Source organism: Diospyros lotus, chromosome 2 (genome assembly GCF_014633365.1).
Source record: "Diospyros lotus cultivar Yz01 chromosome 2, ASM1463336v1, whole genome shotgun sequence".
NCBI lineage: Eukaryota > Viridiplantae > Streptophyta > Magnoliopsida > Ericales > Ebenaceae > Diospyros > Diospyros lotus.
The window spans coordinates 7,241,762-7,301,793 of NC_068339.1; the positions used below are offsets into that span (position 1 = coordinate 7,241,762).

General features: G+C 37.7%; 5 protein-coding genes and 1 pseudogene across 9 annotated transcripts; 3 read left to right on the top strand and 3 right to left on the bottom strand.

The window, feature by feature from the left end:
* The first annotated feature begins 11,192 nt into the window (after nucleotides 1-11,192).
* LOC127794947 (bifunctional 3-dehydroquinate dehydratase/shikimate dehydrogenase, chloroplastic-like) lies at nucleotides 11,193-13,303 on the top strand (annotated as a pseudogene).
* Nucleotides 13,304-13,348: 45 nt separating this feature from the next.
* On the bottom strand, nucleotides 13,349-17,208 carry LOC127794953 (uncharacterized). The gene is made up of 2 exons (XM_052326291.1): nucleotides 16,936-17,208; nucleotides 13,349-13,961 (listed from the first exon to the last, which is right to left on the bottom strand). The coding sequence occupies exons 1-2, from the start codon at nucleotides 17,139-17,141 to the stop codon at nucleotides 13,508-13,510; spliced, it is 660 nt and encodes a 219-aa protein (XP_052182251.1). The 5' UTR covers nucleotides 17,142-17,208; the 3' UTR covers nucleotides 13,349-13,507.
* Nucleotides 17,209-17,813: 605 nt separating this feature from the next.
* LOC127794610 (uncharacterized) lies at nucleotides 17,814-18,656 on the top strand. Its single transcript, XM_052325859.1, has one exon. It carries the CDS (start codon nucleotides 17,814-17,816, stop codon nucleotides 18,654-18,656), a length of 843 nt encoding a protein of 280 aa, XP_052181819.1.
* A 5,273-nt stretch (nucleotides 18,657-23,929) lies between these two features.
* LOC127794951 (myb family transcription factor PHL7) lies at nucleotides 23,930-35,313 on the top strand. Of its 4 annotated transcripts, none has more exons than XM_052326287.1 (9): nucleotides 23,930-24,286; nucleotides 24,365-24,409; nucleotides 27,515-28,102; nucleotides 28,176-28,432; nucleotides 29,421-29,497; nucleotides 29,597-29,639; nucleotides 29,812-29,869; nucleotides 33,488-33,557; nucleotides 34,603-35,313. In XM_052326287.1, exons 4-9 carry the CDS (start codon nucleotides 28,303-28,305, stop codon nucleotides 35,092-35,094), a joined length of 870 nt encoding a protein of 289 aa, XP_052182247.1. In that variant the 5' UTR covers nucleotides 23,930-24,286; nucleotides 24,365-24,409; nucleotides 27,515-28,102; nucleotides 28,176-28,302; the 3' UTR covers nucleotides 35,095-35,313. The 4 variants fall into 4 exon arrangements, with proteins under 4 accessions (XP_052182247.1, XP_052182246.1, XP_052182245.1 ...); XM_052326286.1 differs by having other exon boundaries at nucleotides 27,515-28,098; XM_052326285.1 differs by lacking the exon at nucleotides 27,515-28,102.
* Nucleotides 35,314-35,563: 250 nt separating this feature from the next.
* On the bottom strand, nucleotides 35,564-41,788 carry LOC127794945 (protein ENDOSPERM DEFECTIVE 1-like). Its single transcript, XM_052326280.1, has 7 exons — nucleotides 41,653-41,788; nucleotides 39,484-40,752; nucleotides 39,018-39,137; nucleotides 37,550-37,666; nucleotides 37,327-37,416; nucleotides 36,567-36,674; nucleotides 35,564-36,297 (listed from the first exon to the last, which is right to left on the bottom strand). The coding sequence occupies exons 2-7, from the start codon at nucleotides 40,624-40,626 to the stop codon at nucleotides 36,226-36,228; spliced, it is 1,650 nt and encodes a 549-aa protein (XP_052182240.1). The 5' UTR covers nucleotides 40,627-40,752; nucleotides 41,653-41,788; the 3' UTR covers nucleotides 35,564-36,225.
* Nucleotides 41,789-41,820: 32 nt separating this feature from the next.
* LOC127794946 (sodium/hydrogen exchanger 6-like) lies at nucleotides 41,821-59,651 on the bottom strand. 2 transcript variants are annotated; one of them, XM_052326281.1, is made up of 22 exons: nucleotides 59,341-59,646; nucleotides 59,025-59,076; nucleotides 58,834-58,893; nucleotides 58,666-58,690; nucleotides 58,494-58,579; nucleotides 58,284-58,395; nucleotides 53,545-53,607; nucleotides 53,409-53,428; nucleotides 53,233-53,330; nucleotides 52,579-52,607; nucleotides 52,447-52,478; nucleotides 52,295-52,342; nucleotides 52,122-52,182; nucleotides 51,938-52,035; nucleotides 51,775-51,850; nucleotides 51,643-51,662; nucleotides 51,322-51,419; nucleotides 51,130-51,239; nucleotides 49,121-49,204; nucleotides 42,565-42,662; nucleotides 42,375-42,457; nucleotides 41,821-42,195 (listed from the first exon to the last, which is right to left on the bottom strand). In XM_052326281.1, exons 1-22 carry the CDS (start codon nucleotides 59,519-59,521, stop codon nucleotides 42,149-42,151), a joined length of 1,581 nt encoding a protein of 526 aa, XP_052182241.1. In that variant the 5' UTR covers nucleotides 59,522-59,646; the 3' UTR covers nucleotides 41,821-42,148. The 2 variants fall into 2 exon arrangements, with proteins under 2 accessions (XP_052182241.1, XP_052182242.1); XM_052326282.1 differs by lacking the exons at nucleotides 41,821-42,195; nucleotides 42,375-42,457; nucleotides 42,565-42,662 and having other exon boundaries at nucleotides 49,145-49,204; nucleotides 51,314-51,419; nucleotides 59,341-59,651.
* Nucleotides 59,652-60,032: the final 381 nt, after the last annotated feature.

The following is a 60,032-nucleotide window of genomic DNA, read 5'->3' on the forward strand; positions in this document are numbered from 1 at the left end:
GGAGAAAGAGAGAGGGGGGGGTAAAGGTAAAGTTGGTGGTATAATAATAATAATAATAATAATAAGAGGAGTAATTCTATACTGTCCGAATATATCATATCGACGCCTTACTGAAGCAAATTTGCGCGATATTTTAAGTGTCAATATCACCATTTTGAGCAATTCTACACTGCCGAATATCTCATACCGACGCCCTACCGAAGCCAATTTGCTCTGACAAAATTACCCCTCACCCCTCAACAATATTACAAATCTGCCATTGAAGCAAGCGTCTCGTCTCTGCCCCGCATCATGTAAGCCTTTCTCTTTCTCATTCTCTTTAGTTTCTAGGGGGTGTTTGGTCTGTTTGGTTGCTGGGAAAATATTGGGTCTGGCTCTTGTACTGGTTTAAAGCTTCTGTTTTTGTTTAATTAGAAAGCAAAATGCCATCGCCGTTTTCAACGTTGCCGGCCAAAACCCATCGCTGGCCAGCTGTAAAATGAAGCTCCTTTTTCATCGCTTTGCAACTACACGTACAGCATTGGCCCTTATCATATAAATTTTTGTTTGGAGAACTGACTGAAACTTAGATAAAAAAAAAAATATAATATTTTATGGTCTCAAGAATAAGCATAAGATCTGAGAGATTCTTTAAACTAAAGAGAGGCTCCAACCTAAAGAAATTCTAAGAATAAGCAGCAGAATTTGAAGAATCCTGTGACTGTTGTTATTATATATATATATATATATTTGTGTAACATTTACACTCAAAGCTGTCATAATTAATAACATTTACATTTACATTTTCATTTAGCTGCCAAGCAATCTCAAAGTCACCAGTGAGTTCATTAGCAGTGATTCTTAATCAAAGATAAAAACTAAAAGAAATAAGGAGAAGGAAGAAGGAGGGGGCTTGCTGTGCTGGCGGCGAGAGGCTGTCGACGAGGAGGAAGGAGGAAGAAGGCTGTGCGAAGGAGGTTGGAGGCTGTGCTTGAAGAAGGAAGAAGGAGGAGGTTTGCTATGCTCTGCTCGAAGGAGGAGGAAGAAGGAGGGCGCTTCTATCGATAAAACCTGGTCGTTGCTGACATGAATTAAAATGGTGTAATGGGAAGGGAAAGCCAGAAGCCAGAAGAAGAGGAAGAAGAAGAAGAAGAAGAAGACATGGACAAAGGATTCTTTCTTTTATCATTTCCATTACTTGATGAGATGAGATAAGATGAGCGCCATCTTTGCTTCTTTAACATTTCCATTGACGTACGTACGTCACTCTTAGTTGGAAAATGACTTCAACTGCAGAATTAGTCTTCTGCTGCTGCTGCCTCCTAATGGATTCTTAAAAGTTAAAATTTATATTTTGGACAATCATCATCATGTCATGTGTGAGGAAACGGCCGGGGTTATTTATTTCATCCTCCCATTCCGCTAAACCCTTCAATTCTTTAATTCAGTTATTCTATATATCTTTCAAGTATATTATTTGAAATGATTTAGCTGACCAGAAGAGAAGAGAGAGAGAGAGAGAGTCTTGCCATTGTCAATATTGGTAAAGTGAACTCCATGCAAGCCCCCTTTTCTGAATTTTTAATAACATTATAAAATTCTACTTATATAGAATGATTTTTTAATTAATTTCAAAATATTTTATACTCCTCCTACTGCTACACACTACGATAGAAAATTCAAAAAATAAAATAACTTTGATGATGGCAAGAAAATAATTTTGACTACTACTACTACTATATATATCTCTCTCTATATACTTACATAAAGAAGCTCAGCTCTGCGGAAATAAGATTTTATGTCAACTAAGCACTATGTAATGTAAAAGATTACCACAACTTTGCTTCTTTCTGTTATATTTTAAAATTGTGGTATCTTTTATAATACTTTACGTACATACATACGAAAGACCACTGCATACAATTATATATTATTTGCATTTCCTTTATGGGCACTCTTCCCCATAAACATCCTTTAACCGCAAGAAGATATTTTTTATGTCCCCCCGCTACCGGGGAGTGTGATTTTGTTCGCTCCTTTTAATGGAGTCACAATTATTCTCACTGTTTTTATGAAGGTGAAAAGTAATAAAATAGCATGGGATAATTTTTTATTATTATTCCGTTACTTTTCATCTTCACAAAAACAGTGAGGGTGATGGTCACCCCGTTAAAGAGAGTGAACAAAATCACTCTCCTTGTAGGGTAGGTAACACGTAAACGAAACAGCATTTTCTAAAAAGATAAGAAATAAAAATATAGGATAAATTGTAAATTTACAAAATATAAAGAATTTTTTGTAAATATAATTTTTAATATAAAATATAATTTAAATATAGAAAAAAATCAATAATATGCAATATGCCATACAACTGACCAAATTTGATTAATTTAAAATTAATTTAATTTTAATATAAATAAATTAAAAATAAAATATTAAATAGAAGCCAAACAAAGAATATAAAACACAAAGAACATATACACTCTCTAAACACAAATAGTTTGATGAACAAAGGAGAGAGGGGTTGACCGATGGCAACCTGAGAAGGAACGATGACGGCGAAGCATTAGGGTTTAATCGAAAATGACATAATTGAAAGTGACGAATCGGGGTTCGACTGGGAGCGACGGAAGGAACAATATTTGGCAAGGAACAACGACAGGTGACTAGAATTGGAAGCGACAAAATTGAAAGCCATGGATCGACGATCGGCAACGAAGGAGCACCCAGAACAGCAACTTCAACATGCGTGAGTGACAGTTGATTTGGAGAAACAACCAAAAAAAAAAGAAAGAAGAATAAAAAGAAATGAGAATGAAAATGAGAGGGGTCAAGCCGACTTTCGACCTTCAAGATGCGTGGTCGTTGTTGCCGAAAATGCGTTTCCATCTAATTTTAGCAAAGTGGGAAACAACCCCCATACATTTCACAATTTACAAAAATGACCCGAAAATCGTTTTGAGCCATCCTTGTCATCTCTAAAATAGAAAACGATTCGAAAATAGTGAAACGACGTCCCAAACGCATTTCTATGCAACTTAACGTGTAGGTTACAAAGATATAAAATAGAAATAGATAACTTTTAAAATTAAAAATAGAAAAATGTGTAAATAAAAATATATTTTTTTATAAATATAATTTAATATAAAATTAATTATTCAATCAAACACAAATACAAGTTTCATCATCCATCCAAACAAATATAAATACAAGTTCTATTATTTATGAATCGTAATTTAATAATTAAAAAAAAATAATAAATTTAAAAAAATAATCAAATATAATACAATTTATAAAATTTGTTCCACTTCATCATAATTATCTACATAAATTTTGCTTTTTTTGATAATAGCAACTACAACATATACACAAAGAAATTAATTAAACCCACCATACCAAAACCCAAAAAAATTATTTAGATTCCAAGGAGGCATCAAAAAACAAAACACTTATCAAATTACCTAGACATATATATAAATATACAAACATTCATATATATATATATAGTTATATAGATTGTGGGTAATGCCGTCCTGTCATTAGTTAAAGATAAGAAAATAGATGGAGTTGCAATCGCTAGTTTAATAGTTTAGGATGGTTATGTTACAATTGTCAATCATAAAAAAAAAACGAATAAACAATTAGAAGATGAAAGAATGGCAACAAAACAAGAAGAAGAAGAAATGGAAGGGTGATGACGATGGTTGAGGAAGGTTAGAGTTAAAAGTTTTTTTAATCTGAAAATGAGTTTCTAATTTTTTTTTTCTAAAATTGTGAAAAGGCCTTGAGAAACTATTTTTTTTGTGTGTGTGTGTGTATTTCTTAAAATTTTAGATACGAAACATTTTAAAAATATCAAAATAACACTATTTCAATATTTTCGTACATAAAAAATAACGACTACTGATAAAAAAAATTAGACACAAATCAATAAGAAAATGATAATAATGAAAAGATAAATAATATAAATAGAGATTTTGCTCAAAACAATGGTAAATAAAACTCCTTATGCAAGAATGAACAGTCATTTTTTATATTTAAAAAATGATATTGATTTTTTATTTTATAATTTTAGTTATGTTTTTTATTATTATTAAAATTATTAATATGATATAAATACTTTTACATTTTTTCTTCCCTTTTTATCCTTCTTCTTTGTTCAACAAACTCTCCACATCAAACGTCTCTCAATTACTTTTTGGCTTAATACATCCAAAAGTTCCTAAATTATTACAAAATAAGGCATTCAATCCCTCACCTAAAAAACCTCAAGATTAAGTGTTTAAAAAATTAAAAAGCCACTCTCTTAGTCCTTACCCTCAATGCGAGTAAACAATTCCGTTATATTTGTTCCAAACTTATATATACACACACATATATATACATATACATATATATACAAATACACAAACACACACAGGGTTGCGACTATGGCAGTCATCACCAACCGCCATGGTTTCGGCCATCACCCATCCCTTTAACCATGGTCGCGGCCATCACCCACCCCCAATATATACAAACACACGCACACATATGGCCGCTATGAATGCAATTGTCACCCACCTGCCATGGCAATCGCGATGAACGCGGCCATCGTTGCGAGAGAGAAACGAGAGAGAGAAAGCTGGCTTGCGTAAAGCCTTCAAAATAGGTCACACCATACTGAGGACAGTTCAAAAAGCAGCTCTGCAGCTTCTGCTCTACTCTCTCTGCTTCGCTGTTGTTTCCTTCTTCTCTTCCTTATTTCTTTCTTTCTTTTTCTGCACCTAACTTTAGTTGTCAACTGTTGTGAAGTCTTTAAGATTCATTGGTTTTCGGTTCTTTATTCCGAATCCAAGAAATGAAGATGAAGGTGATGATACCGTCGCCGGCAGGGGATTTCAACTTCGACAGCGTGTGCACTTCTCCGTACATAAGCGCGTCGTCCAATCCCCAGAGCTTTGACAACTTCTTCTTCAGTGCCCCCACTCGCTCCTCCTTCTTCCAAGACTCCGCTGCGGCGTCCGGCGGCGATCTCCCTTCCACGATCCCCTTCAAATGGGAAGAGAAGCCCGAAATTCCGAAAACTAAGAGAGATAATGAAAAGAATGACAATTATTTCAAGTTCGAGTTCAGCGGGTCGTTGGAGCGAGCCTCGATCTTTGCCGCCAATGAGCTCTTCGATGGTGGAAAGATCAACCCCTAAAGCCGTCACCTCAGTTGTAGTTCCCCGATCACGACTTCGCCTATTCTCCCAAATCGTCGATCAACAAGAAAGCTCTCAGAGAATCCTTTCGCTAAGACACAAGAGAAGGATTTCGACCTCTTCCAAGCCGTGATGAAGTGGGCTTGCCAAGAAAATGCAAGCTATGAGCGAGGATGGGGGTGGGTCTGTAACACTCGAGAATAATTTTGAGGATAAAAATGATGGGCATAATTGGAATTTTGGGAAAAATAAGGCTATAGGGCACACTAACACAGCTTTGGACGACCGAATTAATCAGAGGGAGTACCTCGGACCCTAGATAGCCAAGGAAAATGGTATAGTATCGACGAGCAATTAAAATTATGATTTTTAGTGATAAAAGAAATCAGATCGGGAACAGTTTTCGGTACAGCAAAAATACAGCTGCCAATTAGGTCGTATTATCGAATTGTTATAAACGATGTCCAAAAAGTCAACGGAGGGTATCAAGGTCTAGTATTCGATGTATAGAACAACCCTTAAGTGGTTTCAGGCTGAATTGAGTGGATTTGAGGTCAAATAAATCAATCGGGCCTAAGTGTAATTTTCTAAAATTACCCGAGGAAGGTCTAAATGGCAATTTTTCGAAAGTTTCAAGGGAGAAATGAGAAATAATAATATTAAGGGTCATAGTGAGAAGGGTCATAGTGAGAATGTTAGAAAGATCTGGGGCTTGAGGATAAGGACCAAAATACAAAACAAAATTTCATGGGGGCCTAACTGTAATTTTCAGAAATTTCGCACGTACATGGCAGATTTGGCCGAGATTTTGGCCGGATTTTCAGGCGATTTGGGCAGCCTAGGGTCGTCAGGGAGTGGCCTAGAGTGGTCTAGGAAGCGTGGGGAAGAAGCCTTGGCCGGAGATTGGCTACGTGGGGGCGGATTTTGGCTATAAATAGCCAAGGGTTTCGGCCGAGAATGAGGCACCAAATCGAGCTCGTTTTCGAACGATTTTTGGAGCTTTGATAGAGGGCTTTTGGTCTCTGTTGAGACAAGGATCATTTTGGGATCGATTTGAGGTGTTTTGGAGTAGGTTTGAGGGGATTTCGAGTTCGGCCAAGGGTTTGAGGCGGTCCGCCTAGCCGGACCTGCAATCGGCCATTTGGGCCACTTTCCGGTGGCCTTTCGGCCTAATTTTGGTGGGGATAGGATCGAATTCTCAAGGGCTTCCGGGGGGTACCGATTTCGAGGCGATTGGAGCAACCGCCGGCGGCCAGCTAGAGGTAGAAGACGGTGGCGCGTGACTGCCACGCGCCAGTTCAAACCAGTCAGCCACGCGCCCGCGCGTGAGGGAGCGTGAGGATTCAGGTAATTTCGAAAATTTTTTATTTATTTTAAGAAAAATAAATTATGAATTATGATGCAAGAAAATTTGAAAAAATGTTGGAGAAAATGGTCATTTTGTAATTTTCAAAATAAATAAGGCTTGTAAAAAATAGGAAGAGGTATTAGAAAATCCTTAGGAAATTTTGGGAGTTAGGAATTAATTATTTATGAATTGTTATGAAGAGAAATCAAGGAAAAATCTTGAGTAGGCATTTATTAGAATTTTTGAGGAGAAATATAAAGAAAATAGGAAGAAATTATGAAAAAATTGGAAAAATAGATATTGATATGATTTTGAACAAACATGATGACTAGGGTATCGTAGAAGCTCGAGGTTAAAGTATAGGAGCGTCAGGCGCGAGAATCGAGGCTAGGCACACAAACCGAGGTAGGCACGCAAATCGAGGCAACTCGCGCACTTGAAGAAAGTTGAATTACAAAGTGAGTGTTTACCCCCAACTTTGTTTTGACTTGTGAGTGGTTCTACCCGAAAAGACTTTAAGTGACATGTGAATGGTTTACTGTGAATGTTCATCCCTATGGCTTGGTTATTATGGTTGTCCAAACAGTTATTTACACATGCATTGAATTTCGTACGGTAAATTGCATACATTGAGATGTTGATTTTACGCATGTTATGATTTTTCGGCATTGGCTTGTTTTGTGTCGTCCATGTGGGACGTGGGTTGGTAACCTGTGACGTAGCCCAGAGTGACAGCACTCGGGATGCGTACCTAGGATTAATGCTAGGTGACCCACTTGGGACGGGGCTGAGACGGACTTCACCCTATGGGACCCAAGTGGCGGGGCTGAGAGTGGACACCACCCCGATTGTTGGCTCAAGTGGCGAGGCTGCGAGTGGACACCACCCCAGGTTCCTTTGAGCAATACCATTAATGCCGAGGTGACGTTGATTCCGATGATAGTGCTAATGTGACACTCTTGGGGCTAGGGTTGCGTTGGGTTTTGGATTGCTTTTGAGTTGGAGCGTAAAGCCTAACAATGACAATGGGGTGATTCCCGGGTTCATATGTCGAGGTTGTCCCTCTTAAGCAAGACTGTTTTGCCAATGGGCCGAAGTGGTTGTGTCGCCTTTAGAGAGATTGCATTTTCCCCGGTTAAGGTTAAGTGCTATGTGGGATTCTCTTAGGCTGGTGCATGTCGGGATTTATCGATTTTGTATGTGATTTTTCATATCTGCATGAAAACGTTTTTGAACTCTCACTTAGATGATTCAGCATCTAATTTGGACTATGTCCCTGGAATATTCAAACGTTCCAGGTGAAAGCAATGGCGCCAAGGGAAAGAATATCATCGAGATGTAGCGGCTATGTTTAGTTTTCGTAGATTACGATGTTCAGAGGTTATGTAATAGTTTGATATTTTCATGTGAAACATCGATTTGGTTATTGTAAAGGAATTGTCGGTTATATATCATTGAGGTTTCGATCTTGCTTCCGCTGATGTGATTGTTGATACCTGTCTTAGTTTATTTATTATTAAATTTTGATATGCTAAGAAGGTACGATCGGGATTGACGGGAAATGATTATGATGAAGGTATGTATGTCGAGAGGCTTGTGTTGTGATGTGAAAAAAAAAAATATTCCCGAAATCTCGAGGTAATGCACGTTGTGGGAAAATGGGGTGTTACAGGGTCTGTGCAGTATATATATATATATATATATATAGAAAGAGAGAGAGAGAGAGAGAGAGAGAGAGAGAGGGCCACGACCATGGCCGTCAACTTCCCATTCGGTCGCCACCACCACAGTAGGCTTCGTCGTCATCTGCTTCTATCAGAGTGGGCTTCATCACAGTGGGCTACTTGTCATGGCCACCGTCAGCCACGCTGTTTGGTTTTCCCAGCGAAGCTTCGTTGAAACTTCCTCCACAGGTATATATGATATACAAAATTGTAACGACAAACAGATGTAAACGTGTATTTATATACGTGATGTAAACATATATACATCACGTATATAAATACAAAATATGATGTAAACGCACAAACGGATGTAATTGTGTATGATATACAAAATTTTGTTATGTCACGCATCTTAAATAGTGCGTGATGGCAAGCACAAATGAATGTAAACGGTAAGAACTAAAAAGGTATCTTTTTAATTGTTTAAAGATCGAATCTTAAGGTTTTTTAGGTAAAGAACTCAATGTCATATTTTGTAATAGTTAAGGTACTTTAAGATGTATTAAGCCTTACTTTTTCTCTCTTTGATTTGACAATGACTAAAGTATTATTTAATTAAAAAAAAAAAATAGATTCCAGCTAATTTTCTATACGAAAGAATAATAAGAAAAGAAAAAATATAAAAATATTTTTACTATATTAAATTTTTTAATATCTATTAAAGTAATGGTAGGCAGAAAATGTAAGTTTAGTTAGAAAATTAAAAAAGAATCTCTATTATTTTTTAAATATCAAAAACATATTTATCATTTTATTGAATCTTATAGACATTAAATATAATTTACCCTAAAATAATTTCTTAAACATAAGACACATATATGCTCCATAACTTGACTTTTGTAATCAGCTGTGTCCTTGAACTGGGGACATATTATGTCCTTCAAATTTCAAATTTGAATCTATTACACATCTCAAATCTCAAAATTGTGCCTATGACATACACACGCTTCTATCTTCTTTGTCGAACTCTAATGTGAAAGGGCAAAAGCTGAAAACCAATGGAATGTTACCACGTGAGATGTTGATTGTGCAATGAAAATCAATGGGATGTTGTCATGTATCAGTGCAAACCAAACATGTTTCTCTCTCTCTCTTCTGCATTGTTGCCACCATCGACGTTTCCATTGTCGTTTGACTCTAATACAATTGCCGCCGACACCATCGAAGCCTCTATCACTATTCGTCATCACTACTGTCGTTGCTATCAACACTTCCATCACCATTCTCCTCTCTTGCACCTTTCTTATTCTTCTTCTACACATTTACAATAATTGTGTGGGCAGCAAATCTGGTCGTTGGCAGTATGGGAAGCAAGCCGTAGATTGGTCGCTCGTCTTTCTCATGTTGTTGTCGCCACCATGGAGGTTCGTTGCCATGGGTCTCTATAACCCGCACTGTTTGCATACCGCTAGTGGCCAATGGGATGGTCCAATCAATCACAGCCTTATGGATTTCTATCGCCATCGATCGATTCGTCTTCCCTGCCATGGCCGATCAGGTTGCCTCTTTATTGCCATGGTCAATCGATTTACTTCTTCTCAACTATGGCGATTGGGCTTCTTTTTCTTTCTTTCTTTTGATTGGCAGCCTTAGTGGCTGCCATTAAGAAAGATGGCCATCACCACCAGCACGAGGAAGGTGAGTGGTCGTTGGCATTAGGAATGAGAAAAAATAAAATGATAGTGCTGCCTTCACATATATTTAGCCGTGTGTGTAACTTATGTGTGATGTTAAGTAGATACTAAGGTGTATGATCGATCTAAAATTTGAATTTATACTGTATAATAAGTTCAAATTTAGAATTTGAAAGGCACAATAAATTATTTTTCAAGTTAAGGGCACAAATGATTAAAAGCCCAAAATTAAGGGGCATGAATGTGTCTCCTGCCTAATTTCTTGCAACTCATTCTGGGGAACTCCGGAAAGGGATTTGACATCACCTATCAAAGAATAGCATAATTAAATAGTGTGATATACATAATGAATATATATTATACACATAAAATGCGTATTATATAATTATATATTATATCTTCATATTACTTTTTATATTGTAGAAGATATCGATATTTTTTGAATTCTATAGTATGAAATCTAATGGGAGCTGAAAAATTTATTTGAGCAGCCTAATAACTTACAAATTGGTTTCAAATATGTTAGCACGAAAATTAGATCAAATTATTGTTTGTAAAATTGAATTAATATATGTATTTAAGAAGTGGGTATTTGCAAATAAGACAATGGTAATTGTTTGGTCTTTTATTTATGAATAATATTATTTGTACAGATAGGGTTTTTACAGGAGTTTAAATAATCATTTTACTATTTTCTTTCATCTCCCAATGACCATTTTGCCCATTCTCCCACTCACACCGCCCCGCCTTCTTCTCGCCATCGTTGTCGTTTTTCGCCTTATCGCCTGCTGTTGCACCAATCGTCCCTGCCTCACAAGGCGGTGACAAAGAGACTGTCGCCAACAAGAGACGAGAGGTGAGAAGGCGAGGCAATGAGGTGGAGGATGTCGTCACCTGGCCGACCACCGTTGCCTCATTGCCTCACCAGTGCATTCTCGCTCACAATCGCTATATCCTTTCTCCTTTCTCTTCCCTTTTTCTCAACAACCACATCTTGTCATTGTCTCATGTGACAAAAGACAAGATGTCATTGCTAGAAGAGAATGAGAGAAAGAGGAGGAAGAAGAAGAGATGAGAGAATATCGTCAATTTATTGCAATAAGTCCTCTAATTTATTGTGAGAACATCCACGTATAAACCCATGAATAGATGACTCTTTATTTATTAGTGTATATATTTTTTTTTCTTTTATTGAATTTTCTTTTGATTTCTAGACCGATTTAGAGTTTATTTTCCGTTGTGTAATATCTTGATGTAATAAATGGGAAATAATTTTTATAAAGAAAACTTTTATTTCCGTGCCCAAAAAAAAAAAAAAAACTTTCACGTCGGAACCTTCAAGCACTCACACTGCACCAAATCGGAGCCGGAGCTTCCCACCGCACGCACGGCAATCCACAGCAAGAAGATGACGAAGATTGAAAAGCCACGTGAAGACACCATTGAAGAAAAGCTGGGTCCGCCACAGAGAGAGAGAGAGAGAGAGAGAGAGAGTCATTGCTATCTTCTTATCCTCTTGAGAAAAATTGTTCCTTGTACTATCAAATCTCATCCACTTATACAGATATCTGACACACACACACACACACACACACAGAGGGGTAGACTTACTGGCCAGAGAGCACAATAGCTACCCATTCTGAACTTGCTGGTCAGTTGCCGATGTGAAAATGGATAGTGAGGGAACGATTAGGAAGAACTCAACCCTGATCTGTGCTCCATTGATGGCGGACACGGTGGATCAGATGCTGATTTACATGGAACAGGCGAAATTGAGCGGTGCTGATCTGGTGGAGCTTCGATTGGATAGCTTGAAGAGCTTCAATCCTGGCCACGACATCCAAACCCTAATCAAACGCTGTCCTCTCCCCGCTCTCTTCACTTTCAGACCGAAACGTGAAGGCGGTCTATACGACGGCGACGAGACCAGCCGACTGAATGCGCTTCAACTAGCCATGGAATTGGGAGCCAATTACATTGATGTCGAACTCGAGGTCGCTGACGAATTCAACAGCTCGATGCGTGGAAAAAAGCCGGCGAAATGTAAAGTCATTGTCTCTTCACATAACTATCAAGCTACTCCGTCGATTGAGGAGCTTGGCAGCCTTGTGGCGAAGATTCAAGCGGCCGGAGCCGACATTGTCAAGATCGCAACAACTGCCGTGGATATCACAGATGTGGCTCGTGTTTTCCAAATAACAAGTCATTGCCAAGCAAGAGGCGTCCCAATTATAGGATTGGTAATGGGTGAGAGGGGTTTGATTTCACGCATACTTTGCCCCAAATTTGGGGGATATCTAACATTTGGAACCCTTGGCCTCCAGCCTGGGCAAGGGCAACCAACAATTGATGATTTGGTGAATTTGTATAATTTCAGACGGATGGGACCTGGTACAAAGGTATTTGGCATTATTGGGAAGCCTGTTGGCCATAGCAAGTCTCCTGCTTTGTACAACGAAGCATTCAAGAGAGTTGGGTTTAATGGAGTTTATCTGGGTTTTTTGGTGGATAACGTTGCAAGCTTTCTTCAGACTTATTCGTCTGTGGATTTTTTGGGTTTCAGTGTTACCATTCCTCACAAAGAGGCCGCGGCTGAGTGTTGCGACGAGCTCGACCCAGTTGCAAAGTCCATAGGAGCTGTGAATTGCATTATCAGGAGAATAATTCAAGTGATGATGGGAAGTTGTTTGGTTGTAATACAGACTATGTTGGTGCTATTACTGCGATAGAGGATGCACTAGCAGTAGGAGAAGGATCAAATGAGGCAAGTTCACCCTTGGCTGGTAAATTGTTTGTTGTGATTGGTGCTGGTGGAGCTGGCAAGGCACTTGCTTATGGTGCGAGACAGAAGGGGGCAAGGATTGTGATCGCGAACCGAACATATAATCGAGCTAAGGAACTTGCGGATACAGTTGGGGGGGATGCTTTATCTCTTGCTGATTTGAATAGTTTCCATCCAGAGGACGGAACGATTCTGGCAAACACAACCTCTATTGGGATGCAACCCAAGATTGACGAGACACCCATCGACAAGGAAGCCCTGAAACCATATGCGCTGGTTTTTGATGCTGTTTATACTCCCAAAATCACAAGATTACTGCGGGAAGCTGAAGAATCTGGAGCCAAAATTGTCTCTGGCACCGAGATGTTCATTGGGCAGGCCTATGAACAATTTGAGAGGTTTACGGGATTGCCTGCACCAAAGGAGCTTTTCAGGAAAATTATGACCAAGTACTGATGATGATGGATGAGGGGGTTTCATTACTCTGAAAATCCCATATCTGCAGCAGCTTCCATTTCCCACTTTGATGAAATAACATAATAGCAATTTTTTTTTTTATTGATTCAACTCAACAACCTATTTATTTAAATTACTTGTGACATCTCATTTTCATATTGATGGAGTCATGTTTACTTTTGTCTTATCAAGAAGAAAAAAATCTCATCCACTTCATACACCTATCATAGACATATGAGCTAAGTAGAAGCACTTCACCATGTTTATTTAAACATAAGGATTCCGAATACATACATATATATACACAGATGCAGAGGATATGCATAAAGGAACATCCTGTAGAGTCTAGCTCATACGAGGAGGAGAAATTACCACAATGGTGCTCGAGTCGGAAGGAGTTCAGTATGTAGCAACTCCATTGGATTTGCAGCCATCTACAGAATTTTCATCCAATTCCACCCAAACTTCATTCACACGGCCAATTAACCGCAAGGGAGAGTTATACTGTGCAATTGAATAAGCAAATTCACTTTTGATAGAAGTTGAGCCTGCCCATGGAGACCTGCTCAGGCTCATGGACAGCTTCTCTGCCTCCTGCACAATGTTGTTATCCCTTGCAAATCCTGAGAACTTTCTCACCGCAATGCAGCGGCTGGACCATGAATCGGGTTTAAGGCTCAGTTCCGGGAGAGGAATTGGTGGAGTTGCTTGGAACTTCACCGGCAAGTACAATCTAACGAAGTACGCTGAGGAGTGTAGAGGGCCGGCTCCTGGAACAATGCTTGTTAAGACAGGCGCAGTCATTGAAATCCGAGAGTTGTTCAGATTTGCACCTTGGATGTACTGGAATAACCTGTGAGAGCAAGGCAACTATATACCCTAAGAAGTCAATAATTGTCTTCGAGTTCCAAAAGAAGAGGGAGAGAGAGTCCGTGGCAGAATTTAAAGCACAAAACAACACCCTTGAAATTTTTCGGTTCGAAGGAATGATGAGCACAGATGGTAAGGCACAAAATTTCCCACCTCTTTTTCGCACAATCTCTCACCAATTATACGGAGATATATACCAATCTACCTCGTGGCCAATATTGGTAGTTAATCAACCAATTGTATTAGCTAGACAGACAACTTCCACGGGTCCAATAAACAAAGAAAAAACAAAAAACAAGCTATACACATGCAAAGATAGATGATCAACCTCTTAAAACTCCATGAGATAAGAGCACAATAGGACTGACTGATCATTTAGTACAAAGTGTCTTTCATATCATTAAATAAACGAAGGCCTTGCAGTTTCTATCTTTGTCTGGTATGATATGGACTAAATGTTCGGTTGTTTCCTGAATCCTGGACATGGAACAAGGGCCCGTTTGATTTGTTCTGGTTTTCAGTTCTGTTGTCATTTTCAAACTTTTTGAAAATGAACACAAAAAATGTAGTTCAATTATATCTTTATGTTTTCAAAAATCAACACAAAATAAAATTTTTCAGGAAAAAAATATAAATGCCAAAAAGACATTTTCCTGTCGGGTTTCCTCATTTCAAGCCAAAACTTTTGTATGTGATAACAAGAGCTGCCATGACCAACACCAGCAGTACTACTCGAAACTGAGAGGATGAGCTTGGCAGCCAGTGATGAGCCCCCTGCCGACTAATGACCCCCCTCCACTGGCAACAAGCAGAAATGATGTTCTAACAACGTCCAGCTGCACAGCAAGCTCCCCCAAGCTCTGCGCAGGCCAACAAAGGGGACCCATGATTCCAGATTTCAGTTGTACTCATCAATGATGGGGGTTTCATACGCTAGTGGGCCATTATAAATCAGCACGGGAATCTGGTTGTGAACAGGGCTCATTTGCAGGGGCTTTTGCTGTTGCAATTTTCTTCCTTGTAATCGTATTCAATCCCTGTCTCCACCAAGGCAATTCTACCCGTCTTGGTCTGCAATTGTTTGGCATTTGAGAAGCTGTGATGCTATGCCTTCTCTAGGTGTTTGTTGTGTGCCAAAGATAGGGGGTTTAAGTGAGCATAATTATCGGAGAGATTTGATGAGAGTGAGTTCACACTTGAAAATAGGAGGAACAATAACATTTTCTAGGTTCCTCCTTGGATTGTCATTGCATCCATCATATAACATTCAAATTTCTAATGCTGGGAGCTTCAGTAATCCTTCAACGATCTTAGTCCATCTTGGTGCAGTAAAATTTGAAATACAGTTCTTGTTACATGTGAAAGCTCCTATTTTTGTTTTCCTACGCAATCAAACAACATTTTTTGTTTAACTTTCAAATTTACAACAATTGACATAAAAATCAGACAACAGATTTAGTTTTCATTTTCTCAATTGAAAACAGAAACTTAACACAAAAATCTAAAAATTTGAAATGAAAACTAACACGTGAAAAATGACAGTGAGATTAAGTGGGCCATAGTTCAAGACAAGTGCTACTCTATTTCCATGCAAATCACTGCATATTAACACTTCTCAAAATAAATATGGAAACAATGATTAAACTTATCAGAAGATAGTCCGCAATATTATGATGCCATATTGTTTCTCACTAGCTATCCAGCCCTATTTACCCTCTATTCCAGCTCTTCCTCTTTCCATGCATCGATAATCATCACCATGCCCCACTTCCACTTATTGTGTAATACACCAAACCCTTGACAAGGCATGTAGTTGTTCATTAAGGGATACAAACAATGATTAGCAGCTAATATTCAGAGGACTCTTGTGCATATTCATGTATGCCCTCATATTGGACCAAACAAATAACATAATTTCCTAAGTTATAAATAAACCTAGTGATGTAGGACAGATAACTAGAAATAGGAGTTAGTATTGATTCTTTTGTTTATTTCCTATTTTAGCTTGTTTCCTAATTTCTTTTATTTATCTTTTAGATAATCGTTTAATTATTAGGTTCTTTACGATCACATAAAATGCTAAAGGCACTTCTCCACTTTAACCATCTTGCCTTTGTTCATTTAGCTCTCCTTTTTTAATAATTGATCAAAGAGACTGAAGTTGATCTTTTTAAGATCAAGTTGTTCTCCAAGTCTCACAATAACATCATTTGGACTTCTATTTTTACAATACTTCCAGTTCATATACTCAATTTTTAACCTATGTAACTCAAAATCTTTGAATTCTGAGGTGTTTCTCTATAATTCAATTTCATCGTTAATGCTTTCTTTTGTCTCATCCACCTAGACAATATTGTTTGCATTTAACATACGCTCATGCACTAATTCTTGGATGTGTTTTTTGAGTTCATCCATCCACAATGGCAAAGAGGTAAGGGCTCAATAAGATCCTTGAATCAGATATATCTACTGAAAGAGATGCGACTATTTGTACAAGATTCTTCAAATTGGTCGGGTGTGGTTGTTAGACGTGGCCTTTTGTTTTAAAAAACAAGGTGAAAGCCATGCCTAAAGAGAACAAACCAAACCTATTTTCCTTCCCTATTATGATGTCTAGTGGGACAGTGTCTGATTCATAATGAACATCAATCTCTGCGATAAGTTCTTCCTTGCTTCTTGCTGGCTTATGCCCTTTTCTTATTCTTCAATTTTTCCCCTCCTCTTCCGATGTCACTTTTAATACCTCCGATTTGGATACCACGAGATCAATCCCTATCCCACCATATGAATCAATAGGCAAAACTTCCTCAAATCGCTCTGCGTTTGATCCCGAGAAAATTATACTAATAGGAAGGAATTCTGATCATGAAGAAAAAAAAAATAGTACTAAGAACTTCAATTTCGAAAAGTGATTTTCCAAGCATTTCTAGGGAAACAAACTAAGGAGGGGGGGGCACCTGTGGAAGCCGATTTTGGTAGCCTTGTGGAAGGAGATATCTACAACGGGAGCGGACATCCAAGCGGAGTCTCTGTACAGTCTGATCTCGAAGTCCGATTCCTTGTAAACCACCGAATACTGCGGTGACTCGATCGCCAAGCAGAGAACCACCAAGGAGGCGAGACTGGCCGCAGTAATCAACCCTGAGCTTGCTATCTTCTCCATCTGACTCTCTCTCTCTCCCCCCACAGTTCTCTCTGCAGTGATACGTCGATGGTGAATGGACGGAGTCGTAAGCCATTTTGGATTAATATTATCATATTTTTTGGACTAAGATACGTGGAAATTACAAGGGAAATTTGGAAAAATAGGACTCCCAACACGAAACTTTGCAAAAATAGTACACTATGAAAATCTTTGTAAAATTAGGACTTTTGAATTTTTACTAAACAAAAATGTCTCTGCTTTTAATCAACCCCTGGATCTTGCCTTCTCTTCTCTCACTCACATTCTCTCTTGACCGCCGCCAATCTCTCACGCTCATCTTTCTTTATCTCCATCTGAGTGTTGTGCTTCTTCAAAATCATTGTTGTTATTCACTCATCAAAGTGTTACTGCTTCTTTATCAATCGTCTTCTTCAAAACCATTATTGTTGTTTTCGCACATCAATCGGCTTCTTTCCATCTAGGTATTTAGTTATTTTCTAATCTTCGAAGAAAGTTGGTCAACGAGACTGAATAGTTTGAGTGAGTTCAAGATAATTTATCCTCGTGAAAAAGTAATGAGTGAAAAATATGTATTTCCCTAGTTTTGACATATATCGATTGATATATCAACAATTTACGTCATGATATATTTCAACCGATATAGGTTCAAACATAGAAGCATCATGAAAAATGATATATCGGTTTTATTATCGATCATGTAAGGATATTTATCAACCGACATATAGGTTTCGAAATGATGTGTATGTACCAACATCTAGGGTTAGTGCGAGAACATTATCAGCTGTGTCAGAAGTTGAGTTGAACAAAATTTTTGCGTCAAAATCAGAATTGCATCCACAAATGAGTTTGTTGGCTTTGAAGAATAATTACGAATACAAAGTGGTCAAGTTAACTAAGAAGGTAGTGTACGCAAAATGTAAGCACGGTAATTGTAAATGGCGGTTGAGGGAAGCCATGCTTGGCACTTTTTTTGGTTGGACAATTAGGAAATATGTAAATACTCATTCATGTTCATCTTCAATAATGCGTCGCGATCATTGTCAGATGAAGAGCAGAATAATTGGTTGTTATATAAAAACCAATTTCAAGGATGTTAAACGTATTTATAAGCCTAAGAACATTGTTGACGATATTCGCAAGCACTTTGGGGTCAACATAAGTTATGATAAGGCATGGAAATCGCGGGAAAAGGCTTTAGACATGATCAAGGAGGGTGCGAAGGAATCATTCCAGTTGCTTCCATCTTATTTATACATGTTGAAGTTGAATAACCTCAGGACTATTGTAGAATTCAAGAGAAACAGTGGAAACAGATTCAAGTACCTTTTTATGGGCATTGGTGCATGCCTTGCCAGATTTCGTAGCAAGATGCAGCCCGTAATTGCAGTGGACGCTTGTTTCCTTAAGGACAAGTATCTTGGTAGTTTGTTTGTTGGCACGTGCAAAGATGGTAACAATCATGTTTATCTTATAGCGTGGGGAGTCGGAGATGAGAATGGTTCATGGGAATGATTCTTCAATAAATTACGCTCTGCACTTGGTGATGAGATACCTAATTTGGTATTTGTGTCTGACCGGCACAAAAGCATCCCTAAGGCGGTCATGACTGTGTTCCCTAACTCATTTCACGTTTCATGTATATATCATATTGGTCAGAACGTTAAGGCTAAATATAAAAAAGAAAATGTGCATGCTCTCTTCTATAAGGTTGCGAAGGCATATTGACAATCAAAATTTCAAGAATATTTTAATGAGCTCGAGCGATATGCTCCAGTCGTCAATACCTATCTTAAAGAGGCTGATTTCAGTCGTTGGGCATGGGCATATTCGGATAGCAAAATGTTTGATATAATGACTACAAACATTGCAGAATGCCTCAATGCAATTCTGACGGATGCGCGTAAATTACCGATTCAATATTTGATGGAATATATCAGGAATATGTTGCAATAATGGTTTATGAGAGATGGGGTGATGCTAGTAAAATGAATGGATATATAACAGCTTGGGCTGAGGGAGAAATAGCCAAAAGATTGGCATTATCCTAGTATTAGCGTCTAGAACTGATTGATATGTATAGATTCAATGTTCAGGACGATCAATTTGGGGGTATTGTCGACTTGAAGGCGAAAACTTGCACTTGTCGAGTGTTTGATTTCAACAAATAGCCAAGTGGTCATGCCCTGACTGCTGCACGTTTACGTAATATTGACTCATACACTTTGTGCTCCTCATACTACTAAACAGAAGCTCTGTTGTGTGCATATGCCGATCCGATAATGCCTGTGGGCAACTAAGCTGACTGAACCGTGTCGGAGGAAATTGTGTCTATTAAATTGCTACCGTCAACAAGTAGACGCAAATGTGGAAGACGTAAGATTTGTCAAATTCCTTCATTTGGTGAAGAGAATAGGAGGGTAAAATGTAATCGTTGTGGTCAAATTAGTCACAATCACCAAACTTGCTCTAATCCAATAATTTTGAATGAAAAAAAAAAAAAAGACAGGAAACCTCCAAGAGGAATTGTCATAAATGTTTAAACTTACATTCTTATATTAAACATTTAAAAGTCCAATCTTTTAATAAAAACCTATTTATTTTTTTTGTAACAACAATGTAACAGATATCATTATAGTATTAAATTAAAATTTGTTCTTGGGGAATCAATATCGGTGCATGCATATCGGTTACATAAACGATGTGTGTTAATTGATGAAAATTGAAGAAAAGGACATCGGTCAGAGGGTATCGATTTCTAACCGATTAAATATAACCGATGTTGCTGTGGAAATATTAACATTGCACATACAAAGGATGTCGGTCGCCAAACTTGCTCTAATCCAATAATGATTCCCTACAAATTCGACATCGTTTACATAACCAATGAAAAATGATGCAAAAGAAAATGACTGAGACAACCGATATGACTTCACCCATATTATTATGGCTATATTTAGTTTACATTGCAATTTATGTGGAGAATTATCCAGTATGTTTGATCGATGTTCATGGCATCAATTATGAACAAATATTTTTTGACCGATTTCAATTGGTTCCAAATGGGAGTCAAACAAACATGTCTTTATAATATCGATTATGTCATCGATTAATAACCGATATGTTTGACCAATTCCATAGGCATCTTTTATCATCGGTTTACGTACATCATTTACATAATCGATGTGATTGGACCTATAACTTCGGTCAAACCCTATCGAATAATGCGGTGGACTCATTCCGATGCAAATGAGATAATGGCTCGTGATTACTTCTCACCGCCTCCAATGAGGTGGTGCCACAACATATCATATCGGTTGAGATCTGAAGAGTACGAAAATCTCTTTGTGATTTGTGATCGTACTAATTGTTGGCCCTACTTTTGGTAAGCCACTACAACTCTATATAATTGGTAACTCCCTTTTCTCATTTGTTAAGACTATCAATCGCTCCTGTCGTTTTTTTCTCACCTTGCAATTCTTACACTCTTGAGAGAACCGATCCAAGATAGGAAACGTGCATGACGTGAAATCTCTATCGACTTAGCCATTCCTTTTCCCTATCTCTTCATGAACCAATATATCAGTCTCTAACCAATGTATTTAGACCGATAATTCCAGATGCAATGTATATCGATAATAAGTATCGGTTATAAACCGATGCATCATAACCGATATGTTTGGGAATAAATATTAAGCTTTATTTTACATTGCATTGCAATTTACACACAGAAATCAGTAATACAAACGAAGTATGCGAACCAATGTGAAAGTAGCCACCCAAAGTTTTTCGATGATTTGCAATCACAACGTTTGTAACAATCCATGTCCAAGGCCAAGAATATATATAACTTTCCTCATGATTCCCAGATAGTGGAACAGGTTCATTCACACATTGCGATTGGTCTGCCTCTTTAGCTAGTTCAGATTCAAAGAGCATAACAAGATTTTCATTTTGCCAATGCTCTTTGAATCTGAACTAGCTGAAGAGGCAGAGGAATCACAATGTGTGAATGAACCTGCTCCACTATCTGGGAATCATGAGGAAAGTTATATATTTTCCTGGCCTTGGACATGGATTGTTACGAACGTTGTGATTATAAATCATCGAAAAGCTTTGGGTGGTTACTTTCACATTGGTTCCCACACTTCGTTTGCATTACCAATTTTTGTGTGTAAATTGCAATGCAATGTCAGTCAAATGTATCGGTGTATATCTGATATAACGTAACCGACCAATAATATTTTCATGATTTGCGACCGTTCGGTTGCCCGACTTTTAGTATCCCTTCTTTACTAACTTATTTATTTCACTCTATAATATCAGTCAAACATATCGGTTTGTATCTAATCTATGGTAACCGATCAATAATATTTTCGTGATTTGAGACCGTTCGGTTGCCCAACTTTTTGTATCTTTTCTTTACTAGCTCATTTATTCCATTCTATAATATCGGTCAAACATATCGATTTGTATCTGATCTATGGTAACCGATAGATAATATTTTCGTGATTTATGATCGTTTGGTTGACCGACTTTTGATATCCCTTCTTTACTAGCTCATTTATTCCACTCTATAATATCAGTCAAACATACTGATTGTCCACCGACTACTCCCACGCTATATATATGCGGTATAGATCGGAAATAGAAAGATTGGATGCAGAGAGCAGCAACAACATATGAGGGGCCTCCAAGAGAAGTGCAAAACAAAGGCAAACCCAGTGATCAGTAGATTTGCTTTCTATTTAACACTTCTCTTTGTACGCACTCTTTGCATTCTTAATATTTGTAAGAATCCCCGACCAAGGCCAGCAATAGATATCACTTTCCTCTAGCTTCTAAGATATTGGATTGTACCGCGTCCTATTGTTAGTTCAAATTCTAAGTATGTTGCCAATGCACTGTTGACCTTAAACAACCGATATAACCTATCGGTTGGCAGTGCATTAGCAATGTACTTGGAATCTGAACTGTGATAGAACAAGCTCCAGTGTTTGAGAACTGGAGGAAAGTCATCTTTATTTTAAAAAAAATAGAGGTGAATTCCTAATGGTAAGTTTCTGTTTGAAATTGTTTGGGAAATAATATCGGTTCATTCCTATCGGTAAGTACTTGTGTACATTTCAAAATATTCAAAGATATGATAACATATGCAATTTATATCAGTCAATTAATATTGGTTTGTAACTGATACAACATATACGATATCGATGAATCTTATCGATAAGTGTCTGTTTACTTTTTAATATATTCAGAGATATTATTATAGCATAAGTAATTTATATCAGTCAATTTATTGGTAGGTAACCGATACAACATAACTGAAATTTCTATTTAATTTTTGTTTACTATGCAATTTATACATAGATAGCATATAAAAATGATATCGGTTAAAGAAATATTAAGTTTCTGTTTATATTGGAATTTATACAGAGATGTCGAAATCTAGGCTTCTCAGATACTAGAGCAGATTCTTTCACACGCTCTAATTTCTCTGCATCCTATTGCTATTTCAGATTCCAATTATTCTGCATCCTATTGCCTATTACGTTTTCATTAAAAAAAAAAAAAAAAGCACAGAGGATAAACTACTGTAAATTCACACAAGTTATCAACATTCTTTTTGGTGCAAATTTTCAACGACAAGAAAATGAATACATACCTAATATGGAGACAACAATAGCTTTAAAGAATACGATTGATGAAGAAACAACAACAATTGGATAGGGAGAAAGAAAGACTCACGAGATTGATTGACGGCGAGTGTGAAAAATGGAGAGGGAAGACCATAAGACAGGATCGTATAGCGGGTTGATTAAAAGCAGGGGCATTTTTGTTCGATAAAAATTCAAAAGTCCTAGTTTTGCAAATATTTTCAAAGTGTCTTATTTTTGCAAAGTTTCATACCGAGAGTCCTATTTCTCCAAATTTCCCAAATTACAATGGAGAGTGAACCAACTAATCAGTATTAAGTTTCATTGTCTAAAATAAATTTGACAAACCTGCTCAATTCATTGTTTACCTTACTAAGTATTTTGTTTACCTTTAACACTTTATTCATTGTTTAATTTTGTTTAGTACTAGCATGTGAGGAAATCTTTTCATTTTAGGCTCTACTTGGAATTGATTTAAGTTAAAGGTATTAAATGTGAATTAAAAGTTTAAAATTATTCTACACTTTCTTGTTTTGGAAGGACTATTAACTTAAAATTTGGGATAAAATGTGACATATTTGTTATCTGTGTTTCTACTGCATGTCTTGTGGTATGAAGAACTATTACCCAAATTAAAAAAATATATATATATAAAGGGGTTTGGATATTAGTTTTGTTCAAGCATTAAAGAGCTTTTTAAGTAATAGTGCTTAAAAATTCACTTAAATTCGTATTAACATTCATGATTTAACTCAACAAACAAAAAAATAACAAATAGATTGAGTTATTGATTTAATTCAATAATAGATGAATTGCATAATTAGGGAATTAAAATTATTTAATTTCAAATTAAGCTCTCATGTTATATTATGTTATATATTGGGTGGCGATGATTTATAGTTTAATTTTTGTTTATTTTAAGGTAATTTTAAATAATAAATTATGTGTAAATAAAAGATAATAAAAAATTTATTTCAAGAAACGACACTTAAATGAAATAACTCTAAATATAAATAAAAGAGTATTTTTAAAAAAATCAAAATAAATCCAAACACAAAAATAAAAAAAAAATTGATAAAGCTCGAGATAAAAATAAAATGGTTCTTACTTCATTACAATCCGCACCGCAGACCGTAGAATATAGATTCAACGTAACAAACCGAAGAAGTGAGGGGAAGAAAGAGAACTTGGAAGAGGTGAAATTGGCAAAGTCCGTTTCTGATTCGAGGGCTGCCCCCCTCCCCTCTGCGAACCCTTATCTCTCTCAGGTTTACCTTCGTCACAGCTTACAGCTACTCTCTACCTCTCTGACCCTCCCCTTATCATCGTTCCCCCTTGCCGCCCGGTTGCTTGCTGTTTGGTGCCGCCGTCGATTCACAACTCCGATTGCTCGGTGCCGCCCTCGATTCACAAACACAAACTGGGCTGAGCAATTCGTCGCTACCCCTTGCCGCCCGGCATCGGGTCCCACATTATTCCATCGAGAAGGTATTCTTTTCTATCTATACCTCTCTTTCTTCATTTGCAGTGGTGTTTCTGCTGATTCGTTCTGGATATGGATTTAAGGTCGTCTGAATGTCTATCCACTGACGATCCATGATTCTTAAAGCGGTATGATTTCTTTTTTTCTTCTTCTTTTTTCTGTTTCTTGGTCTTATTTCTGGTGATTCTCTTATTGCTTCGTTTTGACTTGAAAGGGTCTGATTCCTGTCCGTAAGCTAATTATTTTGCTTTCATTGTGTTGTTATAATCTTTCAGAGTGATGGGAACCTTTTCTTGTTAGGGTTGTTGATTCGTGTCACCCCAATTTTGAGGCTGCCCCTGTTTGACCAAATAAACTCATTCAGAATTATTACAAACTGAATTATTGTTGGTTTCCTTAATTTGAAAGTGAAATTTGTCTGGTGGCAGTTAAAGGGATGTGTCCACTCTCATTTTAACCCAATAGATGCTTAGCATTTAGCAGAGCTGACTCTGTTATCCATCCCAACCCGCTAACTGCTATGCTGTCAATGACTCTGTCATCTCTCTATCTTCTCCGTTTCTCTTAATCGTACTGATTCATTACTGTTTCTTTACATTTACTCCTTTTTTTTTTCTCTTGCTCTTCAGACAGTCAAGTATGGAATTGTTCTCTTCTTTACGGATCTTTGCATGGTTCGTTGTTACATCAATTTACTAAAATATTGTTGTCTTCATTTGTACATCATTTGAATATAATAAAGAATGCTATTCGTGTGCATTGCACATGCCCAATTGCTTGTGTGTGAAATATGGAGAATTAAAATGGACCTAAAAACAGATTTACTTGCTATCAAGTTAATAAGCACTAATCAAGTTTCTTGTAGAGTACCATATGTTTACCAGTAACAAACTTTAATTAGCGAACCCCCTGTAGTTTGCGAAGGAGTGGACTGTGGAAGACTGTTACTTTTTGCAATTTTTTCCCTCTCAAAAACTACTGGACTGAATTGATGGGTTGGGGCTTGGATTCAAAACTGCTGCTGCTTGTACTGGTTTGGACCTGGTGTGTTAGATTATATGATAGGCTTAAGGTTTTCTTAATTCTTTTAGTTACTGGATTTAGCTGATGGCCTGGGCCATGGTTAGGGCTACGGATCCTTCTCAAATTTTTTATCATCCTCTCAATCTCTTTCTTCCATCCTTCTTTCCTGTTGTGATACATGATAGGGGGAGGAGAGCTTCTCTTCAGCCTACTACTTTTTTGGCACATGGGTGGTGCAAATCAATAGATCAACGTGTTTTGAGTAGGTGAGGCTATTTAGTTGGCAGTGGAAGGCACATGATCTGCTAGTTGTTGGTGAGATCTTGACGGGTGGCTGCATTCTTGTTGATGGTAGGAGATTAGATATTGGTTCTGGTGGGGGTTATGGAGTGTACCTCTTTAGCCCATGCTTAATATATTTATCTATGTGTGTGTGTGTGTGTTATAGGTGGCTGGTGAACAGAGAGGAGATTTAGAATTGAATAGGAGAGACAACTGTTGATTATCTTGGTTGAAAAGATAAAGAAAAGTTTAGGTTTTGATTTGGAGTTAACTAAGGACTGCAGGTTGCTCTAATTCCAATTGATGTAGAACCAGGGACAAAATCTCATAAATAAATACACAAGAACACCAATAATAATTCTCAAATCTGTTTTATCAATTCAACAATCACAAGCTGCCTTCAGAAACAGTAAGACAGGTTTATATAGGGTGGCAACAAACCCTATTTATGAAGAGGAAATAATTAAAATTAGAGAAACAAAACTAATTTGGAAATTTAATGAATACTAATTTGTTAGTCTCTAAATTTATGCCCTCAGTGGACTTTTCTAAAATCAAAATGGACTTTCATAAAATCCCTAGATGTAGGTCCTCCATCAGGGCATGACCTGTCTCTATCAAGACTATCACCCATCACCATAACCGGAACAAGCGTACTCAGTAAGATTAGTTAACCTATATAATTGGTCCCAGCCCCTCTTGGCACAGGGATCTTGATCTCCTTTATTCTCACTTAAACCTCTTGGCATTTTTCTAGACCTTGGATTAATATTCCTTGACCTTAAGATTACATATTCTGCCTATTCTTTCTCTTGGTTGCAAGGATTTTCTCCTTTTCCCTTGAGAGGTTTCTGAACTTTTGAGTTCCTGTCATTACTTCCCAAACGTGCTTATCTCTGCCTCTAACACAAACATCTATGAACTCCACATTGTTTTTGTTTTGAATCAAATATAATGTTGTATACCCTTTTTAATGCTTGTTTACTGAGCAACCTCCCCCCGTCCACTAAATGCAGTTACCGTATTTTAGCTCTCCTTTTCCATATTTCTGATGATTCACAATGTGTCACTTTTATATTGCCCTCTGACTCAGGTTTTCCAAGCAATTGTGGGGCCAATCTTGAATTACTTTTTTTGTAAGTTGTAGCTTATCACTTATATGGGTAGACATCCTCTTTTCCATGCATTCCCACCTTCATTGTTATGTTTGTTAATGGCAAGTCTCTTTGACGGTCAAACTTGACAATTGTTACTAGTGTTATTAAAGGCGCACCTTGGGTGCCTGGAATGCTTCCAGGCGGGCAAGGCGTGCCCAGGCCCAAGGCAGCTTGGGCTTAGGCGCGCCTGGACTGTTTTAACTGGTTTTTAGGACTTTTATTTTACTATTTATTACTTTATTTAATTTTGTACTGTTTAGGGTTTATATTTATTGCTTTAACTACAAATTTGACAATGAGTAAAAAAGCTACTACTTCAAATGCTTCAATTGAATTTGAACTTGATCAAGATAGAGAGGGAGATTAGAGATGATGCTTCTAATGATGAAAATATGGAAATGTTTGATCTTGATGATGAGGATGATTTTTAGATTATTTAAAATGCATAATTAGTTAATCTTAATTAAGATTTAAGACCTATAAATTGTTTAAGATTTAATTTAAGTTGACTTAAATACTTTTAAATTGCATCTTTTGGCATTTTTTATTGTTCTTTTCATTAATATCTGTTGAATTTTTTAATTTTTTTGATAACATGCTTGTGAATATTTTATTAGAAGTTAGGACCTATTTTATACTTTATTCTTCAATTAAGATATGTATTTTCATTTTTTTTTTAATTAGCATGCGCCTAGTTCCATTAGGTCCACACTTCGCCTTACGCCTTAGTGTGCCTTGGGCCTTTAATAACACTGATTGTTACATTGATAGTATCTCTGAGTCAAATCAAGCATGCACCAACTCAAGGAACAAATATGTTATTACTGAGAAGAGACATCCAGATCCAAAGTTGTGGAAACAGCCTCTTTGAAAAGCAAGAGTAAAGCTGCATACAAAAACAACCCTCTCTTAACCCTTACAAAGCTGAAGCCTTGTATGCTGGGGATGCCTTTTATAGGAAGCTTCAGCTTACCTTTCTTGTTTATATAATTCCTCAATACCCATAATTGGTTCAAGATTTGGGTGGCATCAACAAGATGATATCAACCAGTCCAGTTTGAATGGTTGAATTTGGTTAGTTTGCCACTGGTTCAGATTGCCGGACAAGCACAAGGTGTCCAGGTTCTCTATATTGGCCGTTCTATCTGTGAATTGAGTTATGCCACTGGTTCAGGCTGTCAGAGAAGCACGAGGTGTCTATTGTCTATATATTATGCTGCACAATCTGAAATATGAAACCAGGAGATTTTGGTTTGGTAATGTTGGCCATTCTATCTGCTAAGGACTTGAGAAAATGACATTGTTCAAGCTAAAGAATCTCTTGTGCAACTCAAAAGTTTTTCATTTCTCTTTAGGCAGGTTAATCACATTTTCTCCACATGTAGTTGAAGTTTAACTTGAAGTTCTTAAATAATTTCTTTGTGTTTTCCAGTGCCTCCAGTTTACGCTTCCGAGGAAACAGTCAAGTGGGAAGCAAAGAGTGCATTTCTAGTTGAATTTTAGTCAGTGTGAACACAGCAGCAGTCAATCATCAGCAATTAGATTCTGGTGCTATCACAATGGACCCTATAAATGGGGGAAACAGCCTTAATAACAATCCTAGTTTGGCATCCAAGCAAAGATTGCGTTGGACAAATGAGCTTCATGAACGCTTTGTTGATGCTGTGGCACAACTGGGTGGTCCTGATAGTGAGTTAACTTGACCTTATGATTGACTTTGATCTTCATTTATCCTCCATTCTCATCCTAAATGTGGAAACTTAAATACATGGGAAGAATGAATAGATCAATTTTTTTGAGGGATAACTATAGAAAACTACCTAAGGTTTGCCATAACATTCGCTTTCCATTAAACATACTATTAACCTTACAGAAACATACTTAACTGTTTTTAACCTAACAAAGACCTATTTAAGGTCTAGACCTACATGGAGGAAAATTTTGCAAAAGTAGTCAACACATTTTCCAATGCAGAGAGAAGTGTCAGTAAAGTTGGAAGTAAAAAAAAAAAGAAAATTATTTGACACGTTTCAGGTATCTAAAACTAGCCCCTCATAGGACCTTTTGATACCTAAAACCTTCAAATGCTGTTTTTCTTTTACTTGCCACTTTACCAACACTTTTATCTACTATTGGGAGGTGTATTGACTATTTTTCTGGAATTATCTTCCATGAAGATCTAGAACTTGGGTAAGTCTTTGTTAGGTTAAAAAAAGTTTAAGCATGTTTCTGTAAGGTTAATAGTAAGTTTAGTGGAAAGTGAATATTATGGAAAACCTCAGGTAGTTTTCTGTAGTTATCCTTTTTTCTTTTTGTAAAAATTATGCAGCTGCCTTCTTTTCATACATATTCTTGCAATACATGTTACCTGATAACATTTGAGTTTGGATAGCTTAAACAACTGAGAATATAAGAACATGTTCTTTTCTCTTAGATGCTGTCAAATTTAGGTGTAATAGTTCTTTAGGTCAAGAGTTGAACTTTTCAGGTCCATTGGTTGAAGGTTTTTTCTATTTAATACAATTGAGAATTGGAACTTCTTGAGGTAAATAAATTTTTGAAGAACAATTTTCTGTGCTTAGGTGATTTAATTGAGTAATCAAACAACTATTCACTAATGGTGGACCATGGGAACATCCTAAGAGGGTTTAACCTCTCTCTCTCTCTCTCTCTCCAGGGGCTACTCCCAAAGGTGTACTTAGAGTCATGGGTGTACCAGGTCTAACGATTTACCATGTCAAGAGCCATCTACAAGTATGCATTCTTTGATTGTGTTCCATGCAAATTTTCAACTAAGCATAGAGTCCTTGTTTTTCTATATACTTCCACTAATACCTATGTGACACAATCCAGAAATATCGTCTTGCAAAGTACCTCCCCGACTCCTTTTCTGATGGTAAGTGTATTCTCATTGTACTTCATTTAGCCAATTTTACATAACCAACTATGATGCTTGAGATATTTACTAGGTAATATATCTATAATTCTACAATAATGGTATTTTAAAATGAAATCTTCCCCTACAAGGATCGGTTTATTGATACTCTACCTTGAATTGATGGTGCAAGGGAAAAATACTGATAAGAAAGAATCTGGGGACATGCCTGCCAGTTTGGATGATTCATCGTAAGTAGTTTTTCTTCCTTTCTTAATGTTTCCATTTGTGACAAATAGACAAATTGATCATAGTTGTATGGCATTTATGATTGAAGCTCAAATGATCACAATAGCTATAAACTAGCTGTTGGGCACACTGTCACACCCTCAGGATTGAACTAGGGTGTGAAAAGGGATTGGGAAATTAAGAGAGAAACTTGGGGAAGAAATCAGATAAGAGGGAAAGATACAGAAATGTTAAGAGAGACAGCATCAAGAAGAAGATGCGAACAGAAGGGAGAGAGGAGAACACAGATAGAAGAGATAAAGAGGGAAATTCAGTATTTCATAAATTCCATACTATTCTCCAACGAGGCTTGGCTTCTATATATAGAAGTCACAGTTGCAACAAGACAAGGCACCCTAACCGCCTAAGCTACAAGACAAAAAGGAATATATCCTAACAACCTCACTACAAGACAACTAACCTTAACAGAATTGGACATTAAATACAGAAAACCAACAATACCCTTGGAATGTGACAAATTTCCCCCCCTTAAAATGTTTCTTATCCCCAAGAAATTTATTACTATCAATCCCATTGTTCCTTTATCCGACTCCGGCTAGCTCTCCTGCTTCGTCGTCTTCCTCTAATCCCTCCATATGCAGCAACTGCCTTCTGCATTGATGGTCCGGACTGAATTTGTCCCCGCATTTAAAGCATAGTCTGAGTCTTCTCCAGGACTCTATAATAGAGGATTTGGCGGTGCTAGGATGCCCTTCCGTTTCAGTCCCATGCCATTTAGAAATCGCCTCTAGGGCCAACTCCGGCAACTTCGCCTTCTCTGCAGCCTGATTGATAGTAGTGGACTGCATCATCTTGACTATCGGTCACAACTCCTCGAGTAACCCACTAATAAAGCTGGAAATGATGTAGGCTTTGTCCATTGTGGGGTGAGCGACTGCAATCAGCACCTTCAGTTCTTCAAACCTCACGAGATACTCATCCACCGATCCTTCTTGCTTCATTTTGTTAAATTCTTCTATAACGTCTACCATCCTTATTTCTCCGAATCTCCTACACAGCCCCTCTACAAACTTCGGCCAGCTTAGGATGGTTCTTCTCTTGCTCCACCCTTGGAATCATATGTCTCTAGTGTCGTTAGATATGTTGCCGCTACGTTTACCTTCTGGCACTCGATATTGATAGAACCGTTCACACCGGCAAACCCACCATCTCAGGCCGTTCCCGTCGAACACTGGAATGTCGAGTCTTAGCATCGGAATCGGGGTCTGATGGACTTCTGCTCCTCTTGTTGCTGGCTCCAGCATCGGCTCCGGTAGTCACTCTGCCACCACCTGGTCTGGAGTGAGACTTCTGGCTCAGCCCCTTGCTAGTATGGGATTTGGGTTGGTCCTTGGCGGAAAATCGCTGGCAGGCTCGAGCTCGGCAGCCTGGAGAACAAGGCCAAAATGGCGTTTAGTTGCTGCCCAAACCTGCAAATTCCTCTCGAAGGTGGGAGAAATCTTCTCACAAGTTCCTCTCCATCGCCATCATCTTTGCGCGTCCTTGGCTGATTTCCTCTTGGGTCTATTGGAGGCCATGCTCCAGCGTCTCTAGCCTTTCCTCGATCTACGCCTGGTTCTGACGGACACCCGCCTCCATTGCATCCAATCGAGACTCCAGCTACTTCATCCGTGTTCCCTTTGCCATCGTCGTTCCTTCTGCTATTAACCCACTAGAAAACCGACTAATGAGAACTGATTCTCGTTGCTTCAGTCGCTGGCTATGGGCCCGGTTCTCTCTGGGTTGACTCTTCCAGAATGGTTGGAATCCCTTTCCGATCAAGGTGGGTAGCTCGCTTCACCCGTATGGTTAGAATTGCTTCTTGACCCAAAATCGCAGCACCACCGTGCCTTCCGATCAAGCGGCCACACCCACAGAACTCCAAACGGAATCACCTTCCGCTCTGATACCAATTGTCACACCCTCAAGATTGAACTAGTGCGTGAAAAGGGATTGGGCAATTAAGAGAGAAATTTGGGGAAGAAATCAGATAAGAGGGAAAGATACATAAATGTTAAGAGAGACAGCAGCAAGGAGAAGATGCGAACAGAAGGGAGAGAGGAGAACACAAATAGAAGAGATAAGAGGGAAATTTAGTATTTCATTTATTCCATGCTATCCTCCAACGAGGCTGTGGCTTCTATATATAGAAGTCACAGTTGCAACAAGACAGGGCACCCTAACTGCCTAAGCTACAAGACAAAAAGGAAAAGGACAAAAAGGAATATATCCTAACAACCTCACTACAAGACAACTAACCTTAACAGAATTGGAAATTAAAGACAGAAAACCAGCAATGCCCTTGGAATGTGACACACACATACAAAAACACCCTCTCCTCTTCTCTCTGTGATCCCATGAAAATTCATTTCAGTTACAGAATAGGAGGTAGTAGTTACTAAATATTGGCATTAGTCAAGTACATAGGAGTTTATGTATTTATCAACTGAATATAGGAAAGCAACTTAGCATTGATGAGTAAAATTACTAAAGGTAAATTAGATATTCAAATTAGTTACACAACTTCAAAACTAGGGAGCACCAAATAGATGTTATCCCTTTCTGTGATAGTATTGATATGGGAACCTTCAATTAAACTGTTCGTTGTTTAAATGCTCCTTTCAAAAAGGTGTTTGGGGCAAGGAACAAAATTTCCAATTTGTCAAGCTTTATTCTTAATCTTGCTATTGGGGTAAAAGAAAAATACCATTCCTTTGTTTTGTTGCAAGGAGGACTCCCATACCTTGAGAAACCTTTAAATTTTTTCTCAGTTGTTATTTGTATATAATTATGTAAAATTTGAAATTATATATTTGTGATAATTTTGTATTTGGTTGAAGCCTTGTTCATGTTTAGAATGTACTTAAGCTTTAATAAATTCATTTAGTTGACATTAACTGCACAATGTCTTATTCACGTTGTGTTTACTTCTAGCTTGTTTACTTGATTCATCTATGTAAGCCGATATATGGAGATCAAGCATTTTCAGTTATCTGTTTAAACCGTATAAACATTTAAATGGGCTTTATTTTAATTTTCAAGCATTTCTGTATAAGTTCACATTTAAAATAGGATATTCTTATGGTTTATAAAATTTATTTGCTTGACAATGATCTGTTGCGTACTTTGAGTTTCATTCTAGCTTGTTACTTGTTTCTTCCACGCAAGCAGATATATGGAGTTAAAAACTTTTTTTTTCCCCTTCTCCTAGGTGGAGTTAAAACACTTCCATTTTGCTAAACTTATATAAAAAAAAAATGTACCTGGTCTTTAGTTTTAGTTTTGAAACGTTTTGTACATTTTCAATTTTGTCATTTCATGTGTTTGAGATATTTTTCCAAATGGTTTCAATTTCCAATCTGATGGAAGGACTGTATTGAATTGAAATTTTGATCTTTAGTCAAAAGTCCAGCATTTTCAGAATGGAAAATCTTGCTTTCAATCAGCTTGATTCGTCGGAAATGAAGATATGATGCTCAATGAAAATTTTTAGTATGGATAAGTTTTAGACCATAAGGAGAAACTCTTGCTACACATAAGACATTGAACTTGATGTGAGAACTGTTCTCATCTGTTTACAGAGGGATGCAAATTACTGAAGCACTAAAGCTGCAGATGGAAGTACAGAAGCGGTTGCATGAACAATTGGAGGTGCGGTTTCCTGTCCTTTTGAGCATGCTTTTGTGTAGAATCTTTGAAATCAACAAAGTTCATGGAACTCAATGATGAATTATGAGAACCAAATCTAAGTTACTATCATCCTTTCGTCAATGGGCTCTTTGATATGTATGAAAATCCATGCAGGAAAAAGGATACAAAAATGAGTATAGTTTATGTAATTAGTTATCTTATAGGTATGTTAAATTAAGAGCAGAATACAATTCTCGTTAATCAATTATTCCTTGGCAAACTTTGTGCGGCCCTAGGTTGGGAGAAGAATTGTTTCAATTCCAGTTAATTTTACATAGGCAGTCACAGTTTTCTCTTTTCTTATGAATCATGTAATCACTCTTTTTGGCTTTTTTGATAGGTGATAAATCCAATAGTACAAGGGGACCTATGTGAGGTAGAGAACAGAAACCAAAAATAAAAGAAAATAAAAATAGAAAGGAAAAAAAAAAAACAATGATAAATGAGCTTCCCTTTCTTTGAGCATTTGTTTTGAACCATCAAAGCTTTACTATTCCTTGAGTGCCATATGAGATGCTCTAAGGCAGGTGTGTTATTGACCACAACACATGCAACTCTGACCCCAAGCGGACATCAAATTCAAAATTGTAGTTGGTATGACTGAGTGTACACAGAAAAAGATACCACATTTTTATACCCTTTATAGAGATGATAATATGTCCAGCCTTGATGACACAGAAGGTTGGCTGCATGCAGATATGAGAAAAACTGCAGTGGCCTGCTGTTGGCCACGGTAATTTCTTTCGCTAATGAATATCATACTTTGTTAAAAGGGTAAGGACCAGGCAGGTACCCGCTGCTTATTTTGTGATTTAAAATTGCCAATTGATCTTAGTATGGCAAGGAAGGCAGGAAAAGGAAGAGAAAAAAGCAGGGAGATAAATCTGTGTTTTTATTTTATTTTATTTTTTTTCTCTTCTGTACTTTATTTTCAGTCATTAACTCGTCATAGCCATACCAGGCATCATCTTTTGTGAGCCAGAGTTTAAAATTTGAAAAATAACAGGTGCAGAGACAGCTACAGTTGCGGATAGAAGCTCAAGGCAAGTACTTGAAGAAGATAATTGAAGAACAACAAAGACTGAGTGGAGTTCAGTCAGAAGTTCCGGGGTCATCAGTTGACTACCCAGAAAATGACAAGACTGATCCAGGAACCCCTACCCCTGCAGCAGCTCCTCCTCCTCTATTACTGGATAAGGCTGCCAAAGAACATGCCAAGAGCCTCTCTCTTGATGAATCGTATTCTTCCCCAAAAGAACCGCTCACGCCAGATTCGGGGAGCCCAAAAGGTGAGAGGCCGGTTAAGAAGCAACGAGCGGGAGGGGGCGGGGGTATGGTGCTCCCTCACCAGATATTAGAATCGAGCCTAAGCCCACGGTACCATCAGCACCAACAGCCTCACACAGTCTTCCTTGGCAGAGAACATTTTGATAGTTCGCCTGGGATTTCTATTTGCAATGAAGATAAGTTGGAAAATGTTTCTGGTAGCAACCTATAATTAATTACTGTATGCCCTATGTTGCGTGTTTGTTGTGTATCATCAGGATTCTCAATTTGCTTTGGGTCTGTAGTTTCTCTCTAAGAACATATATATATTTGTTTCTCTTTTTTTTTTCTCTTTTTCAGGTTAAGACCCCCTGTTTGTTTTAGATTTTATGAGACAATAGTCATCTTCTGACGTCCTTTATATTAGAAGAATCATCTTAATTTCTTCTTTGCCTTGGTGTAAACTTGGCCTGATTGAAGTTACTTCACAGTGAAATGGTAATTGGTATCCGTTGATGGTAACTGTTCGAATGGTAATCACACTCAAATGTGTACGTTAAAATGCGTATATAATTTTTTTTTTAAAAAATAAGGTTCCAAACAGGGTACAGCGGCTCTTTGAAAAGAAACCAAGCAGTGAAGTCACAGGTTTTTTTCTGTTTTTTTTTTTTTCAGTAGAAAAGGTCAGAATGATAAGCTATATATAGGTGTCGAATACGTGTCTGTAGATAGATGGTGTGTGATATATGCACCCAAAAATATACAAATATTCATAGAATTTAGAAACTTTAATTATTCATAGAGTTTAGTCATGTGAGTTGCTTTATTTTGGGTTTAGAGAGTGAATAAAAAATCTGATTAATCCTACCCTCTCTTGCATGGTTATAAAGAATGATGATTTTTTTTTTTTTGGTTATTCATCCTCAACTTGGAAGAAAGAGCATCAAAAATTTAATTTTTGACGTTGAAGTATGATAATTCTTTGGTATTGTCCTTGTAAAATTCAAAGAAATTGAATATAGAGTAAACTTCTTATATCAAGGTAGAAATGTGACAAAATTTCATGATCATCTCGGTCTCTCTGCAAACCAAAGACCATATAGATGATGATCTTCAAGAGATGCGGATAAAATAAATCCTTGATCTCCAACCAAAGACATTGCAAATATGAGAAAAACAAAGATCGGAAGAAAGGAGACGATGATTCATGAATATTACACCTTGGATGGATCAGAGAATTATTATTATTATTATTATGTGTTTGAATAAATGCACAAATGTAAGAGAACATTGGCACACTTGTATGCTTCGAAGAGAAAGCATCCATAACATGCATGAATTGCTATGCTAAAAATTCATCCGGCTATTCTTGCGGTTGAACACGGTCGATTTGGCGTACCTGAATTAGGTGCCCCCTCAAGCTACATTCTTCTACCTGAAAGAACAAGTTTTTTAGGGAATGCAATTAACAAGTTTTTTTGGGTATGCAATTGTTCATATGGCCATAGCATGTGTGATATCTTGTTAGCTGCTAAAAACAATGATGATTTTAACACAATTTGCTGTCAAAAGATGTAGCACAAGTTCCCTCTTGGCGACCCCCCTCTCTACTGCGAGAAAAAATAAATGCTCAAGGACAAACAAGAGACGCTTAAAGGAAGAAGAGGTTTAAGCAGCGGCATTATATATAAATAAAAAGCAAACCTGTATCGTGTATGCATTAGACAAGAGATGCCTGCAATCTTCCATTAGAGCTCTTTCTCCTCCAATCACCCTGGCTAGGTCTGACATCAAAGCATCCATTTCTTCAGCCTGCATCGAGGAAAAGTTAGTTTCATTTCACAACAAAACCAGGTGCACAAAGGGTAATATGATTAAGAATTTATCCTTGTTTTGGAGTTGTCGGTTCTTGGGAGATAGCATATAGTAATCTTTATACCCCCCGTCGTCAAGTTCCAAGTAATATGTGAGATGAAATGGGAAAAATGGAAAATCTGGAAAATCAAAGAATAAAAACACGTGCCACCTATTTTTTATTCTAAATCCACTTCACTGGTAAAGTTGATTCCTTCTTTTATTGGCGATTCAAACAATTTTGAACTGTTTATCAGAACTTTGCTACTGACCACCTCAACTGAAGACTTCTATCTCTATCCATTTCTCAAGTGTTATGGTGCTTTCCCGTTAGCTCTACGTGTCCACGGAGAAAATATTCACGGGGCTTGAAGCAAAACTTCGTTTGAAGCTCCATCCTTCGTGAACAGACACAAAAAAGCAAAAGAAAGAAAACGGTTGAATTGCAATTGTCTTAGAAATTTAATGTCTCATCTGTTCAGTTGCTTCTGCAAAAGGTTGTGTCCAGTGTCTTCCCGTTAGCTGGCTATATACATGTGAGGTTACTTTCTAGGTACTGATCAAAATTCTACTAGTTAATAGGAAAGCAAATGTGTTTCAAACAACTTACCTTTGGGATAAGGGTTTGGACATGTAAACCTATTGTTTCTGCCAAGTTCAACGCCGAATTCAGAGCCTCCCCCATTGCCTTTAAATCAACCTGTAACAAGTCATCTCCTTGTTCAGTGTATCATGGTATGAGGGAACTGGATGCATAAAAGCATATATATATATATATATATATATAAAGCTGATATAGATATAGGAGTTATCCTTAAAACAGGCAAAGCCACCTGAACATTCCCACTGACTGGAAGTTGAAGTGAGGCATTGACCAAAGCATGAATGACTCCCGATAATGAAGATGAATACTCCTCCTCCAAAGTATCCCATTCATCAAGATGTGGCATCTAAAATTGAGTACCCCAACAGAATATGAGAGAGATGTAGTAGACACAATGCATATAGTATATTCAGTAGGTATTGAGTGGGTGTTGGAAAGTTGTACAGTTGCTAGATCATTCATTGTGTATTGAGTAGGTGTTGGAAAGTAAAACAATTGTTAGATTATTCATTGTGTACTTGAGTAGGTGTTAGAAGGAAAGAAAACGATTGTTAGATCATTCATTGTGTACCTGGGCGCAAAAGAAGGGCCTATTTAATGGTGTTGCACAGGAAACTACCTTTCGTATATCACTAGAATACGTGTAGAATTAAAATGAAATAAAATACTGATAGTTATACTGTTTGTAAAGAATAGTACAGTATAATACGTAATTTGCAGAATTAAAAGAACTTTGGCTCACATTTATACTTAGCCATAAAGGCAATCAATTTTTGCTTTACTCTAGAGGTTTTTCAACAAAAATTTAACTAGATTTATATGCTCTAACATCAATATGCAGGAAATTGTTAGGATTATACATTAAAACACTACAGAAATGCAGAGAAAGAGATCGTTTTTATTTTTCATTCCAATTTGCGGAAATTCTAGATAAGTAACTTGATGATTGTTAACCACTCAATACTATTCACTCTAATTCACAAAAATAAAAAATTAAAAAAAATCCATATATGAGGTCTTATATGCTTTGCTGTGCCATTTGGGTCTGTGCATGTGATTGGAGTTATGTAGAATATGATAATATACAAGTTTGACTACCAATATCAAATGACCATAGTATGTTACTTAGCATATATATATATATATACACACACACACACACAAGTTTGACTACCAATATCAAATGACCATAGTATGTTACTTAGTATACACACACACACACAGAGAGCATAACACGATTGTACCTAGCCATCAAGTAGCAGGCACCTAACCATCTGCAAATACCAAAATGAACTTATGCATTCACGACCCTTCACCTCCATAACATTAACTTATCGAGAGACAATTCTTTAAATTCATGAGACTGCATGTATAATCTATTCATGAGTTTGAAAAATATGGACAAGAAGAAAATCTCCAGTCAATTTTGACTTCCAGTATATGTATATTAAATTGACAGTATACGGACCGTAAAATGTTTGTACTATTCATATATAGGTCATTGCTTAAAGATATGTTTGAAATAATTCGTTCAATTATAACTGACTGAGAGTTTTGTCCCGGATATTGAGTTTTTGCCCACAAAATCGTTTGACAGACCTGATTTAAAGTGAATCAATCAATCATACAGAAGCAAGATAACATAAGCTTTACCACAATCAAATAAATAACAGCATTCATTAAGAAATTAGCCTTACCTGAGCATCAAGAAGAGTGTCAAGGGTTTCTGTTTGATGCAGCAGTGCAACTTCAACCCTTTTTCTTTTTACAACATCACGCAAATCTGATATCTTGACTCCTAGAGAATAAAGCTTTTTCTGCAGTGTACAGTAAACTAGCTTAAGAAAATAAGGGAGGTGGAGTTAAATGAAATAGTTTAGCAATTGAAACAACTAGTAGTAGTCCTACTTTTGTTAGCAAAGCCATCCATACATTGATATAATAAGTTGATTCCCCCCAAAATTAGTGGAATTTCATGTGTTGTATGTTTAATCGTAATCCAGAACACTAATTAATCAGGGTAAACTATTTTATCAGGATACATGATTTTGAATACCCAAGCTAGTAAGATTGTTGACCATATGGTGCCAAATAGTGGATACATTAAAATCATACAAGACGGAATTATTTCCAGTAACCACAATAATCACAGAAGCAACAAACCTCGGTTTCCCTTCTCTGGGTATGCATGGATGCCTCTGCTCTTGCATTTGCAAACCTCCATTGCAGATAACAGTTGTGAAGCAATTTCAGATAATGCACTTCTTCTTGATGATTAAAAACCTTCTTTCCCCTCTTTGGATCTGCTCCAAACTTTGAGCCTGGAAGTGGAGGCAGACAAAGGTTTCCAATCTTTGCAGAATAGCTCGTAAAGGGCGTGTGGAGAAATAATGATCGATTTTCTCTGGCTTTGAGGGTATGGAAGATTGATGAATGTTCAGAACTTGACGATGACAAATTCAAAGATCGGGAGCATGTGGAAGAAGAAAACTTTGAGGAATTGCAGCCGGTTACATCACCAATGGCGCAACTTCGCTCTTCCAACAACCGGTCAGATAACGAGTCCACCTCTGGCATGGAAGACCGCAAATCTGGGAGGGACCGTGTCTTGCTGTTTAGGACTGATGATATCGGAGAAGTACTAGTAGATGAATCCGGGCCACTGAATGTTGGAATTTTAGGAGTGAAGTCCTGATTATCGGATTTTCCGTCACGAGAATTAGAGTCCGGAATAGAAGGCTGAGGAGCAGACAACGACATCCCACTCGATTGCAATAGCTTTGCAGCCGCAGTGACTGCTCCATTGGCGAAAGTCGAACGCGCAAGGTTTTCTGTGCCGTGTCTGAACTTCGATGAAGTCATCGCCGCCCTTTCCGTCGCTCCAACTATTGGCGTATCAGGCCTTGAAGAAGGGGTCGCTTTTGGCCCGTTCTCCTTCAGGAGCTTTACGGCACATGCACGCTGCTGCTGCTGCTTCCTTTGAACCAAAGACATTACCGCTGATTTACTTCTATACGATAATCCCATCTGAGTTTCTGATCTCTGAATTGAATCAGGAACGTTCATATCGGCGCAAGAAAAGGGCTCCGGCTGATCCTGTCGTCGCCTCTGCACAGACTTGGAGCGCTGCTGCTGCCTGGAGTTGGTCTCCGGTGGGGCTGGAGTTGAGACTGCCGGCGACTGCATAAACCTCGAGCTCACCTCCCTCACCCTTGGCCGGCGATGAGGAGGAGGAGGAGGCTGCGGAGCCGCCGGGGTGACCTCATCCGCCGATGTCCGAACTTGAGCGGCGATTGCATCGTCCATTTACGCTGGATTCAAATAACGATTGAAAGCAAATCAATCCGAATCGACTCAATTGTATAAGATCTGTCACCGACGACGTGAATTGTGGATTCTGCAGCACGGATCTATCTTCTATCCTCCTTCAAACTGGCCAAGAATCAAGAACCGCGGATTACTGGACTCTCGAATCTGCTGCTATAGATTGAGGGAAAACTACACAAATAAAATATGCAGAAAGATGAGAAGAAGCGGATTCCCATAAATTATTGCACAAATGTTATGAACAAACTAGCCGTTGTGATCCACAACGGATCCAAATTTGAAAATACTTCTTTTAACTTTTAACCTTTATTAATAATGTGGTAAATTCGGTAAGGGTACGCAAATGAATTAGAGTAGCTGAAAAAATAAATCTCTTTTCATTTTTTTTTTTATTATTTCATTTTCCCTGACTGCCACTGATTGTGAATAATTAGGGAATAAGTCAGTAATATTTATCAAGTCTTGTTTTTAAACTTGAATAAATAATAATTAATTAGAGACTAGAACACCAGTAACAAAAAAAGTAGTAAATATTAAAAAATTTACTCTAAAAACAAAAACAAAGTTTAAAAAAAAAGACTAAAGGACGTTCGGGTTAGTTGTTTTGTTTGTTTGTGATGAAAAGTCTTTTTCTAATTTTATTAACAATTTTTTCTAGCTTGATTATCCTTTGCCAATTCTACGCTCTATATATCCTTTCCCAGACCCAACCACATTTTAATTTGTATAAAAATATTTATGGAAGCAATATTTGACAAAGCTGTATAAACATTTCTAAAATTGTATGAAATATAATTTTGACAAAACCGTACAAAGATTTTTATACTGAAATTGAATATAATTAAAATTTCTAACGAACAAAGATCATACGACCCATTTTATTATAAAAGATTTTATACAAGCAATTTGGCGTTTTTGAAGCCGTCCAATATTAGTTTTTTTTTTTTTTTTCCTGTTCTTATTCCAAAATAGCAAGGCTGCAGCTTAGCCCATAGAAAAGAATACCCGTGATGTGACTGGGATGTGCATTCTGGGCTGCGAACCGCTTGAAGCACTTCACTTGTCCCAAGAGAGCTCGAAGTTAAGACGGGCGGGCAGGCAGACTGGTAACAAACTTCAATTACCGACACAAATTTTGAACCAGTGACTAAACTAGACGTGTAGACCCACCTGTTCTACAAGAAATATAACAAAATTGGACCATAATATATGTATATTCTGTACAGAAACATCGAGAATTCTTCATACGATCAATGTACAATACTATTTTTCTCCACCTAGCTAGGATAACTAATTAATGAGTAACCAATACCCAGCCAACTACACTATTACCGGATATAGTTTGTTTGATTTCGTTCTTCATCTCATGGCTTCTGTGTGGCACAATGTTAGTATACTTCTGGTGAAAGAAGAAAGCGAGAAAGTGAGAAATTCATTGTAAAAGCGGCAACGGCATTTCTGTTCTGAAAAAGAAGAATAACTCGAGGCGTTTAAGTTTTAGTTATGCGCGCCCCAAACCACCTCTTCTAGAACTGGGCGCTGCCTCATCTGTTGACATCAAATAACACCACATGTATGTGTTTAATTATATAAGCGAATCCAATAACAAAAAATGAACCACAAATTATTAGGGTTAAGCTGGAGAGTTGGACACCTAGTTAATATCCGTAATTTCTAAATGCATGTTAATTTCTAGGGCTATTAAAGACTCCAGGCTTTAATCTTACCTTGCTCTTCTTCTTCATCTCCACTTTGAGTAGTGAAGAATGGGGTGAGGTAGTTCCTGTCCAATGCTGTAAACGATGGTGTGCTGCACGAAGAATCAAAAGCTAGACACATTAAGAAATGAACGGGAAAATATGAGCTCATATCTTCTCCCTCCTCCCAGGGCACCGGATATGGAACAGTTCCCAGTACCTTTTGCCGAACTCTTTAAGTTTCATCTTGATTCTGTTCCCAGATGATAATTCCCCGTCATATGAAGGGACCATATACCCACTGTTTCCATCGTATGTCTGAAATTTAATTCAAACAAGGAAAATAAGATGTGGACTTGTTACAAGATCAACAAAAATCATTATACTAGACATCAGTGCCTCTTACTGAAACTATTCAATTCCATAGATCTCAATATCTAGAAAGATACTTGCTATGGCTAGAAAGGATGGAAACTATCCCTGCTTCTAAAAGCAAAATTACCTGGTATGCAGATTTTGTTTCAGTATGTAAAATGAGGAGAGAAATGTGTTTTAAAAAATGGAGCCATAGAGTACGCCTATATATAAAATTATAATTTTAGCATCCAAGATACTTTTAAAACTATTTCTCTTCAGAGCTAGGTATCTAATTAAACACTACCAAACTAGTACACTGTTTCTTCAAATTAATTATTCAAAAACACATTTCTTGGGCATGGTATTTTTAATACTTCTCATGAATAGATTTTAGTTATTATATTTGATTTTCAGTAATGCTACTTGGACACTCCACTTTGACATTTGGGGTGACATTCGTGTATTGATGCATCTTACTATGTGTCATATCAATGCAAGTGTACAATATATCAATACAAAATGTCATGAAAAAAGTCAAGTGTCAAATTGATGTGTCCCAAGTAACATTTCCATCTGATTTTCCCCTCTTAAAGAAATTATTTAAAAGAATAAAATGAAAAATATATTGTGATTGCATTTCTTAGTAGCAGCACCTACCCAGAACAGCAAACCACTTTAAAGGAGGTGACCAGCACAAGACAGACTCAATCATCCAAAAAAGAAAAAAATAATAAAATAATAAGCAGGAGGGTTCCCGCTATCTACATACAAGACAGACAATCGTCCAAAAACAGCACAACAGCAGAAAAGGCAAATAGTTGTGTCCACCCTCAATCCACCCCAGGAAAAAAAGGGGTGGGGGGTAGATACGGATAAAATCATTAAACAAAACAAAGAACTTTATTTCCTTGAAGGTTCTCCTATTGCTTGATTTCCGAATATTTCATATGATGCACGAATGGATAATCACCCAAACAGAACATAATCAGGTAGGCGGGTGCTCCACCAATACCTCTGCAATGGCTCAGTACATGTCCAGTGTACCCTATGAACATGGCCAGTGTCACTTTGCATTCATTATTGGTGGTGAGAATGGCACAATGCATAGTCCACACAAAGAAGCCAACTTGTATAGAGGTGCTCATATTCCACTCTGCTTCCAAGAAAACCAGAATTTTTTTTTTTATCTCTAATGGTTCCAGAAAGAGTCATCTAAAAAGGTCTCCCTGGTCACGGCACCAATCTGTCCACTGCCTGTTGATCACAAGATAATTCTGAAGCAAGTCTCAAAAAAACTGACCAAGGAGCCAACTTCTTAGTTTGGGAATTTTCATCCTAACTGTGGGGACCACAACCATCCCAAAGGAGAACTGAGAAATACTTTTCCCTCCCCACCTTTTTTGGCTGAGAGCAAGCTTAGAAAAGATGATGAAATTTCTCAAACAAGAGCCTGTGGGCTTACCAGCTTAGCAACAATTCAACTGAAACATAACTCTTAATTCGTCCCCAACTTTAAAGTGAACATAATTAGAAAAATCTCCCCAAACCCTCACAATAGCATCTAGAGGCTAACTCCACAAGAAGTTGAGATCCTACCTCTAGACCCTCCCCCTGACATTAAGGTAGGACTCTCCTCTAGAACCTGTCAAGTTCCCCAGCAAATCTCCACAAAAATGCCCTCCTAATTCCCAGCCCACACCATCCTTACACCCTATATTGGAACAAAAACATATCATGTTTTCAGACATACAAATTTGGTATTACAATTTGTTCTTGACCAGGTAAGTTTTTAAATGAAATATAAATCTTTTGTTTAATATTTCTCATACTAATCCAACACACTGAATGACCAAAAAAATTTATCCATTCTCCCCCTTCTTTGATTCTATTTCTTCCCCCATGTGTGTGTGTTTTGTACTTTTGCAAAACGAATGGTGCGCTAGAATTCATTCAACTGACCTCACATAGTGTGATAAAGGCTTGATATGTTGTTGGTGTTTGGTTGTCCTTTCTTACATTTCTTTGTCATCTTTCCCAGACACAAAGAAGAGGGGCACATGCCCCCAAGAAACAGGTCAAATGATTGGGTCACGATAAGTTGGAATTCACACTAGCAGATCATGGGTTCGATTCCTTGCTCTGCACAGTGAGGCAAAACCTCTATCTGCGATTTACCTCCTCTGCTGAAATCGAGGACACGAGCAGCGGGGGAACCGCACAAGGGTAATAATGCCAAGAAGAGGGGCACCTGCTTGGGTCTACAAAGATGTAGATCAGTTACTAAACTATAATCAAGGAATCAGAAACAACAACATATCTAGCCCTTATCCCACTATGTGGGGTCGACTACATGAATTCTAGATTTTCATATATTTCTATCTTTTGTCATATCTTCATTTAAGTCTATACATTTCATATCAAACTTTAATGTATCTTTCAAAGTCTTCTTGAGTCTACCTCTTACCTCTTTTTTTGACTAATTATTCCATTTTATCAACTCTCCTCACAGGAACGTCTTTTGGTCTTTTTTCTCACATGACCAAACTATCTTAGTCTAGTCTCTCTTATCTTCTCCTCGATTGGCACTACTTCTACCTTATTACAAATAACCTCATTTCTAATTTTATCTTTTCTTGTATGGCCACACATCCATCTTAGCATCCTCATCTCCACTACGCTCGTCTTTTACTCATGCTAGTATTTGACTACCCAATATTTTGAGCCATACAACAAAATTGGTTTTATAATTGTCCTATAGAATTTTTCTTTTAGTTTTAATGGGATCTTACCATCACATAACACCCCCAATGCATTTCTCCATTTTAGCCAACTTGCTTTATTCTATGTGTGACATCCTCGTGAATTTCTCCATCTTTTTGAATCACTGATCCCAAATATCGAAAATGATCTTTTCTTTGTATGATTTGGTCTTCCAATTTTATTATAACATCCTTTACTCTTGCATTCTTACTAAATTTAAATTCCATATATTATGTTTTCCGTCTACTTAATTTAAATCCATTAGATTCTAAATTGTTTCTCCACAACTCAAGCTTAGTGTTCACTCCCTCTTTTGTTTCATCCACCAACACTATGTCATCTGCAAATAGCATACACCAAGGTACTTTTGTCTGAATGTGTTTAGTGAGTTCATCCATTACTAAAGCAAATAAGTATGGACTTAGTGTAGAATCTTGATGCAGTCCCATTGTAATTTTAAACGGTTTCATATTCCCTCCGCATGTTCTGACCCTTGTCTCTGCACCGTGATACATGTCCTTAAGAACTTGTATATGGGCTATTTGGACTTATTTTTTCTCTAAAACCCTCCATAATACTTCTCTAGGGACCCTATCATAGGCCTTTTCTAGATCTATAAACACCATATGCAAGTCCTTCTGATGATCCCGATACCTTTCCATTAGGCGCCTCAGTAGGTATATAGCTTCTGTTGTTGATCTACCAGACATAAAACCAAACTAATTTTCCGAGACGTCTGTTTCTTTTCTGAGCTTCTACTCTATTGTTCTCTCCCAGAGTTTCATGGTATGGCTCATTAACTTAATTCCTCTGTAATTTTCACAGTTTTGAACATCTCCTTTGTTCTTGTATATAGAAACGAAAGTACTCTTCCTTCACTCATCTTGCATCTTTTTTGATTTAAGGATCGCGTTAAATAATTTTATTAGCCAGGAAATGCACTCTTCTCCCATGCATTTCTATGCTTCTATTCGTATATTATCTGGTCCCACAGCCTTATGATTTTTCATCTTTTTTAATGCTTGCCTTATTTCTTTTGAACTTCTACGTCGATAAGATGTATAGCTCACATTCCCTTCGAAGTTACTAAGATGTCCCAACCTAACTCTTATGTCCCCACCATCATTGAATAATTTTGTGAAATACTCCTTCCATCTCTCCTTAATCGCTCCCTCATTCACTAATACATTTTGGTTTTCATCTTTTATGCATTTCACTTGGTTTACGTCCCTTGTTTTTTTTTTTTTTTTTGCTTTAACTAATTTATATATATCCCTTTCTCTATCTTTTGTATCAAGTCGTTTATATAGATTCTCTTATACTTTTGATCTTACTTCACTAACAGCTCTTTTTGCTTTTTTTTTCACTTTTTTATAATTTTTTAGGTTTTCTTCATTGTTGCACTGATATACAGCCTTATAGCAAGTTTTCTTATTTCTGATTTTCAATTATACCTCTTCATTCTACCACCAAGATTCCTTAAGGTTTGGGGCTCTACCATTTGTCTCTCCAAGGACTACCTTTGCGTGCTTCGCAGGGCAGTAGCCATTTCCCTCCACATTTGGTTTGCCTATTCTTCTCCATTCCATTCCCTTCTACCCCTTAATTTTTCTTTGAACATTAATTGTTTCTCCCCTTTTAAATCCCACCACCTAATTCTTGGATTTTGTTTTATGTGATTTTTTCTCTTCCAATTTCTTACTTGAATGTCAAGTATCAAAAGTCTATGTTGAGTAGTCAAACACTCTCCCGGTATCACCTTACAATCCCTACAACACAACCGATCCTCTTGTCTCATGAGGAAGTAATCTATTTGGGTGCTTGATATGACATTTTTATATGTGATTAAGTGTTCGTCCCGTTTTTTGAACCTAGTATTGGTTATGATGAGTCCATATTGCATAGCAAAATCTAGAATAGACTTACCCTCATTATTAATTTTTTTGAATCCATACCCTCCATGTACCTCTCTATAGCCGTTTTCGTCTCTACCCACATGACCATTTAAGTCACCTCCTATAATCACTTTCTCTCATCTTGGTACCATTTGTATGAGTCCCTCTAGATCCTTCTAGAATTTTGCGTTTATCTCCTCACCTAACCCCGCTTGTGGTGCATATGTACTAAAGATATTCACAGTCATTCTTCCTAAACCAACCTTTATCATAATAATCTTATCCCCTATTCTCTTTACATCCACTACCTCATCTACTAAGCTTTTATTCATAATAATCCTCACTCTATTTTTTGCTCGATCATTTCCTGTATACCATATTTTATATCCAGTTTCTGATAAAGTTTTTGTTTTTTTCCCTAGCCATCTCGTCTCTTGAAGGCACATAATATTAATCTTTTTCCTAATCATCATATCTACCACTTCCATAGCTTTGCCTGTTAATGTTCCTATGTTCCATGACTCAATCCTTAATCTATGATTTTGGCTTTGACTTTGAATTTGATTTTGTTTTTGATTTTAGACTAACTTCTTTACCTGCATCCGTCCAAGCAAATGCGAGGGCCTTTGCTCATTTGTCACTACATCCGGATGTCGATGTAACGGCCCTAGCTCACTTGACACTACACGCGGGCAGTGTAGCGTGTCGCTATAAAGGGTTACGCCCCAACAGTTTTTCATAGTTTGTTTAGAGTTCATGTTTTTTGATCCGACTAAGTTTTACGTTGGTTGTCGGTTACCTAACACAACCCTTCTCCTTTATCCGGGCTTGTGAAGAAAAAATAAATAAATATTTGTAACTTAGAAGATGGATGCTGCTGTTTGAAAGTAGTTGGCTTCTATATGTGAAACATAGATTCACACCCTGTGCCATTCAAAAGCATATCAATTTACCTAACAAAAAATATAAAAACTTATGCAACCTTACTATATTGACAGGAACACCAACCAAACCTCGCCCCCAACAATCCCACCCCCCCCCCCCCCCCCCAAAACACACAAACACACAAAAAAAAAAAAAAAAATTCCCCAGGCCCACTAGCTGGCTCAGCTCAGGAAGAGCTCTCTAAATTAGGCTCTAAAGGCCGGGAGAAAATGATGAGGCCTACAGCAGTTACAGTGTTAATTCTCTGTTTTGTTGTTATCCATCACTTGTGGCTGTCAGAAATTGAAGATGTGACTGAGCGCTCACTTGGCTGCTGGATTTACATCAATGTTTTAAATACAGTTCCATGGAATAAGAGCTACCTGGTGTAAGTTTACATTCATGGGGACTTTGCTTTAGCCATGCCAGAATAATGAAATCAGGATATTAAAAGGTTGCACATAAAAGAAAAGAACTATTATTAGAATTAACTTTTTCCAATACAAGAAACACACAAGAACTACAAAACTCTTCATGTATTCTGACACAATTCGTATAACATCAGAATATAACTCACAAGTGAACTTGAAAAGCATTCTTGAAGACAAAATGCACGGCCTAGAAACTATCACGGAGAGACAACCATGAGAAAGAGGGGCAAATCAGTTAAACTCTGGGGGAATAATTCATGTTTAATAGAATGAGTGAATGATTCATCATTAATAGAAATAGGTAGGATTGCTAGAAGGAAGTTAATAGATACTAGGTCCAACTGATGGGTCAATCCTATAGCACTGAATGTATGAAACCAGCATGAAAACGATCCTTTTTAAAACTTACTTCACCCAAAGGGCCATCATGTCCATCACCTACAACTTGTAGTGCTTCCAGCATGGTCCCTGTTGATCCTCCAATCAGTAACACCTGCAACAATTAGAAATAAATCACATGAAGACAATGTACAATAATATAAAAAGTAATCATAGCAGCTCTGCTAGTACTTATGCAAGAAAACCCATGGATATCTGCACAAAAAAAAAAAATGATCAAGTTAAGACTGTTAAGATAATCTATGCAATTTGTCCACATAATCTATTATTAATAATTTTTTTACATGATCTGAAAGTTTCCTTAATGGATTGATATGTCAATTTCATCAGAAGGTAAGCACCATGGACAGAAAATTTCCCAAATTTGTGAGGGAACATAAAAAAAGAAAATTTAAAGGGCTGGCTTATTTAATTGAGCTGCCACCTGACCTACAACTTAGCTCACTTTTTAATGTGTTTGACACCCATTTGAGGGATTTGATAGGGAAAGTTGCCACAGTTATTGATCAAGTTAATTATTTTCCTGCAAGATTTTAAGTTCGTGATTGATGTTAAATACATGAAGCCAAGGAGAGGAAACTAGAAACCAATATATAGGCGATTCCTAAGTGGTCACGTAAAAGCACCTGGACTGCAAAAAGAAGCGATGACAAAAAAAAAATAGATGTGGACATGCATGCTGAAGCTCACAAAATTTTCAATTCCAATAAGGCTTGTTTTCCAAAGCAGGGAGATTGATGCAAGAGCGTTAGAGAAGTCCATCCATTATTTAGTTTAAATGGCTTCCATGCGACATAGTTTTATTTAGTTTCTGGTCAGCAATTATGTTCTATTTTCTTTTTGAAAAGGTCAAGTGACAAGCATGTCAACATTGCTTGCTATATCTTGTTTTGCTGGCACCTGATTTTTCTTCCTTCAACTCATGCAATCAAGCCCTTTTCCCCCCTCCCCCCCACCTTATTAAGCTAATCCTCTAGATTGGCTGACATGGTGGTTCTTTTGACAAAGCCTATGGAACCAATATATTTGGCTTCTTGGCCAGTTTGCCTGGAGCATTGAAAGTTCCAAGAAATGAAATACAAATCTTCTAGATCTGAACCTCAAGGTTTCTGGTTCTTTTGGCTTGTCCAAGAGTCATTAAGATGAGTGTATAGTTGATTAATTGCATGACAATGGGACTCTAATACCCAAGTTACAGTTTTATCTGTATCTCGGAGAGAATGTGGATATTTCAATTGGATCCATATCGCTAATAGGAATTATGTTTGTCTCTCATTCCTTTTATTTTCTCAATAAATTAACTCTTTCCCCTCCAAATTGATCTTTATGGATTGAATAAGAGATAATAGTAAATGTTAAGTTAGAGACTTGGAGAAGTGGTCTTCAATCAAAGGAACTAAAACGGATAGGAATTTAAATAAATACATGGCTGTAATTTTAGTAAGTATAAACAATGGGATCACTAGTTTTGGTGATCAAGAAATATTAAACAGAGAATAACTTTGATACCTAGGCTCAATCTTACATATGGATAGAGAGAATTGGTATTGAAGCTAAGCTACTTAAAGAATTTAGACAAGATGGAATTGCATTAATGAGAACAGTAAACATATATAAGCAATTAAAAGAAACTCCATTTTCAAATGTCAAAATTTTCTCTTTGTTAGTTCCTTACTTTTGTTGAATTTCATGTTCCTGCTCTATAGGATCTGCGTCAATTTTAAAAGCCACTTGGTGCAAAAGGATGAGAAGACAGAAATCCTCTAAATAATATCGTGCTTTATAAGAGTTCTTATATGGGGTAATATTTTGAAAACTTTTTGATGACAATAAGCCTCCCTCAAATAAATTCATATTGTAAGGACCCCATGTCATATAGGATTTTATAGGATAATATGTGAAAACATCCTTTTTGGAAAACCAAAAAATAAAAAAGAAACAAAAGAAAACAACAAAACAAAAAGAATATCTAAGTAGAATATTAAGGCTTTGGTTTCTCTAAGCAAGCAAGATGCCTACCGTTAGAACAACTATGGCAGTGGTTGCTGTGAATATTGTCTGACCATGCCCCTCTGGGAGATCATGAACTGACTGTAGAGCCAGGGCAAAGGCCATAGCCCCTCGGAGTCCTATTCATGGACACAATTCAAAGGTTATTGCAATATTCAAAAAGAATCAACTAGTATAATCAGCAGAGTCTGACCTGCTTACCACTGTACCAAAGTGCTTTCTGATGTTTCACAGGTATTTGTCGATGTGCAGGTCGAACCATATTCACCAGGTATGCACAAGAGAAAACATTTGCAGCCCTTCAGAAAACAATTGCAGAACTGCTTTACTAATTCTGTTGCAATAGCCTCACTATTATACCACCCAAATACTAAAAGCATGAACAATATTGCAATAATGTAGTTAACATGCATCAAAATGGCTTAAACATTGTCACAACACATGCAATAGTCAATATGAGACGTCAAAGAGAATAATTATCTCAAGTTAGATCATAAAGCTTGCCAAAATTGAGTAAGATACCTTGCAACTCCAATGAATAACTGAGAAAATCATGAAGCAAGTTAAGGAACTTGGTGGTCAATTTAACTTAAAATTAAAAAAAAAAAAAAAAAGATACTGCTATTTTATCTGACTAGTGATTATAGAGGATACAATTGAAAAAAAGATGAATCCAACGTGGGACCAGCTATGCTGTTCCATAGCAATATCAAATCCCATGTAAATAAATCTGGTAAAAAAAAACTTGTTAGACAGGAGTGGAAGAAATTAGAGAAAATGGTGAATTGTGGTTAAAGAATCAGGTGCTCTCCCTTACACAAATGTTTCTGCCAACGATGATATCAGATGAAAAAAAGCAGACACAAATCGCTGAGAATTGTCTGACAAATTGGAGTAAGTGTAGTGCTTCATAACCTAAACAATACATAAGCAGTGTTAAAATCATAATACCCCCAACAAATCATTGACGACTATATCAGAAACCTTGTGTATTCACTCACAATTCCTGTGAACAATATCGATACAATACCAGAGAGGCCAAGGCCTTCAGCTAGCATGTATCTGCAAGCAAAAGAAAATCATATATGCACACATCAATACAAGTGCCAAGAACAAGTACCAGTTCAAATGAATTTTGCTTTATAACACATAGAAAAGCCTTAGAAATGCTTACGAGAAATAAGGGAAAAGGACAAAAAGACAGCACTCCAAGTTCTGAAGGCTACATAAAGAATGGCCAAAAGAACAAAAAACACTTCAATCAAGGTACTAAATAAAAGGCTAGAGCAAACTCAAGACAAACACAGAAATGCGTGATGTACTCACTTGTCAATATCTAAACCTGCATACTTGAAAAGGTTCTGGAGGTTAAGGCTTCATAACATTCTTAAAACAGATGTAAAAATTGGTTAAGCATGCTAAGGATGTAGAAGAATAGGCATGAGTTTAAGAGGATATCAAAGCAGAAATGAATCCGACTCCAACCCCTGTAAAACCAATAGCAGTGCCTTATAAGTAATCTTGACAGAAAAGTCTCAGACAAAGTATAAAGAAAAAACAGTAACAGGTACAAATCAGACAAGTATCAGACAAACTCAATATATAGTCAAAGGCATAACAATTAAGAAACAAATATACTATGCACCTGTTTTCACCACGACAAGACATGCTTTTGTTTGACAGATAGTACAAGAAAACCATACATACTTTACCTGATGTCAGTTCAATCACGCACTATACTTTTACATCTTGGACATAAAAGGTTGTGATAGAAGATCAAGATGAAAATTCTGTGAGTGTGCATGTTAGCAAAATAATACAATTTTATTATCCAGCTAGTTTTTGGAGACCAAAATAGAAGGCCACTATCACTCAGCAAGATATAACCAGTGAACAAGGCACAGAAGGCAGTAAGAATTCATAAAATAGGCAAGGCTATTAGGAACAGAACAAATGAATGGCCAATGGAGAAAACAAAAAAACTTTTCATAGAAAGTTCAGTGGTAGAACATTTATCAGTTCTTTGGCCAAAATTCGTGATGTTTTATTATCCTGAAAGACTAGAAATTTGAGCTACTCTATTCTCTTTTCAAGGTTGATCTAGGGATTAACCTGATGACATAGAGCCAACAAAGGTCTCAAGAAATCTGACGACAACGACAAGAAAATTCTGTCTGGATGATGCATGGCTTTGTAAAAGCGACATTGTCCTACAAAACAGTAAACTTCTTGAATTAGAACTAGAACTCCAGAAAAATTAACTATCAGCCATGTATAAGTTATCATACCTGTACAAGGAAATTGCCATCTTGCAAATGTGCAACATACAAAAAGATCATGTCCCCAGTTAACACTTTTCATCTTTCAGAAAAATATAACCTCCAATAAACAGTAGAATTAGAAATATATAAAATATGAACTTACGGCATCATTTAGAACAGATTCCCCAAAGACCAAGGCATAAAGGTTCGTGTCTGTGCCAAGTTCCTACAGTATATCGTAGATGTCATATTAAGTGAATCTCATTTAAGAATGGAACGAAGAATATTGGTGAAAATACCAAATAGGGCCTATCCTCTGAAGAAGTTCATAAAAAATTCTAATTATATATCAGTGCAGGAAGAAAATTTCATACAAGATATACACAAAAATACAAGCAACCAAGTCAGGTGATAATTGCTATGTTCAGAATCCTACTACATGTTAGCAAAAGGGTAAACATTTAACGAATTTGGACAACTATCAAAAGACTCTGAGTTGCGTTTGTTGGAATAAATGATTGATTAGCTGTCAATTAGCTATTAGACTAGCTATGATTAGTAGACAAGTAGACAACTAGGTCTTAATTCTAGACTAGGAGTAACTTTAGCATTAATTTTAGGAGTATGTTTTGTACATTCATACTATAAATCGTAATAGAAAGAGGCTAAACCTCATCAAATTCTCTAACTCAACATGGTATCAAATCAATCATACAAACCCTAGATCTAGCCTTCACTGCATAAGTTTCCTCCACCTCCGGCATGCATCCCCTTTCTTCTAGCAGTGGTTGTTTCCTCCCCAACATGCAATCTCCATCACCGCTATAGCTGCCTCTAGCGCTTCGTTGCCTCGCTAAAGAGATTCTATTAGATCTCATTTGGATCTGTCGGATCTAGAAGAGATCTCATCCAAACATCGCTATTGATCCTGATTCACACGCGACCGCCGTCATTGCCCTCCGCCACAGCATCGCAACCTGCGATCGTCATTGCAGTCCGCTGTAGCAACCGCCATTTGCCATTGTAACCCGCCACTGTCGTCACCGTTGCCATAGCATCCCACGACTGTCGTCCTCCTGCTGCAGCTCACAGCATCTCAAAGCCTTCTTCCGGCCAGATCTGTCCGCCATCACCCTCGATCCACCCAGATTCAACCCATGACCACGATTGCTACAGGAAGCCGTAGCCGCTGACCTTCAGATCTAGACCAAACCTGTTGTTGCTACCATCTCCCGTCGGCCGTCAGCCATCAGATCTAGCCGCGTCTTTAAGATCTATGCTGTTCTTGACCTCCTCAGCCTTCACCACCCCAATACATCACGTTTTGGGCCTTTGAAGAAGGAGCCAGATCTAGTTTGTCTGGCCTCAAGGCCAATGCCTTAAAAAACAATTGCTTCGTCTCTTATAGAGATGAGTCCTTAAGGGAGAATATTTTGATTGTTGTGGGTTTCCAGAGAGGTGTGTTGCCTATGCGATACTTGGGGATGCCTCTTCTTTCCACCAAGTTATCTTATGGGGATTGCCGACCTATCATTGTTGCCTATGCGATACTTGGGGATGCCTCTTCTTTCCACCAAGTTATCTTATGGGGATTGCCGGCCTATCATTGATAAGGTTAAGAATAAGATTTGTTCTTGGCAAAGTAGGTTGCTCTCCTTTGGGGGTCGCCTTCAGTTAGCGTATTGGGCCTCTGTGTCTATTTTGCCGAAATGGGTGATCCATGAGATTGAGCAATCAATTCGTAATTTCTTATGGAGTGGTGATGACGTTGACCCCCATAGAGCTAAAGTGGCTTGGCAGGAGATCTGTTGCCCCAAGGTGCAAGGGGGTCTGGGTCTCAAGCCTCTCTATGTCTGGAATCAAGGCCTTGTTGCCAAGCTAATATGGTTTTTGCTCTCAGACAATGGGGAGTCTTTCTGGGTGAAGTGGGTGCATACCTATCGAGTTAAGGAGGCATGTTTCTGGCTCCTTAAAGTGTCGTACACTCGTACGCTTGTCCGTGGTACTGGAGGAAGCAGCTCTCCCTAGGGGAGTTGTGCGTCCTAGAGTGGGGTGGAAAATTAGGGGACAGTCGTAGCGTGTTCCTATGGCATGATCAATGGCACCCTTTGGGTGTGTTTATTGATCGTTTCTCTCACCAATTGCCTCGGCAATTAGGTATCCATACCTCGGCCAAGGTCTCTGATTTCATTGAGAATGGCACTTGGAATTGGCCTAACCTTTTCCCCTATCCAGCGTACGATCTTATTAGGAATCACCTTCCTAGTCTCCCCCACGTTCAACGCCGGGACGAGAATTCTTGGCTCCCAGCTGAGAAAGGTGTTTTTTCGGTTAGGGTTGCTCTTAAGGACTTCCAGGATCAGCGCCCCCGGGTCCATTGGCATAGGCCCGTGTGGTCGTTGGAGTGTATTCCAGCTCATTGTTTTATTCTGTGGTTAGCAATTCGGGAGCGTCTTTCTACACTTGACCGTATTAACCATTTTTTGTCTTTTCCGAATAGATGTTTCCTTTGCAGGATGAATGCAAAGAGACATAGTCACATTTTCTTCGAGTGCCCTTATTCCAGAGAGGTGATGACATTCTTCCGCATATCAAAGAAATTCAATTTGCCTTGGCGTCGATGGGATTCTGGAGTGCTTTGGGCTGCTACAAGATGGAGTGGTAAGGGTCCGTGGCAAGTGGCAAACAGACTGATGCTTCATGCTTTGATGTATTTCATCTGGAGGGAGCGCAATAACAAGTGCTTCTGTGATCAGGAGAGATCTGCCTCTCAGTTGGCTCATCAGATTCAGTGCGCTGTGTGGGCCCGTTTGACAACTCTCTGACTCAAACCGTCTATTCACAGTTATGCTCTTTGTCATATTTGGCGTCTTCCGAGGGACCAGGTTCTCCCTCCCCATTGAGTTGCTGTTTGCTTGTTGCTGGAGGCTGGCTTTTGTGATCTTGTTCAACACCAGTCCCTTCGGTGCCTTGTGTTCGATGTTGCCTCTCCAGTTGAGGCTCGCTTCGTTTGCAGTTTTCCTGCTCATGATTAGTACAGCAGGCTTGTTCTTCCGTGATGGATTGTTGCTTTTGATCACTTCTAGGCTTTTGTTTATTTTCTATGCATGTCTTTTATTTTGTTTCTTCCTATATTTTTCTTTTTTTTAGCTTTTTTTTCTTTTTTTTGGCCCAGTGGGTGATCGTTGTTATGTTCATGCCCCTAGTTTTTGGTCGGTCCGAGATATGCCTTGGCCTTAGCTTGTAGTCGTTTCAGTTTTGGTTTATATTCTATGAATCTCTCACTTACAGAAAAAAAGAAGAAGAAGCCAGATTTTTAATCTGTGAGGAGTCAAAAGCACTCCTTCAAAAGGAGCAAGCTGCTGCCCACTCAGATCCAATCCAGATCTGGGTCGACCCGCTAAGCACAATCCATTCCAGATCTGTTAATCCTAGATCTGACCCATCAGACCAGATTTGACCTGCCAGAATTGTCAGACCCATCTGAACCAGATCCACTCTAGTTCCAACAGATCTTCCATTAAAGATACTTCAAAAACTACCTTCCATCTAAAAATATGGAGAGTCCTTATGACAAATCTGCCATTGAAGACGCTTCCAAACTGCCTTCCATCCAAAATATGGAGAGCCCATCATCTTCAATCACTTTCAGATCTAAATCTGCAGGTTTCTCTTCTCCTTTTTCTCCTTCACCTATCATTACTTTTGACAAACTAGTTGGAAGTAGCAATTACATGTCTTGGACTGCCTCTGTTGAGTTATGGTTCATGGTCCAAGGAATGGAAGATCACTTGAGTAAGAAAGTCGATGACATTCTTGCTGTTGAGAGAGCAATGTGGAAGAAAATCGATGCTCTTCGTCAATTCAGTCGATCAACTGGCAGACGTCTTCACTAAATCTTTTCGGGGTCCTCGTATTGGTTTTATCTCTAACAAGCTTGGTGCATATGACCTATATACTCTAGCTTGAGGGGAGAGTGTTGGAATAAATAATTGATTAGCTATCAATTAGCTATTAGACTAGCTATCATTAGTAGACAACTAGGCCTTAATTCTAGGAGTAACTTTAGCATTAATTTTAGGAGTATGTTTTGTACATTCATACTATAAATCCTAATAGAAAGAGGCTAGACCTCATCAAGTTCTCTGATTCAGTAGCGTTGAACAAAATATTGCTAGTACAAAGAAATTTATACTAAATAAAGGAATAAGTAAAATCCTGGCAGCCAACACACACACACATCTATATATATATATATATATATAGAGAGAGAGAGAGAGAGAGATGCAGCTGAGAGGCATACCTACCTAAGAACCCCAAACTCTTTTAGAAAGGTTGAATGTGCTCAAATATGTATAGACATTCTGATACATGTTGATCATGCACCCAAATGTGCTATTTTATTACTTTCAGAAGCAAACGTATTTTCTGCACTTTTGGGACCTCGATATTAAGTTTCACCAAGCAAGGAAAAGTAGAAGTAGTAACACTGAACTCAAGAAACCTTGGTCGTAAGCAATTTCTGGTTTCTGTTAAAGTTGCTAATACTTTTTCTTTGCCATTAGTTTGTCGCCCCATTTGTTCCAACAAAAATGAATTACAGCAGCCATCAAAACAGGCAACAGCTTTAGGATTCATGAAGAAAATGTACCACAATTGTCAGGACTAACAAACTTGTAACTTTTGTAAAAACTAACAGATCTTAATCCAATAAAAACTAGGCTAAAAAGTATCAAGCCTATCAAAATGAGAGTGATTCTGCTTCCCATTGTACATGGAGATCATCTTCCTAAAACAGTTTCAGTAGCCATAACAACTGAACAGAGAAGTCAATCAGAAACAGGTTCATCCTGAAAAAGGAAACATGTTCTCAGAAGAATAAAGAGTAGGGCACTAAATCACCTGAAATATGGATAGAACAGTTACAGGATCTGTTGCTGAAATAAGAGCACCAAACATCAGGCATTCCAAAAATGGAAGTCTGTACATGAGATACATCAAACCGCCAAGGTAACTGCAAAAGAGCGACACCAAAACAATAATTCTCAGGGGAGGCCAAAACTTGAGGACAAGAACAAAGCTAGTGATGAAGGTGAACAGAGAGGCACTCACACCAAAACACCTGTAACAATTGAAGCTATGAATGTTCCTAAAATAGCAAATGTAACAATGGCTCCAAAGTTTGAGAAGAATGGTTTCTGCAATGGAGCAGATTACATAACATGGAAGTAAAACGCATAGCAATTGGACGGCGAGTAGTTTCAAAGGCAAGATAGAAACTTACAGGTGACAGACTGAATCCTGACTGAGTGAGAACAAAAAGGGTCAAGGGAAACAATTTTGTAACAGCCAATTTAGCAGTAAAGCAGTAGAACCAGTAAAGGAGTATATAGATCACAGGGAGGAAATGGTACTTAAGGAAAGAATCAACCATCGAATCAAGTATGGATATAATATGATTGGAGGCAATAGGAAGAGGAAGAAGAACTCTTCATGGAAGTTAAACCATGTCCTGCAAAATAAATGAAAAATAAAAAGCACGTTTACCATGTGAGGGTGTAATTTTAGTATGGAACTGGAGCGGCATTATTCTAGAAATGGCACGTTGGTTTGGGGGAGTAACTCGTAAAACGATGTAACAACCTGATGTTAGTTTCCGTATTTGAGATGTTGGCAAGCCCACCAACGATTAAACCTACGGGAAATAATGTAAACAGAGACGTTACACTTACACAAATCAGAACTACTGCGGGAAATCAAAATCGCCACGGAGAACATAAAAGAGTTAATTAATCTATCCAAAATTGACAATCAGAAGAAATATATGTGAGAATTGAGGGGAGACCTACTTGAAATGGAATTTGAAGTGACCTATTAAATTAGGGTAACAAAAAACATAAATTTATGGCGTAAGCGGAAAGGAGGAGGAGGATCGATCAAGAATGGAGAGAGTAGTGACCAATTAAGAGAGAGGCGCTGGCTTCGGGAAGATAATAGAATCTGTGACGACGCAGAACATGGCCGAGGACGAAGGAGAGGACCAGCATCATGATCTGAAGAAGGATCCCGACTCCAGCTGCTTGTTGCTCTTTCCCTGGACTTCCCCGCGCATCAGGCGGAGATACTTGCAGCTCGTCCATGCCGACGCCGGACCGGACGTTTGACGATGGAGCTTTCGACGACCACTGCGAACGCAACGCTCGTTCCTTCTCAACTCACCCAACTTCTGGTCTCAACTAATATGGGACGGGACGACGGGACGGGGATTGTGTTTCCCTAATAAGTATAAACGCGACCATTTGACTCCCCCATTACCTTCCCTTTCGGTTTTTTAATTTTTTTCCTTTCTAGCAAATTTACACCCAAAACATTTGGTAAATTACACGTGTCATGTGAAAATTACAAAAAAAATATTTTTGTTATAAATTAAAATTAAATAAATATTTTAGCTTCATAATTTTCTCCCTCCCCTTTTCCTCCCTTGCTCCCTCCTCCATCCTTTCTCGCCTTACTATTATTACAATAAAATTTTTTTAAATTATGCATAATTCAATAATTATAAATATCAAAAAAAGACATGTGTTTTTTCAAATATAGAAAAAAAAAGGTTGAAAAGTCACTTACTTTCTCGCTTTTCTAATTAGTGAAATT

Excerpts from the sequence above, each read along its gene's own strand:
- LOC127794946 (XM_052326281.1), bottom strand. The coding sequence starts at position 59,521 with ATGGACGAGCTGCAAGTATCTCCGCCTGATGCGCGGGGAAGTCCAGGG. Across the intron at positions 59,077-59,340 it reads CAGCGCCTCTCTCTTAATTG|GTTTAATCGTTGGTGGGCTT; the intron begins GTCACTACTCTC and ends TATTTCCCGTAG. Across the intron at positions 52,036-52,121 it reads CGATATTGTTCACAGGAATT|GTTATGAAGCACTACACTTA; the intron begins GTGAGTGAATAC and ends TGTATTGTTTAG.
- LOC127794951 (XM_052326287.1), top strand. The coding sequence starts at position 28,303 with ATGGACCCTATAAATGGGGGAAACAGCCTTAATAACAATCCTAGTTTG. Across the intron at positions 29,870-33,487 it reads GCCAGTTTGGATGATTCATC|AGGGATGCAAATTACTGAAG; the intron begins GTAAGTAGTTTT and ends ATCTGTTTACAG. Across the intron at positions 33,558-34,602 it reads GGTTGCATGAACAATTGGAG|GTGCAGAGACAGCTACAGTT; the intron begins GTGCGGTTTCCT and ends GAAAAATAACAG.
- LOC127794953 (XM_052326291.1), bottom strand. The coding sequence starts at position 17,141 with ATGGAGAAGATAGCAAGCTCAGGGTTGATTACTGCGGCCAGTCTCGCC. Across the intron at positions 13,962-16,935 it reads ACCAAAATCGGCTTCCACAG|GTTATTCCAGTACATCCAAG; the intron begins GTGCCCCCCCCT and ends TTGCTCTCACAG.
- LOC127794610 (XM_052325859.1), top strand. The coding sequence starts at position 17,814 with ATGATATATCGGTTTTATTATCGATCATGTAAGGATATTTATCAACCG.
- LOC127794945 (XM_052326280.1), bottom strand. The coding sequence starts at position 40,626 with ATGGACGATGCAATCGCCGCTCAAGTTCGGACATCGGCGGATGAGGTC. Across the intron at positions 39,138-39,483 it reads CCCAGAGAAGGGAAACCGAG|AAAAAGCTTTATTCTCTAGG; the intron begins GTTTGTTGCTTC and ends TGTACACTGCAG. Across the intron at positions 36,675-37,326 it reads TCCAAACCCTTATCCCAAAG|GCTGAAGAAATGGATGCTTT; the intron begins GTAAGTTGTTTG and ends TCCTCGATGCAG.